At 44.6% G+C, this 72,089-nt stretch overlaps 1 protein-coding gene across 1 annotated transcript; it reads left to right on the top strand.

Annotated features, from left to right (window-relative positions):
• Nucleotides 1–35,576: 35,576 nt before the first annotated feature.
• Nucleotides 35,577–40,920, top strand: LOC109752211 (molybdopterin biosynthesis protein CNX1). Its single transcript, XM_020311115.4, has 13 exons — nucleotides 35,577–35,887; nucleotides 35,960–36,086; nucleotides 36,201–36,331; nucleotides 36,918–37,019; nucleotides 37,201–37,284; nucleotides 37,379–37,606; nucleotides 37,809–37,996; nucleotides 38,075–38,179; nucleotides 38,256–38,579; nucleotides 39,705–39,862; nucleotides 39,958–40,064; nucleotides 40,270–40,326; nucleotides 40,407–40,920. Exons 1-13 carry the CDS (start codon nucleotides 35,729–35,731, stop codon nucleotides 40,614–40,616), a joined length of 1,980 nt encoding a protein of 659 aa, XP_020166704.1. The 5' UTR covers nucleotides 35,577–35,728; the 3' UTR covers nucleotides 40,617–40,920.
• The last annotated feature ends 31,169 nt before the right edge of the window (nucleotides 40,921–72,089 follow it).

Raw genomic sequence — 72,089 nt, 5'->3', positions numbered from 1 at the left:
AGCCGGTGTTAGTGTTATGCCTCTCTCTTTATATCGTAGACTTGATTTGAATAAGTTGACACCTACTGAAATATCTTTGCAAATGGCTGATAAATCAACTGCTATACCTGTCGGTATTTGTGAGGATGTGCCTGTTGTGGTTGCAAACGTTACTATTTTAACGGACTTTGTTATTCTTGATATTCCCGAGGAGGATAGTATGTCTATTATTCTTGGAAGACCTTTTTGAATACTGCAGGGGCTGTTATTGATTGCAACAAAGGCAATGTCACTTTTCATGTTAATGGTAATGAGCATACGGTACACTTTCCGAGGAAACAACCTCAGGTTCATAGTATCAACTCTATTGGAAAATTTCCATCGATTATTTTTGGAGGTTTTGAATTTCCTCTTCCTACTGTCAAAAAGAGATATGATATTCTTATTATCGGGGATGTGCATATCCCCATTGAGGTAACATAGTGTTGTTCGAAATTTCTCCGGTTCCATGTTAGTCGGAATGAGTTTGTTAACAAGACTTGATCAACCTTGTTAGTGGATTCCTTTTGATGAGCATGAGATGGATGAAGTTAGAAAGCACAACCTTCTGTACCCTCCTTTTACTTTCTGTTATTTAGAACAAATAAAGCAAAAATAGTATTTTCTGTCAGTTTTCTGAATTATCCGTGCAATAAAAAATACCTCGAAAATAAAAGTTCTCCAAATGCCCTGCCAATTTAATATGATTTTTTCTGGAATATTTGAGAATATCTGGCACTGAGAACACAGCAGGGGGAGCAAGCACCTGGCCACGAGGGTCCAGGGCGCGCCCACCCCCCCTGGGCGCCCCCCTGCCTTGTGGGCCCACGGTGGCTCCCCTCCACTTATGCCAGCCACCACACACTTCTTCTTCCTCCAAAAAAAATCACCATCCAGCTCAAGCACGAGTTCTAGCTCATTTTGCTGTGATTTGCGATCTCCTTGCTCAAAGCACCTCTCACAAAACTGCTTTGGGGGATTGTTCCTCGGTATGTGACTCCTCCAATGGTCCAATTAGTTTTTGTTCTAGTGCTTTATTCATTACAAATTTGTGCTGCCTAGGTGACCATGTTCTTGAGCTTGCATGTCAAATATATATGGTTCCAAGTAATTCTAATGCATGATATAGGCTCTAGGCACTTGTAGGAGTAGTTGCTATCAATTTTGTTTAGCTTGGTTCACTTTTATTTGAAGTTACTAAAATTTTCAGAAAATGATGAAGAGATTTTTGAGGGGCTCATCGAGCCGAAGCTCGAAGGAAAAGCAAAGTGAAGAAGCAGAGTGTAGCGACCAGACCTCAAACAGTCTAGTCTCTGTGCATCAGTGTCATCCCTGGATCGGTAATGCTGACACACACAGTACTTGAAGGATTTATAACAGAGTAGCAATCACACACTTATTACATCGAATGGTCTCAAGAGAGAACTTAATACAATAAATATGGCTTAAGGCCATCTAATTACGATAACAGCGGAAGGCTTGGAAGATAAAGTGAGTCCATCAACTCCAACGGCATCACTGAGTATAAGACCACGACCTAAGGCTCCTTACTCGTCTTCTGAAAAGTCTGCAACATGATACGTTGTAGCCCGAAAATGGGTCAGCACATGGAATATGCTGGCAAAGTAACACATAGAGAGTAATGAACGGAATAATGCTATCACTACATGCATATTTGGCTGGTGGAAAGCTCTATGGTTATAGTTTTGCGAAAAGCCAATTTTTCCCTACTGCAAAGGAGTATATTTTTATTTAACTACAAAGTTGGTTGAAAAATATTAAGAAGGTAAACCCCCTCTCAATCCCAATTAAAAGTAATCATTAACAACCCAACAAAATTAGTTAAGTATAAGATGATGAGATTCACATGATAATCCAAGAACTAGATACTCAAGATGTCCATAACCGGGGACACGGCTAACCATGATTAGATTGTACACTCTGCAGAGGTTTGTGCACTTTTCCCCACAAGACTCGATCTCCTCCGTTGGATTTCTCGCACTACATGGTGTTTGAGAAACGGATGACCGAGACACAGTCTTTCAGAAGCGTTAGCACCTTACGATGGGTAGACAGTTACACCTACTTTCCCCTACATCTGCTAGTCTACCACTGTAAGAGTTCACACGACTTAATCAACTATGCTAGAGCCCATAATAGCATGTGGCTGCAAACGGAAGTTTCTAGCATGAATAATCTCATGATCCCTTTGAGCCTGGGTGGCGGTCCATAAAAAAAACAGGCAATCACTGGAATACCCAGGTGCCTCAATCCACCCAGATGTGTGTTTAAGTTGCAGCCTTAAGTAAACCATTAATTAACAATCTCACATCTGTCATGGATACACTCACCCAATCCACGTCTACTAGCATAGCATAGCAATAAGCAAACGTAGAAGTAACTCCCAAAGGTTGATAATAAAACAAGTAATAGGTACTACCTCATCTACTTCCCGATACCCACAATTTAATTAGATCCTAATCATGCAATTGTTTGAGGATTGATCTAATGCAATAAAACAGGGTATGAAAAGAGGTATGATCAAAGTGTTACTTGCCTTGCTGATGATCCGTGAAACCTAGAGATTCGAAGTAGCACGCTGCGCACTCCGGGTACTCTATCGCAAACAAACAAGCATACAATAAGCACTCATCTAATGCATAGGTAAAACTCAAATAAAAGATCTAACCAGAAAGTTCAACTTAAGAACTCCGGTTTGCAAAAAGAATCAAATCAAACGAAGAAACGAAAGTCAAACGGCGAAAGAAACAATCTTCGTTTACTAATCTGGACCTAAGTCAAATTTTATAGTAGCAAAAACTTGTTTGAGTTGGTTAAACGGAAAGAGGGTTTCGAGATGAAACTCTAGGCGCTTGAATCGCCTGATTCCGATAAACGAGCGAAAATTTATACTAGAACGAAAAACAGATCCGAGATCGCGATCAGAAATAATCGCGGAAAATCCGAGAAAAAGAAAACGGACGAACAGGCTAACGAACGAACGTTCGCTGTCTGCGAAAAAAAAACGAAAACCGTTCGTTAAAACGAACGAACGAACGAGTGTTTGCTAAATAAACTAAACCGAAAAAAATAGATCTAGGTTTTTTTTTAAAAATGAATGAAAAACCGGACGGAAAACCGAACGGTTTTCTCGAGGAAAACCGCCGGCGGCAGGGCGGTGGTCAACCTCGGCGGGGCGACGGGCGGCTTCGGCAGGGCGGAGGGGTCGGCTGCGGGATGGCGGCGGGGCTCCGGTGTCGGGCGGCGGGACGGCGGGCGGCGGCGGCTCGGGCGACGGCGTCGGGCGGCGGCGGCGGCGGAACAGCGGCGGGGCTCCGGCGTCGGGCGGCGGCGGCTCGGTCGTCGGGCGGCGGGACGGCGGGCGGCGGCGGCTCGGGCGGCGACTTGGGCTGACGGGGCCTCGGGGGCGCGCCTTATAAAGGCCTGGCCGGGCGGAGTCCTGGCCGAATACGGCCCAAGGTCGGTTCGCGTTTTTTTAAATAATTTCGCGCAGAAAAACAAATAAAAGAAATACTAAACGGACACCAAAAATCCCGAAATAATTTTTCCCCGACTTCTAAAATCACGCCGGACAGGATGAACATTTATTTGGGGCCTAAATGCAATTTTGAAAAACGCGTATTTTTCCTAATTCAAATAATAATCAAATAAAATCAAATATTTGTTTTTAATATTTTTCCTCCAATATTTCATTATTTGTGGAGAAGTCATTTTATCCCCTCTCATATATTTTGATATGAAATATTTTCGGAGAGAAAAATAATTAAAACAAATGATCCTATTTTCAAAATTTGAGAAAACCCAAAATATGAAAATAATGAAATCCCAACTCTCTCCGTGGGTCCTCGAGTTGCGTAGAATTTCTAGGATCGCAAAACAAAATGCAATAAAATATGTTATGCATTATGATCTAATGTATAACAATCCAAATTGAAAATTTGGGATGTTACACAGAGAGGCCCAAATATAATCTGCCTCGCGTCGCGGAGGTTCGGCCATGTGAATGGCCTTCCGATGATTTCTTGAGAGCAGCCAGGATTTATGATGATTTTTATGAATTGGCTGAGAATGCAGGCCTCGCCGACTTCCTCCGCGACCAACGCGAACAGTATCTCTTACTCACCAATACTTTTGTGCAAAACTTCTACTATTATCCTAAGGAATCACCTCCTTCAGTAGAGTTTCATTTATATGATGTGGTTAAGAAGATGTCACTAGATCAATTTTGCAGGGTTTGCAAAATACCTTTCGAGGGTAGCTTAGAGGAACCACATCGTAAAGATGTGGACGGGTTTATTGATACTATTACTATAGGAGAAACTAGGAAGGTTTCCGATGCAAGGATTTCACTAGTATATATTTTTCCTGTTTTACGCTACTTTGCAATATTTACTAGTCGTTGCTTAATTGATCGCGGAAACTGTGGAAACCTTAGTGTTCCTGATATTATTATTTTGTTCCATGGTTTATTCCGCGATGACTCTGTTAGTATGGGCGGTATTATTGCCAAACGGTTAAGTCTGAACCGTACAAAGGGCCCCATCTTTGGAGGTGTCTATGCTTCACGCCTTGCTGCATACTATAACATACCTATTAGGCACTATGAAAAAGAAGACAAATTGCTGCCCACTGTTTAGTTAGATTATAAGAGTATGGTAGTGCATGGTTTTATTGTTAAGAATAGGGAAGGGGCGCTTAAATACAAATTGTTCTTTGATAAACATCACCCTGAGACTATTACCCTGCCTGCTCCTTCCTTGTTTGATTTATCTGCAGGTCAGTATCTCGTTCCGCTGGCAGCCATTCACGCCTACCGGAACCCTACATCAGCTACAGAGCCAGAGCCGGAACCATAATTTGATCCTCCACGACAGTCTAATTACCAGTGGGATCCGGAGATGATTGCCAACCAGTGGCAATCAGGGGTTTCTTCATCACAGTACGACCCCAACTACAACTATGGATATCCGTCAGGCCATCCGTGGCAATAAACCAACTTAGGCCAAAAGCCTAAGCTTGGGGGAGTACGTATTTCCCACCGACATTATATTTATGTTTACACACTCATTGCTAGATGTCGGTGCTCATCCTCTTTCACTGTAATATCCATGCTAGTTTATTTTCTTTTTCTTGCTTTCTTCTTGTGTGTTTGATAAACCTTAAGAAAAACAAAAAAAATAGTAGTAGCTTTTAGTTAGTTTACTTTTCGTGCTGTAGTAATAATTAAAAAGAAAACCCAAAAAGATTTCCCGTTCTTCTTTTGCTTGTTGGGAGCTTTCCCATGTAAATAGTTTTATTTCTTTTCTTTTCTTTAGGGGTCGCTAGGAGAAGACCATGATGAAATTGTTGAAGTGGCTCTTATATGCATTATTGTTGATTTAACCAAGAGCCCATATTGTCTTGTCTTCTCCTATTTATTGAATGCTCGCAGATTCCAGCTTAGTCCAATGCACGTGCACTATTATTATTATTCACATCGTTCGGTCGTGCAAGTGAAAGGCAATTATGACGATATATGATGGACTGACTGAGATGAGAGAAGCTGGTATGAACTCGACCTCTCTTGTTTTGTAAATATGATTAGTTCATCATTCCTGGTTCAGCCTATTATGAATAAACATGTTTGCAATGACAATTAGAGAATATAGTTACTTATGCCATGCTTAATTAGCTAGGAGTTTATAATGGTTTACCTTGCGTGCCAACATGCTATTAAAATGGTTGTGATGTGGTATGATGGGGTGGTATCCTCCTTTGAATGATTCAAGTGACTTGACTTGGCACATGTTCACACATGTAGTTGAAACAAATCAACATAGCCTTCACGATATTTATGTTCATGGTGGATTATATCCTACTCATGCTTGCACTCAATGTTTATTAATTTTAATGCATGTTCATGACTGTTGTCGCTCTCTAGTTGGTCGCTTCCGAGTCTTTTGCTAGCCTTCACTTGTACTAAGCGGGAATACTGCTTGTGCATCCAATCCCTTAAACCCCAAAGTTATTCCATATGAGTGCACCATACCTATCTATATGCGGTATCTACCTGCCGTTCCAAATAAATTTGTATGTCCCAAACTCTAAACCTTCAAATGAAATTCTGTTTTGTATGCTCGAATAGCTCATGTATCAACTAGGGTTGTCCGTATCTTCCATGTTAGGCGGGTTATTCTCAAGAGGAGTGGACTTCGCTCCTCACTCATGAGAAAATGGCTGGTCACCGGGATGCCCAGTCCCATGCTTTATGCAAATCAAATCAAAATAATTGCAAACAAAACTCCCCCGGGACTGTTGTTAGTTGGAGGCACTCGTTGTTTCGAGCAAGCCATGGATTGATTCTTGTTGGTGGAGGGGGAGTATGAACTTTACCATTCTGTTTGGAAACCGCCTATAATGTGTGTAGCATGGAAGATATCGCCATTGATACGTCTCCAACGTATCTATAATTTTTGATTGTTCCATGCTATTATATTATCCATCTTGGATGTTTTATGGGCTTTATTATGAACTTTTATATTACTTTTGGGACTAACCTATTGACCCAGAGCCTAGTGCCAGTTCCTGTTTTTTCCCTTGTTTCAGTGTTCCGAAGAAAAGGAATATCAAACGGAGTCGAAACGGAATGAAACCTTCTCGAGAAGTTATTTTTTGAAGGAAAGCAACCCGGGAGACTTGGAGTCCACGTCAAGGAAGCAACGAGGAAGGCACGAGGCAGGGGGGCGCGCCCTCCACCCTCGTGGGCCCCTCGTGGCTCCCCTGACGTACTTCTTCCGCCTATATATATCCATATACCCTAAAAACTTCGGGGAGCAGAATAGATCGGGAGTTCCGCCGCCGCAAGCCTCTGTAGCCACCGAAAACCAATCGGGACCCTGTTCCGGCACCCTGCCGGAGGGGGATCCCTCACCGGTGGCCATCTTCATCATCCCATCGCTCTCCATGATGAGGAGGGAGTAGTTCACCCTCGGGGCTGAGGGTATGTACCAGTAGCTATGTGTTTGATCTCTCTCTCTCGTGTTCTTGATTTGGCACAATCTTGATGTATCGCGAGCTTCGCTATTATAGTTGGATCTTATGATGTTTCTCCCCCTCTACTCTCTTGTAATGGATTGAGTTTTCCCTTTGAAGTTATCTTATCGGATTGGGTCTTTAAGGATTTGAGAACACTTGATGTATGTCTTGCGTGGGATACCCGTGGTGGCAATGGGGTATTCTATTGATTCACTTGATGTATGTTTTGGTGATCAACTTGCAGGTTCCACCCATGAACCTATGCATAGGGGTTGCCACACGTTTTTGTCTTAACTCTTCGGTAGAAACTTTCGGGCACTCTTTGAAGTACTTTGTGTTGGTTTGAATAGATGAATCTGAGATTGTGTGATACATATCGTATAATCATACCCATGGATACTTGAGGTGACATTCGAGTATCTAGGTGACATTAGGGTTTTGGTTGATTTGTATCTTAAGGTGTTATTCTAGTACGAACTCTATGATAGATCAAATGGAAACAATAGATTCGTGTTATTTTACTACGGACTCTTGAATAGATCGATCAGAAAGGATAACTTTGAGGTGGTTTCGTACCCTACCATAATCTCTTCGTTTGTTCTCCGCTATTAGTGACTTTGGAGTGACTCTTTGTTGCATGTTGAGGGATAGTTATATGAACCAATTATGTCATTATTGTTGAGAGAACTTGCACTAGTGAAAGTATGCACCCTAGGCCTTGTTTCAACGCATTGCAATACCGTTTGTGCTCACTTTTATCATTAGTTACCTTGCTGTTTTTATAATTTCAGATTACAAAAACCCATATTTACCATCCATATTGCACTTGTATTACCATCTCTTCGCCGAACTAGTGCAGGGTTGCTTGAGAGAGACCATCTTGATTGCAGGGTTATTTGGGTGTGTTGGGGACACAAGAGACTCTTTGTTATTTGGTTGCAGGGTTGCTTGAGAGAGACCATCTTCATCCTACGCCTCCCACGGATTGATAAACCTTAGGTCATCCACTTGAGGGGAATTTGCTACTGTCCTAAAAACCTCTGCACTTGGAGGTCCAACAACGTCTACAAGAAGAAGGTTGTGTAGTAGACATCAAGCTCTTTTCTGGCGCCGTTGCCGGGGAGGCTAGGTAAGCGGCACTCAACCCATATCTATACAATTTACCATTGTATTGGGTGTGTTGGGGACACAAGAGACTCTTTGTTATTTGGTTGCAGGGTTGCTTGAGAGAGACCATCTTCATCCTACGCCTCCCACGGATTGATAAACCTTAGGTCATCCACTTGAGGGGAATTTTCTACTGTCCTAAAAACCTCTGCACTTGGAGGTCCAACAACGTCTACAAGAAGAAGGTTGTGTAGTAGACATCAAGCTCTTTTCTGGCGCCGTTGCCGGGGAGGCTAGGTAAGCGGCACTCACACCCCGTCAACTAAGCTCTTTTCTGGCGCCGTTGCCGGGGAGGTGAGTGCTTGAAGGTATATCTTTAGATCTTGCAATCGAATCTTTTTGTTTCTTGTTTTAGCACTAGTTTAGTTTATAAAAGAAAACTACAAAAAAATGGAATTGAGTTTACCTCATACGCTTCATCTTTTTAATATCTTTCGTGAGTATGATGGAAAGGAAAATTGTGCCAAAGTGTTAGAAGAAGAATGCAATAAATTGTTTGGCACTAAATCTTTGAATGATGAGCATGATTGCAATGTTGTTAGTATGAATTCTTTGAATACCCATGATGCTAATGATATGCAAAGCCACAAGCTTGGGGATGCTATGTTTGATGAAGATGATATGTTTAGTCCCCCAAGTTTTTATGAGCAAATTTATTATGATGAAAGCATGCCTCCTATTTATGATGATTATTGTGATGACACCTATGCTATAAAGAATAAAGATAACCGTGAAATTTGTCATCATGATTTTCATTTTCAATTGGATTATGCTTCACATGATAGTTATTTTGTTGAGTTTGCTCCCACTACTATTGATGAGAATAAGTTTGCTTATGTGGAGAGTAATAAAATTTCTATGCAAGTAGATCATGAAAAGAATGCTTATGTGATAGTTATATTGTTGAATTCATTCATGATGCTACTTAAAATTATTATGAGGGAGGAATATATGCTTGTAGGAATTGCAATAATTTCAAGTTTCCTCTCTATGTGCTTAAAATCTTGAAGTTATGCTTGTTTTGCCTTCCTATGCTAGTTGATTATTGTTCCCATAAGCTGTTTGCTCACAAAATCCCTATGCATAGGAAGTGGGTTAGACTTAAATGTGCTAGTCATATTCTTCATGATGCTCTCTTTATGTTTCAATTCTTATCTTTTATGCGAGCATCATTGAAATCATCATGCCTAGCTAGGGGCGTTAAACATTAGCGCTTGTTGGGAGGCAACCCAATTTTATTTTTGTTTCTTGCTTTTTGGTTCTGTTTAGCAATAAATATTTGATCTAGCCTCTGGTTAGATGTGGTTTATGTTTTAATTAGTGTGTGTGCCAAGTAAGACCTATAGGATCTTCTTGGATGATAGTTATTTGATCTTGCTGAAAATTCCAGAAACTTTCTGTTCACGAAAACAATTGTTTAAAATCACCAGAACGTGATAAAATACTGATTCCAATTGCAGCAGATCAATAATCAAATTATCTAGGTCTTCCTATTTTGGTAGAAGTTTTTGAGTTCCATAAGTTTGCGTTAGTTATAGATTACTACACACTGTTCTGTTTTTGACAGATTCTGTTTTTCGTGTGTTGTTTACTTATTTTGATGAATCTATGGCTAGTAAAATAGTTTATAAACCATCGAGAAGTTGGAATACAGTAGATTTAACACCAATACAAATAAATAATGAGTTCATTACAATACCTTGAAGTGGTGTTTTGTTTTCTTTCGCTAACGGAGCTCACGAGATTTTCTGTTAAGTTTTGTGTTGTGAAGTTTTCAAGTTTTGGGTAAAGATTCGATGGACTATGGAATAAGGAGTGGCAATACCCTAAGCTTGGGGATTCCCAAGGCACCCCAAGGTAATATTCAAGGACAACCAAGAGCCTAAGCTTGGGGATGCCCCGGAAGGCATCCCCTCTTTCATCTTCGTTCATCGGTAACTTTACTTGGAGCTATATTTTTATTCACCACATGATATGTGTTTTGCTTGGAGCGTCATTTTATTTTCTTTTGTTTTGCTTGCTGTTTGAATAAAGTACAAAGATCTGAAATTATTAAATGTTATATAGTCTTCACATAGTTGCATAATTATTCGACTACTCATTGATCTTCACTTATATCTTTCGGGGTAGTCTGTCGTTTGCTCTAGTGCTTCACTTATATCTTTTAGAGCACAATGGTGGTTTTATTTTGAAGAAATAGATGAACTCTCATGCTTCACTTATATTAGTTTGAGAGTCTTAAACAGCATGGTAATTTGCTTAATCCTAATATGCTAGGTATTCAAGACTAGTAAAAACTTTCTTATGAGTGTGTTGAATACTAAGAGGAGTTTGATGCTTGATGATTGTTTTGAGACATGGAGGTAGTGATATCAAAGTTGTGCTGGTTGAGTAGTTGTGAATTTGAGAAATACTTGTGTTGAAGTTTGCAAGTCCCGTAGCATGCACGTATGGTAAACGTTATGTAACAAATTTGAAACATGAGGTGTTCTTTGATTGTCCTCCTTATGAGTGGCGGTCGGGGACGAGCGATGGTCTTTTCCTACCAATCTATCCTCCTAGGAGCATGCACGTAGTGCTTGGTTTTTGATGACTTGTAGATTTTTGCAATAAGTATGTGAGTTATTTATGACTAATGTTGAGTCCATGGATTATACGCACTCTCACCTTTCCATCATTGCTAGCCTCTTCGGTACCGTGCATTGCCCTTTCTCACATTGAGAGTTGGTGCAAACTTCGCCGGTGCATCCAAACCTCGTCATATGATACACTCTTTCACACATAAACCTCCTTATATCTTCCTCAAAACATCCACCATACCTACCTATTATGGCATTTCCATAGCCATTCCGAGATATATTGACATGCAACTTTCCACCATTCCATTTATCATGACACGTTCATCATTGTCATATTGCTTTGCATGATCATGTAGTTGACATAGTATTTGTAGCAAAGCCACCGTTCATAATTCTTTCATACATGTCACTCTTGGTTCATTGCATATCCCGGTATACCGCCGGAGGCATTCATATAGAGTCATACCTTGTTCTAGTATCAAGTTGTAATCATTGAGTTGTAAATAAATAGAAGTGTGATGATCATCATTTTTCTAGAGCATTGTCCCAACTGAGGAATAAAAAAAAGAGAGAAAGGCCATAAAAAAACAGAAGGCCCAAAAAAATGAGAGAAAAAGAGAGAAGGGACAATGTTACTATCCTTTTACCACACTTGTGCTTCAAAGTAGCACCATAATCTTTCATGATAGAGAGTCTCTTGTTTTGTCACTTTCATATACTAGTGGGAATTTTTCATTATAGAACTTGGCTTGTATATTCCAACAATGGGCCTCCTCAAGTGCCCTAGGTCTTCGTGAGCAAGCAAGTTGGATGCACACCCACTTAGTTTCTTTTGTTGAGCTTTCATATATTTATAGCTCTAGTGCATCCGTTGCATGGCAATCCCTACTCCTCGCATTAACATCAATCGATGGGCATCTCCATAGCTCATTGATTAGCCTCGTTGATGTGAGACTTTCTCCTTTTTTGTCTTCTCCACATAACCCCCATCATCATATTCTATTCCATCCATAGTGCTATGTCCATGGCTCGCGCTCATGTATTGCGTGAAGGTTTATAAAGTTTGAGATTACTAAAGTATGAAACAATTGCTTGGCTTGTCATCGGGGTTGTGCATGATGAGAGCATTCTTGTGTGATGAAAATGGAGCATGACTAAACTATATGATTTCGTAGGGATGAACTTTCTTTGGCCATGTTATTTTGAGAGGACATAATTGCTTAGTTAGTATGCTTGAAGTATTATTATTTTTATGTCAATATTGAACTTTTATCTTGAATCTTTCGGATCTGAATATTCATACCACAATTAAGAAGAATTACATTGAAATTATGCCAAGTAGCATTCCACATCAAAAAATTTGTTTTTATCATTTACCTACTCGAGGACGAGCATGAATTAAGCTTGGGGATGCTGATACGTCTCCAACGTATCTATAATTTTTGATTGTTCCATGCTATTATATTATCCATCTTGGATGTTTTATGGGCTTTATTATGCACTTTTATATTACTTTTGGGACTAACCTATTGACCCAGAGCCCAGTGCCAGTTCCTGTTTTCCCTTGTTTCCGTGTTTCGAAGAAAAGGAATATCAAACGGAGTCGAAACGGAATGAAACCTTCTCGAGAAGTTATTTTTTGAAGGAAAGCAACCCAGGAGACTTGGAGTCCACGTCAAGGAAGCAACGAGGAAGGCACGAGGCAGGGGGCGCGCCCTCCACCCTCGTGGGCCCCTCGTGGCTCCCCTGACGTACTTCTTCCGCCTATATATATCCATATACCCTAAAAACTTCGGGGAGCAGAATAGATCGGGAGTTCCGCCGCCGCAAGCCTCTGTAGCCACCGAAAACCAATCGGGACCCTGTTCCGGCACCCTGCCGGAGGGGGATCCCTCACCGGTGGCCATCTTCATCATCCCGGCGCTCTCCATGATGAGGAGGGAGTAGTTCACCCTCGGGGCTGAGGGTATGTACCAGTAGCTATGTGTTTGATCTCTCTCTCTCTCGTGTTCTTGATTTGGCACAATCTTGATGTATCGCGAGCTTTGCTATTATAGTTGGATCTTATGATGTTTCTCCCCCTCTACTCTCTTGTAATGGATTGAGTTTTCCCTTTGAAGTTATCTTATCGGATTGGGTCTTTAAGGATTTGAGAACACTTGATGTATGTCTTGCGTGGGATACCCGTGGTGGCAATGGGGTATTCTATTGATTCACTTGATGTATGTTTTGGTGATCAACTTGCAGGTTCCACCCATGAACCTATGCATAGGGGTTGCCACACGTTTTTGTCTTGACTCTCCGGTAGAAACTTTCGAGCACTCTTTGAAGTACTTTGTGTTGGTTTGAATAGATGAATCTGAGATTGTGTGATACATATCGTATAATCATACCCACGGATACTTGAGGTGACATTCGAGTATCTAGGTGACATTAGGGTTTTGGTTGATTTGTATCTTAAGGTGTTATTCTAGTACGAACTCTATGATAGATCAAATGGAAACAATAGATTCGTGTTATTTTTCTACGGACTCTTGAATAGATCGATCAGAAAGGATAACTTTGAGGTGGTTTCGTACCCTACCATAATCTCTTCGTTTGTTCTCCGCTATTAGTGACTTTGGAGTGACTCTTTGTTGCATGTTGAGGGATAGTTATATGATCCAGTTATGTTATTATTGTTGAGAGAACTTGCACTAGTGAAAGTATGCACCCTAGGCCTTGTTTCAACGCATTGCAATACCGTTTGTGCTCACTTTTATCATTAGTTACCTTGCTGTTTTTATAATTTTAGATTACAAAAACCCATATCTACCATCCATATTGCACTTGTATTACCATCTCTTCGCCGAACTAGTGCACATATACAATTTACCATTGTATTGGGTGTGTTGGGGACAGAAGAGACTCTTTGTTATTTGGTTGCAGGGTTGCTTGAGAGAGACCATCTTCATCCTACGCCTCCCACGGATTGATAAACCTTAGGTCATCCACTTGAGGGGAATTTGCTACTGTCCTACAAACCTCTGCACTTGGAGGCCCAACAACGTCTACAAGAGGAAGGTTGTGTAGTAGACATCAGCCATCTCTTGGTTGTTATGTTGACAATGAAAGTATGCCGCTCAAAATATTATTTATCTCTGCTTTAAAACCGAGCTCTGGCACCTCTACAAATCCCTGCTTCCCTCTGCGAAGGGCCTATCTATTTACTTTTATGTTGAGTCATCACCCTCTTATTAAAAAGCACCAGCTGGAGAGCACCGCTGTCATTTACATTCATTACTGTTAATTTATATTGGGTATGACTATGATTGGATCTCTTTTACCATGAATTACAATGTCTAGTCAATCCTTGATCTTTAAAGGTGCTCTGCATTTATGTTTTGCGGTCTCAGAAAGGGCTAGCGAGATACCATCTTGTTATATCATATCATGATTGTTTTGAGAAAGTGTTATCATCCGACATTTATTATTATTGCTCGCTAGTTGATTATGCCATTGGTATGAGTAAACATGAGACCTAAGTGTTATTGTGAATGTGGTTAGTCATAATCTTTGCTGAAAACTTGAATGCTGGCTTTACATATTTACAACAACAAGAGCAAACAGAGTTTGTAAAAGTTTTTCTTTATCACTTTCAGTTTATCAACTGAATTGCTTGAGGACAATCAAAGGTTTAAGCTTGGGGGAGTTGATACGTCTCCAATGTATCTACTTTTCCAAACACTTTTGCCCTTGTTTTGGACTCTAACTTGCATGATTTGAATGGAACTAACCCGGACTGACGCTGTTTTCAGCAGAATTGCCATGGTGTTATTTATGTGCAGAAACAAAAGTTCTCGGAATGACATGAAACTCCACGGAACTTATTTTTGGAAAATATTAAAAATATTGGCAAAAGAATCAAGGCCAGGGGGCCCACCACCTGTCCACGAGGGTGGGGGGCGCGCCCCCCTGCCTCGTGGGCCCCCTAGTGCTCCACCGACCTCAACTCCAACTCCATATATTCGTGCTCGGGGAGAAAAAAATTAGAGAGAAAGATTCATCGCATTTTATGATACGGAGCCACCGCCAAGCCCTAAACTCTTTCGGGAGGGCTGATCTGGAGTCCGTTCGGGGCTCCGGAGAGGGGAATCCGTCGCCATCGTCATCATCAACCATCCTCCATCACCAATTTCATGATGCTCACCGCCGTGCGTGAGTAATTCCATCGTAGGCTTGCTGGACGGTGATGGGTTGGATGAGATTTATCATGTAATCGAGTTAGTTTTGTTAGGGTTTGATCCCTAGTATCCACTATGTTCTGAGATTGATGTTGCTATGACTTTGCTATGCTTAATGCTTGTCACTAGGGCCCGAGTGCCATGATTTCAGATCTGAACCTATTATGTTTTCATGAATATATGTGAGTTCTTGATCCTATCTTGCAAGTCTATAGTCACCTACTATGTGTTATGATCCGGCAACCCCGAAGTGAGAATAATCGGGACCACTCCCGGTGATGACCTTAGTTTGAGGAGTTCATGTATTCACTATGTGTTAATGCTTTGGTCCGGTACTCTATTAAAAGGAGGCCTTAATATCCCTTAGTTTCCGCTAGGACCCCGCTACCACGGGAGGGTAGGACAAAAGATGTCATGCAAGTTCTTTTCCATAAGCACGTATGACTATATTTGGAATACATGCATACATTACATTGATGAATTGGAGCTAGTTTTGTGTCACCCTATGTTATGATTGTTACATGATGAACCGCATCCGGCATAATTCTCCATCACCGATCCAATGCCTACAAGCTTTTCACATATTGTTCTTCTCTTATTTACTTTTCCGTTGCTACTGTTACAATCACTACAAAACCCAAAAATATTATTTTGCTACCGTTACCGTTACTTCCATACTACTTTGCTACTAAATACTTTGCTGCAGATACTAAGTTATCCAGGTGTGGTTGAATTGACAACTCAACTGCTAATACTTGAGAATATTCTTTGGCTCCCCTTGTGTCGAATCAATAAATTTGGGTTGAATACTCTACCCTCGAAAACTGTTGCGATCCCCTATACATGTGGGTTATCAATGTGACCCCGTTGCCCCGTCTCGAGGACTTGCGGCAAGGGCTAGGAATGCCCGGCCACGCCTCAGAATTATCTCGCGGCATCCTCCAGGTCAACCCGTCTCCACATCACTCGCGGGTACCCCTCAGGGTCGACCCGCCTTTCCAAGTAACAGTTGTAAAGTCCAAGTATCCGTGTGTCCAAACATCAAGGGGAAAACCTGAGGAATCACTGATGTCTACTACACAACCTTCTTCTTGTAGACGTTGTTGGGCCTCCAAGTGCAGAGGTTTGTAGGACAGTAGCAAGTTTCCCTCAAGTGGATGACCTAAGGTTTATCAATCCGTAGGAGAAGTAGGTTGAAGATGGTCTCTCTCAAACAACCCTGCAACCAAATAACAAAGAGTCTCTTGTGTCCCCAACACACCCAATACAATGGTAAGTTGTATAGGTGCACTAGTTCGGCGAAGAGATGGTGATACAAGTGCAATATGGATGGTAGATATAGGTTTTTGTAATCTGAAAATATAAAAACAGCAAGGTAACTAATGATAAAAGTGAGCGTAAACGGTATTGCAATGCTAGGAAACAAGGCCTAGGGTTCATACTTTCACTAGTGCAAGTTCTCTCAACAATAATAACATAATTGGATCATATAACTATCCCTCAACATGCAACAAAGAGTCACTCCAAAGTCACTAATAGCGGAGAACAAACGAAGAGATTATGGTAGGGTACGAAACCACCTCAAAGTTATTCTTTCCGATCAATCCATTGGGCTATTCCTATAAGTGTCACAAACAGCCCTAGAGTTCGTAGTAAAATAACACCTTAAGACACACATCAACCAAAACCCTAATGTCACCTAGATACTCCAATGTCACCTCAAGTATCCGTGGGTATGATTATACGATATGCATCACACAATCTCAGATTCATCTATTCAACCAACACATAGAACCTCAAAGAGTGCCCCAAAGTTTCTACCGGAGAGTCAAGACGAAAACGTGTGCCAGCCCCTATGCATAGGTTCATGGGCGGAACCCGCAAGTTGATCACCAAAACATACATCAAGTGGATCAATAGAATACCCCATTGTCACCACGGGTATCCCACGCAAGACATACATCAAGTGTTCTCAAATCATTAAAAGACTCAATCCGATAAGATAACTTCAAAGGGGAAACTCAATACATTACAAGAGAGTAGAGGGGGAGGAGCATCATAAGAACCAACTAAAATAGCAAAGCTCGCGATACATCAATATCGTATCACCTCAAGAACACGAGAGAGAAAGATCAAACACATAGCTACTGGTACATACCCTTAGCCCCGAGGGTGAACTACTCCCTCCTCGTCATGGAGAGCGCCGGGATGATGAAGATGGCCACCGGTGAGGGTTCCCCCCTCCGGCAGGGTGCCGGAACAGGGTCCCGATTGGTTTTTGGTGGCTACAGAGGCTTGCGGCGGTGGAACTCCCGATCTATTCTGTTCCCCGAAGGTTTTAGGGTATATGGGAATATATAGGAGGAAGAAATACGTCAGGGGAGCCACGAGGGGCTCACGAGGGTGGAGGGCGCGCCCAGGGGGTGCCTTCCTCGTTGATTCCCTGACGTGCACTCCAAGTCTCCCGTATTGCTTTCTTTCCAAAAATAACTTTTCCTAAGGTTTCATTCCGTTTGGACTCCGTTTGATATTCCTTTTCTACGAAACACTGAAACAAGGAAAAAAACAGAAACTGGCTCTGGGCTCTGGGTCAATAGGTTAGTCTCAAAAGTAATATAAAAGTGCATAGTAAAGCCCATAAAACATCCAAGATGGATAATATAATAGCATGAATACTTCATAAATTATAGATACGTTGGAGATGTATCAGCATCCCCAAGCTTAATTCCTGCTCGTCCTTGAGTAGGTAAATGATAAAAGAAAGAATTTATGAAGTGTGAATGCGAGCAGGTGCATAAGTTTGATCAATGATAATTTCAATCACCTTTTCTAGCATCATTATATGTCATAACAGTAGTTCAACTCATAGAACTTTTCATGAACAAGTAACAAGCTATTCACATGTTAAAGTATACTCCCTCCGTTCCTAAATACTTGTCTTTCTAGGCATTTCAAATGACTATCACATACGGATGTATGTAGACATATTTTAGAGTGTAGATTCACTCATTTTACTCCGTATGTAGTCATTTGTTGAAATGCCTGGAAAGACAAGTATTTAGGAAAGGAGGGAGTAGATCACAAACTTTCTTGAAAACTAACAAACCGTGTTATTAGTCATCAAACAATTACAATTCATCTTATTTTCAGGAAGAGTCTATGTTAGAGCTTCGATTCAGCAAACTTCACATACTCAACTATCTTTTAGTCTTCCATGATTGCTACCACTCAAAGCATATTTTTAGAACAGATAGCATCCATCGAACACAGAGAAAGATAGGAGCTTAATGTTTCGCCTCCCAACTTATTTATCATATAGATAATTGTCAACAATAATAATTCATGATCAAATATATTTGAATGGCCATATATGCTCAGATCTTTCCATCACATGATGCTTGCCAACTAAAGAGTAGGTTGGAATGAGAAGGAATACTACTGACTCTTGCATAAAAGTAAAAGATAGGCCCTTCGCAGAGGGAAGCAGGGATTTGCAGAGGTGCCAGAGCTCAAAGCAAAAACAGAGATGAAAATAATTTTGAGAGGTATGCTTTCATTGTCAACATAACGACCAAGAGTTCCCAATATCTTCCATACTACATACATTATAGGCGGTTCCCAAACAGAAAGGTAAAGATTTTTACTCCCCCTCCACCAACAATCATCGATCCATGGCTTGCCCGAAACAACGGGTGCCTCCAACTAACATCAATCCTGGGGGAGTTTTGTTTGCAATTATTTTTGATTTGATTTCGATCTTTTGATCATGGGACTGGGCATCCCAGTTACCAGCCATTTTCCCGTGAATGATGAGCGGAGTCCACTCATCATGAGAATAACCCACCTAGCATGGAAGATACTGCTAGCCCCTAGTCGCTACATGAGCGATTCGTGCATACAAAACAGATTATTATTTGAAGGTTTAGAGTTTGGCACATGCAAATTTACTTGGAACGGCAGGTAAATACCGCATATAGGTAGATATGGTGGACACTCATGGAAGAAACTTGGTTCAAGGAATTTGGATGCACAAGCAGTATTCCCGCTTAGTACAGATATTTTGTCTAGCAAAGGATTCTAAATAGCAAGCACCACATGTTAGAGGATCCATAACAATATAACTTCTATACAAATATACCCAAGCATAACTCATTATGTTGTCTTCCTTGTCCAACTTCAACTAATTTGCTCAGGTTTGAAAATAATTAATGGGGATCACAATCATAGAAGATGTTCAGGATAGTACATTTATACGTGAAATCTCTCTTCCTTCAATATTCTTTCATGAATTGTTCAAGTGACCAACACAATGTTTGCTAACCTTCAATAAATTTACCACCTCTACTTCTTATATGTGAAGTCATTACTCCCCACGGGATAAGCATATGAAACATATAAAATTTCAGATTTATGACATTCAAATCATTCAACCATTTACTCATAGGATATAAGTGAAGCACACGAGTAAATGACAAACTACCCCAAAAAGATATAAGTGAAGATCAATGAGTAGTTAAATAATTATGTAGCTATGTGAAGACTCTCTCTTATTTAAGAATTTCAGATCTTGATATTTTATTCAAACAGCAAGCAAAACAAAATAAAATTACATGACGCTCCAAGCAAAACACATATCATGTGGTGAATAAAAATATAGCTCCAAGTAAAGTTACCGATGAACGAAGACGAAGGAGGGGATGCCATCCGGGGCATCCCCAAGCTTAGGCTCTTGGTTGTCCTTGAATATTAACTTGGGTTGCCTTGGGCATCCCCAAGCTTAGGCTCTTGCCACTCCTTATTCCATAGTCCATCGAATCTTTATCCAAAACTTGAAAACTTCACAACACAAAACTTAACAGAAAATCTCGTGAGCTCCGTTAGCGAAAGAAAACAAAACACCACTTCAAGGTACTGTAATGAACTCATTCTTTATTTGTATTGGTGTTAAATCTACTGTATTACAACTTCTCTATGGTTTATAAACTACTTTACTAGCCATAGATTCATCAAAATAAGCAAACAACACACGAAAAACAGAATCTGTCAAAAACAGAACGGTCTGTAGTAATCTGTAACTAACGCAAACTTCTGGAACTCCAAAAATTCTAAAATAAATTGGTGGACCTGAGGCATTTGTCTAGTAATCATCTGCAAAAATAATCAACTAAATAGCACTCTCCAGTAAAAAGTTTTAGCTAATCTCGTGAGCGCTAAAGTTTCTGTTTTTTACAGCATGATCATAAAGACTTCACCCAAGTCTTCCCAAAGGTTCTACTTGGCACAAACACTAATTAAAACATAAAACCACAGCTAAACAGAAGCTAGATGGATTATTTATTACTAAACAGAACCAAAAAGCAAGAAACTAAAATAAAATTGGGTTGCCTCCCAACAAGCGCTAACGTTTAACGCCCCTAGCTAGGCATGACGATTTCAATGATGCTCACATAAAAGATAAGAATTGAAACATAAAGAGAGCATCATGAAGAACATGACTAGCACATTTAAGTCTAACCCACTTCCTATGCCTAGGGACTTTGTGAGCAAACAACTTATGAGAACAAGAATCAACTTGCATAGGAAGGTAAAACAAGCATAACTTCAAAACTTTAAGCACATAGAGAGGAAACTTGATATTATTGCAATTCCTACAAGCATATGTTCCTCCCTCATAATAATTTTCAGTAGCATCATGAATGAATTCAACAATATAACTGCCACATAAAGCATTCTTTTCATGTTCTACAAGCATAGAAATTTTACTACTCTCCACATAAGCAAATTTGTTCTCATGAATAGTAGTGGGAGCAAACTCAACAAAATAACTATCATGTGAAGCATAATCCAATTGAAAATTAAAATCATGATGACAAGTTTCATGGTTATCTTTATTCTTTATAGCATACGTGTCATCACAATAATCATCATAAATAGGAGGCATGCTTTCATCATAATAAATTTGCTCATCAAAAATTGGGGGACTAAACATATCATCTTCATCAAACATATCATCCCCAAGCTTGTGGCTTTGCATATCATTAGCATCATGGGTATTCAAAGAATTCATACTAAAAACATTGCAATCATGCTCATCATTCACATATTTTAGGCCAAGCATTCTATGTAATTCTTCTTCTAGTACTTGAGCACAATTTTCCTTCCCATCATTTTCACGAAAGACATTAAAAAGATGAAGCATATGAGGCAACCTTAATTCCATTTTTTTGTAGTTTTCTTTTATAGACTAAACTAGTGATAAAACAAGAAACAAAAAAGATTCGATTGCAAGATATAAAGATATACCTTCAAGCACTCACCTCCCCGGCAACGGCGCCAGAAACTGCTTGATGTCTACTGCACAACCTTCTTCTTGTAGACGTTGTTGGGCCTCCAAGTGCAGAGGTTTGTAGGACAGTAGCAAGTTTCCCTCAAGTGGATGACCTAAGGTTTATCAATCCGTAGGAGGCGTAGGTTGAAGATGGTCTCTCTCAAACAACCCTGCGACCAAATAACAAAGAGTCTCTTGTGTCCCCAACACACCCAATACAATGGTAAGTTGTATAGGTGCACTAGTTCGGCGAAGAGATGGTGATACAAGTGCAATATGGATGGTAGATATAGGTTTTTGTAATCTGAAAATATAAAAACAACAAGGTAACTAATGATAAAAGTGAGCGTAAATGGTATTGCAATGCTAGGAAACAAGGCCTAGGGTTCATACTTTCACTAGTGTAAGTTCTCTCAACAATAATAACATAATTGGATCATATAACTATCCCTCAACATGCAACAAAGAGTCACTCCAAAGTCACTAATAGCGGAGAACAAACAAAGAGATTATGGTAGGGTACGAAACCACCTCAAAGTTATTCTTTCCGATCAATCCATTGGGCTATTCCTATAAGTGTCACAAACAGCCCTAGAGTTCGTAGTAAAATAACACCTTAAGACACACATCAACCAAAACCCTAATGTCACCTAGATACTCCAATGTCACCTCAAGTATCCGTGGGTATGATTATACGATATGCATCACACAATCTCAGATTCATCTATTCAACCAACACATAGAACCTCAAAGAGTGCCCCAAAGTTTCTACCGGAGAGTCAAGACGAAAACGTGTGCCAACCCCGATGCATAGGTTCATGGGCGGAACCCGCAAGTTGATCACCAAAACATACATCAAGTGGATCAATAGAATACCCCATTGTCACCACGGGTATCCCACGCAAGACATACATCAAGTGTTCTCAAATCATTAAAAGACTCAATCCGATAAGATAACTTCAAAGGGGAAACTCAATCCATTACAAGAGAGTAGAGGGGGAGGAGCATCATAAGATCCAACTAAAATAGCAAAGCTCGCGATACATCAATATCGTATCACCTCAAGAACACGAGAGAGAAAGATCAAACACATAGCTACTGGTACATACCCTTAGCCCCGAGGGTGAACTACTCCCTCCTCGTCATGGAGAGCGCCGAGATGATGAAGATGGCCACCGGTGAGGGTTCCCCCCTCCGGCAGGGTGCCGGAACAGGGTCCCGATTGGTTTTTGGTGGCTACAGAGGCTTGCGGCGGCGGAACTCCCGATCTATTCTTTTCCCCGAAGGTTTTAGGGTATATGGGAATATATAGGAGGAAGAAATACGTCAGGGGAGCCACGAGGGGCCCACGAGGGTGGAGGGCGCGCCCAGGAGGGGTGGGCGCCCCCCTGCCTCGTGCCTTCCTCGTTGAATCCCTGACGTGCACTCCAAGTCTCCTGTATTGCTTTCTTTCCAAAAATAACTTTTCCGAAGGTTTCATTCCGTTTGGACTCCGTTTGATATTCCTTTTCTGCAAAACACTGAAACAAGGGAAAAAATAGAAACTGGCACTGGGCTCTGGGTCTATAAGTTAGTCCCAAAAGTAATATAAAAGTGCATAGTAAAGCCCATAAAACATCCAAGATGGATAATATAATAGCATGAATACTTCATAAATTATAGATACGTTGGAGATGTATCAATCACCCCCGGTGAATTCCACTCGATGTAATCATCAAGGTGAACGTAAGAGGATCCACCCTCGAGGTTCAGACTTGAGGGGTTGCACGACAGAGCCGTAGAGGAAGTGGCTAAGGAGGAAATCACCCTAGATGACCACGACCGGATAGCTACACTACAGAGGTCTCATCAGGAGTGATGTATGAGGTTCCACCCTCGGCACTCGATGGTAACTCTGCAGAGTCGAGCAACAAAATGGCCGTGATGTAATGTGAGGTGTCAAGCTCTGGTCGTCGATCACGTTGATCTAGTCGTCGATGATGAAGCAGGGGCAACAAGGACCAGGTGGGGTTCACTGATGGATCACTAACCAACCTATACTAAGCAGTTTAGGATAAGCAGGTTAGTAAAGCAGGCTATGCATCAGAATAGGAGCAATCAATTACAGTAGCAAAATCTAATGGAAGCATGAGAGAATGAAATGGGCGATATCGGGATGATCAAAGGGGGGCTTGCCTGGAAGCTCCACTAAAAGGGAAGAAGGGTCGTCGGTGACGTAGTCGATCACAGCGGCATCAACATCGGTCTCAGAGTCTACCGGAGAGAAGAGGGGGAAGAAACAGTAAATACATAGCAAGCAAGAGCGTAACAGGACAACAGTCAGAGCTAGACGTGTTCTAACGCGGTGCTACACGATACCTGCAAGGGGGATAACATCCGGAAAGCTTTCCCGAAGTTTGGCATTTTCGGACAAACGAAATGGAGTGGGACGGTTGCACGTTCGCTATGCTAGGGACGTGTGGCAGACGAACGGACTGCGTATCCGGATTCGTCTCGTCATTCTGAGCAACTTTCATGTATAAAACTTTTTCATCCGAGTTACGAATTATTTGATATTAATTTTCAAAGTTTTAAATGATTTTCTAACATTATTATTAATTCAAAATAAAAAAACAGAATATACATTTGTCACCTAGCTCTACACTAGCCTGAGTGTATGACCAGCGGGGTACAGGAGTGGTCCAGTCAGCAGAGTTGACCCAGTCAACATTTGACTGGTCAAAAGGTAAATAGTGTTTGGGTCCCACTTGTCAGTGATACATTAGACTAATCCTAATACACTAATTAACATCTAACCTATCTCTAGCTAATCTAACAGGGCCGGCCCCTAATACAGAGAGCCAGCCGGCCTCTGGCTCTGTACACGGGCGCGCTGGGCTCAGGGCACCGACGGCCAGCAACGGGGAGCACCGGCGGGAGCGGGGGAGTACCCAGGCAGCAGGGCGCCGGCAACCCCGATGGCCAGGAGGCACGAGCTCGGTTGGGAGGCGGCAGGGCGCACGAGGGGCGTCCTCGCGCGGGCGGGAGCGGCCGGGGTGCTCCGGCGATGCGCACAGGAAGCGTCGGCGGCCACCCCAGCGGCCGAGGGGGGAGTGCAGCACGGCGGGCCGGCGCAGGTAGCAGTGGCGCAACAACGACGGCACCTAGCGGTGGAGCAGCAGAAACACGTAGCAGCAGAAGCAGGGATGCGGGCGCAGGCACAGCAGGCAGCAGCAATTTGCAAGGGCTCGCGGGGGCGCCTGTGTCATGGCCAGCAGCGTCGCGCGAGCACGGCGGCGTCGGGCGTCAGCGAGCGGCAGGCGGAGGAAGGCAGGGCGCGTGTCCGAGCGGGGTGAAAGGGGACGAGCACGCGCGGGTGGCAGTCAACGGGCGACAGGGCAGCGGTGACGACGCTAGCAGCAGCAGAGGAGCCAAGCCTGCAGCGGCAGCAGGCGCGCATGTCGCGGGTGTGGCCGTGCGCCGGGGAGCAGCCGCACGGGCGCTGCCGGGGGAACCAGGGGGCTCGGGAGCGACGCACGAGATGTAGAGGGCGTAGGGAGGGGGCGACCGTGACAGGGTGTGCGTGCACGCGGTGCGTGCGTCCGGACCACAGACAGTAAGGGTGAGGTGCAGGCGCATCGGGAGCGCAGCAACGAGCGGACGAGCGGCACTACGGTGAGGGGGACGAGGGGGAGAAGGGGAATCGAAAGAGGAGCTCACATTGAGCCTGCAGAGGTGCTTAGTGGGCTCGGGGGAGGCTCGGAGGCGACGGATCGAAGCGGCGGAGGTCCGGTGGCGGAAGATGGAGTTGAGGTCGATCCGCTTGCGCTCATGTGGCTCTAGTCGATCTGCTCCTCGCAGGCGAAGTAGTCGACGTACATAGACGGGGCAGAAGGGCACTGCTACCTCTTGAGCACTGCGTTGGTTTTCCCTTGAAGAGGAAAGGGTGATGCAGCAAAGTAGCGTAAGTATCTCCCTCAGTTTTTGAGAACCAAGGTATCAATCCAGTAGGAGGCCACGCACGAGTCCCTCGCACCTACACAAACAAATAAATCCTCGCAACCAACGCGATAAGGGGTTGTCAATCCCGACACGGTCACTTACGAGAGTGAGATCTGATAGATATGATAGGATAATATTTTTGGTATTTTATGATAAATATGCAAAGTAAAGAAAGTAAAACAAAAACGGCAAAGGAAATAGCTTGTTGTCGGGAGATTAATATGATGGAAAATAGACCCGGGGGCCATAGGTTTCACTAGTGGCTTCTCTCAAAAGCATAAGTATTTACGGTGGGTGAACAAATTACTATTGAGCAATTGACAGAATTGAGCATAGTTATGAGAATATCTATGTATGATCATGTATATAGGCATCACGTCCGAGACAAGTAGACCGACTCCTGCCTGCATCTACTACTATTACTCCACACATCGACCGCTATCTAGCATGCATCTAGAGTATTAAGTTCATAAGAACAGAGTAACGCTTTAAGCAAGATGACATGATGTAGACGGATAAACTCATGCAATATGGTATAAACCCCATCTTGTTATCCTCGATGGCAACAATACAATACGTGCCTTTCTGCCCCTACTGTCACTGGGAAAGGACACCGCAAGATTGAACCCAAAGCTAAGCACTTCTCCCATTGCAAGAAAGATCAATCTAGTAGGCTAAACCAAACTGATAATCCGAAGAGACTTGCAAAGGTAACCAATCATACATAAAAGAATTCAGAAGATTCAAATATTGTTCATAGATAAACTTGATCATAAACCCACAATTCATCGGTCTCAACAAACACACCGCAAAAGAAGATTACATAGAATAGATCTCCACGAGAGAGGGGGAGAACATTGTATTGAGATCCAAAAAGAGAGAAGAAGCCATCTAGCTAATAACTATGGACCCGAAGGTCTGAGGTAAACTACTCACACTTCATCGGAGAGGCTATGGTGTTGATGTAGAAGCCCTCCGTGATCGATGCCCCCTCCGGCGGAGCTCCGGAACAGGCCCCAAGATGGGATCTCACGGGTACAGAAGGTTGCGGCGGTGGAATTAGGTTTTTGGCTCCGTATCTGGTAGTTTGGGGGTACGTAGGTATATATAGGAGGAAGGAGTACGTCGGTGGAGCAACGTGTGGCCCACGAGGGTGGAGGGCGCGCCTGGGGGGGTAGGCACGCCCCCTACCTCGTGGCTTCCTGGTTGATGCCTTGGCGTAGGGTCCAAGTCCTCTGGATCACGTTCGCTCCGAAAATCACGTTCCCGAAGGTTTCATTCCGTTTGGACTCCGTTTGATATTCTTTTTCTGCGAAACTCTGAAATAGGCAAAAAACAGCAATTCTGGGTTGGGCCTCCGGTTAATAGGTTAGTCCCAAAAATAATATAAAATTGTATAATAAAGCCCAATAATGTCCAAAACAGAATATAATATAGCATGGAACAATCAAAAATTATAGATACGTTGGAGACGTATCAAGCATCCCCAAGCTTAATTCCTGCTCGTCCTTGAGTAGGTAATTGATAAAACAGAATTTTTGATGTGGAATGCTACTAGGCATAATTTCAATGTAATTCTTCTTAATTGTGGTATGAATATTCAGATCCGAAAGATTCAAGATAAAAGTTCAATATTGACATAAAAATAATAATACTTCAAGCATACTAACTAAGCAATTATGTCCTCTCAAAATAACATGGCCAAAGAAAGTTCATCCCTACAAAATCATATAGTTTACTCATGCTCCATTTTCGTCACACAAGAATGCTCTCATCATGCACAACCCCGATGACAAGCCAAGCAATTGTTTCATACTTTAGTAATCTCAAACCTTTTCAACCTTCACGCAATACATGAGCGTGAGCCATGGATATAGCACTATGGGTTGAATAGAATATAATGATGGGGGTTATGTGGAGAAGACAAAAAAGGAGAAAGTCTCACATCAACGAGGCTAATCAATGAGCTATGGAGATGCCCATCGATTGATGTTAATGCAAGGAGTAGGGATTGCCATGCAACGGCTGCACTAGAGCTATAAATATATGAAAGCTCAACAAAAGAAACTAAGTGGGTGTGCATCCAACTTGCTTGCTCACGAAGACCTAGGGCACTTGAGGAGGCCCATTGTTGGAATATACAAGCCAAGTTCTATAATGAAAAGTTCCCACTAGTATATGAAAGTGACCAAACAAGAGACTCTCTATCATGAAGATTATGGTGCTACTTTGAAGCACAAGTGTGGAAAAAGGATAGTAGCATTGTCCCTTCTCTCTTTTTCTCTCATTTTTTTGGGCCTTCTCTTTTTTTATGGCCTTTCTCTCTTTTTTTATATATTCCTCACTTGGGACAATGCTCTAGAAAATGATGATCATCACACTTCTATTTATTTACAACTCAATGATTACAACTCGATACTAGAACAAAGTATGACTCTATATGAATGCCTCCGGCGGTGTACCGGGATATGCAATGAACCAAGAGTGACATGTATGAAAGAATTATGAACGGTGGCTTTGCCACAAATACTATGTCAACTACATGATCATGCTAAGCAATATGACAATGATGTATGTGTCATGATAAACGGAACGGTGGAAAGTTGCATGGCAATATATCTCGGAATGGCTATGGAAATGCCATAATAGGTAGGTATGGTGGCTGTTTTGAGGAAGATATAAGGAGGTTTATGTGTGAAAGAGCGTATCATATCATGGGGTTTGGATGCACCGGCGAAGTTTGCACCAACTCTCAATGTGAGAAAGGGTAATGCACGGTACCGAAGAGGCTAGCAATGATGGAAGGGTGAGAGTGCGTATAATCCATGGACTCAACATCAGTCATAAAGAACTCACATACTTATTGCAAAAATCTACAAGTCATCAAAAACCAAGCACTACGCGCATGCTCCTAGGGGGATAGATTGGTAGGAAAAGACCATCGCTCGTCCCCGACCGCCACTCATAAGGAGGACAATCAAAGAACACCTCATGTTTCAAATTTGTTACATAACGTTTACCATACGTGCATGCTACGGGACTTGCAAACTTCAACACAAGTATTTCTCAAATTCACAACTACTCAACTAGCACAACTTTGATATCACTACCTCCATGTCTCAAAACAATCATCAAGCATCAAACTTCTCTTAGTATTCAACACACTTATAAGAAAGTTTTTACTAGTCTTGAATACCTAGCATATTAGGATTATTTAAGAAAATTACCATGCTATTTAGACTCTCAAAATAATCTAAGTGAAGCATGAGAGATCAATAGTTTCTATAAAATAAAAGTTACCACCGTGCTCTAAAAGATATAAGTGAAGTACTAGAGCAAAAACTATATAACTCAAAAGATATAAGTGAAGCACATAGAGTATTCTAATAATTTCCTAATCATGTGTGTCTCTCTCAAAAGGTGTGTACAGCAAGGATGATTGTGGTAAACTAAAAAGCAAAGACTCAAATCATAAAAGACGCTCCAAGCAAAACACATATCATGTGGTGAATAAAAATATAGCTCCAAGTAAAGTTAACGATGGAAGTAGATGAAAGAGGGGATGCCTTCCGGGGCATCCCCAAGCTTAGGCTTTTAGGTGTCCTTAGATTATCTTGGGGGTGCCATGGGCATCCCCAAGCTTAGGCTCTTGCCACTCCTTTTTTACATAATCCATCAAATCTTTCACCCAAAACTTGAAAACTTCATAACACAAAACTTAACAGAAAATCTCGTGAGCTCCGTTAGCGAAAGAAAACAAAAGACCACTTCAAGATACTGTAATGAACTCATTATTTATTTATATTGGTGTTAAACCTACTGTATTCAAACTTCTCTATGGTTTATAAACTATTTTACTAGCCATAGATTCATCAAAATAAGCAAACAACACACGAAAAACAGAATCTGTCAAAAACAGAACAGTCTGTAGTAATCTGTAACTAACGCAAACTTCTGGAACTCCAAAACTTCAGCCAAAATAGGACGACCTAGAAAATTTGTTTATTGATCAGCAGAAATTAGAATCAATATTTTATCACATTCTGGTGATTTTTAACAATTATTTTCGTGAACAGAAAGTTTCTGGAATTTTCTGCAAGATCAAATAACTATCATCCAAGAAGATCCTATAGGTTAAACTTGGCACAAACACTAATTAAAACATAAAAACACATCTAACCAGAGGCTAGATCAAATATTTATTCCTAAACAGAAGCAAAAAGCAAAAAACTAAAAATAAAAATTGGGTTGCCTCCCAACAAGCGCTATCGTTTAACGCCCCTAGCTAGGCATAAAAGCAATGATAGATCTAGGTATTGCCATCTTTGGTAGGCAATCCATAAGTGGCTCTCATAATAGATTCATAAGGTAATTTTATTTTCTTTTTAGGAAGTGTTCCATGCCTTTCTTTAATGGAAATTGGAATCTAATATTTCCTTCCTTCATATCAATAATTGCACCAATCGTTCTAAGGAAAGGTCTACCAAGAATAATAGGACATGAAGGATTGCAATCTATGTCGAGAACAATAAAGTCTATGGGCACATAATTCATATTTGCAACAATAAGAACATCATTGATTCTTCCCATAGGTTTCTTAATAGTGGAATCCGCAAGGTGCAAATTTAGAGAGCAATCATCAAAATCACGGAAACTTAACAAATCACACAAAGTCTTTGGAATCGTGGAAACACTAGCACCCAAATCACACAAAGCATAGCATTCATGATCTTTAATTTTATTTAATAGTAGGTTCCCACTCATCATAGAGTTTTCTAGGGATAGAAACTTCCAACTCAAGTTTTTCTTCATAAGATTGCGTCAAAGCATCAACGATATGTTTGGTAAAAGCTTTATTTTGACTATAAGCATGAGGAGAATTTAGCACGGATTGCAACAAGGAAATACAATCTATCAAAGAGCAATTATCATAATTAAATTCCTTGAAATCCAAAATAGTGGGTTCATTAATATCTAATGTTTTGTTTTCGATCCCACTTTTATCAATTTTAGCATTAAGATCTAAAAACTCCGAATTTCTGGAACGCCTTCTAGGTAAAGGTGGATCATATTCAGTCCCTTCATTATCAAGATTCATATTGCAAAACAAAGATTTAATAGGGGACACATCAATAACTTTTAGATCTTCATCTTTATTTTCAAAGTTTTCCGGCTTAGCGGCCATCTTATTAACTAGGGTGGCTTGCTTATCCGAAATTTCAGCTATTAACTTCTCAAGATGAGCAATTTGGGATCTCAATCCATCAAATTCTTTAGACATATCATCGAGCTCTTTATTCATATAACCCATAAAACTTCTTTGTTCCTTAAGCTCGTTTCTAAAGAAATTATTATGCTCAAATTGCAAGACCATAAAACTCCTGACATTGCTTTCGATCTCTTCTAACCTTTTAAGGTGAAGATCACCAAATCTAGGTAGAGCCATCGTGACAAGCAAGCAATCCAACACACGAGCAAACAAGAGACAGGCAAAAAGAGGCAAACGGAAAAGAGAGGGCAAATAAAACGGCAAAGGTGAAGTGGGGGAGAGGAAAACGAGAGGCAAATGGCAAATAATGTAATGCGGGAGATAAGGGTTTGTGATGGGTACTTGGTATGTTGACTTTTGCGTAGACTCCCCGGCAACGGCGCCAGAAATCCTTCTTGCTACCTCTTGAGCACTGCGTTGGTTTTCCCTTGAAGAGGAAAGGGTGGTGCAGCAAACTAGCGTAAGTATTTCCCTCAGTTTTTGAGAACCAAGGTATCAATCCAGTAGGAGGCCACGCACGAGTCCCTCGCACCTACACAAACAAATAAATCCTCGCAACCAACGCGATAAGGGGTTGTCAATCCCTACACGGTCACTTATGAGAGTGAGATCTGATAGATATGATAGGATAATATTTTTGGTATTTTATGATAAAGATGCAAAGTAAAGAAAGTAAAATAAAAACGACAAAGGAAATAGCTTGTTGTCGGGAGATTAATATGATGGAAAATAGACCCGGGGCCATAGGTTTCACTAGTGGCTTCTCTCAAGAGCATAAGTATTTACGGTGGGTGAACAAATTACTGTTGAGCAATTGACAGAATTGAGCATAGTTATGAGAATATCTAGGTATGATCATGTATATAGGCATCACGTCCGAGACAAGTAGACCGACTCCTGCCTGCGTCTACTACTATTACTCCACACATCGACCGCTATCCAGCATGCATCTAGAGTATTAAGTTCATAAGAACAGAGTAACGCTTTAAGCAAGATGACATGATGTAGAGGGATAAACTCATGCAATATGATATAAACCCCATCTTGTTATCCTCGATGGCAACAATACAATACGTGCCTTGCTGCCCCTACTGTCACTGGGAAAGGACACCGCAAGATTGAACCCAAAGCTAAGCACTTCTCCCATTGCAAGAAAGATCAATCTAGTAGGCCAAACCAAACTGATAATTCGAAGAGACTTGAAAAGATAACCAATCATACATAAAAGAATTCAGAAGATTCAAATATTGTTCATAGATAAACTTGATCATAAACCCACAATTCATCGGTCTCAACAAACACACCGCAAAAGAAGATTACATCGAATAGATCTCCATGAGAGAGGGGGCGAACATTGTATTGAGATCCAAAAATAGAGAAGAAGCCATCTAGCTAATAACTATGGACCCGAAGGTCTGAGGTAAACTACTCACACTTCATCGGAGAGGCTATGGTGTTGATGTAGAAGCCCTCCGTGATCGATGCCCCCTCCGGCGGAGCTCCGGAACAGGCCCCAAGATGGGATCTCACGGGTACAGAAGGTTGCGGCGGTGGAAGGTTTTTGGCTCCGTACCTGGTAGTTTGGGGGTACGTAGGTATATATAGGAGGAAGGAGTACGTCGGTGGAGCAACGTGGGGCCCACGAGGGTGGAGGGCGCGCCTGGGGGGGGGGGGGTTGGCGCGCCCCCTACCTCGTGGCTTCCTGGTTGATGCCTTGGCGTAGGGTCCAAGTCCTATGGATCACGTTCGCTCCGAAAATCACGTTCCCGAAGGTTTCATTCCGTTTGGACTCCGTTTGATATTCTTTTTCTGCGAAACTCTGAAATAGGCAAAAAACAACAATTTTGGGCTGGGCCTCCGGTTAATAGGTTAGTCCCAAAAATAATATAAAAGTGTATAATAAAGCCCAATAATGTCCAAAACAGAATATAATATAGCATGGAACAATAAAAAATTATAGATACGTTGGAGACGTATCAGGCACACTCCTAGGCACCGAGGAGCTCAATGGACGTGAGGGCGACGGGGGCCATGGCGATGATGGCGTCGGTCCAGCGCTGCGGGGAAGAGAGCGGCGCGAAGGGGGGAAGAGCGAGGGCTAGGGTTCGTGGACGGGGGCGGGGTCGGCCTAATACTCCAGGGGAACCAGGGGATGACCGGCACGCGCGGCCATGGCCGGCTCGATGCCCTCCACGATACTCTGTCTCCTGTAGCGGGAGGATGGGGATGCGGGAGGTGGGCTGGGCCTCCCTCTCTCTTTCCTTTCCTTCTTTCTTTCTCTTTCATTTCCTTTTTATTTATTTATTTTTTTTCCTGCAAATTGCTAGGCCAAAAAGACTTTTGTAAAATATGGAATTGTGCCACATAAATACTTTGCCATATTTAGCACTGCCATAAAAAGGTTTTGAGGCAAGATAATTTCATCTGAATTTTGTTTAAATGAAAAGATTTAATTTGGGGTTGTTTTGCTACTGTTTTGGATGCCAGGGGAATTTTAGGAATTTAGATGATGTTGTTTTCCTCAACATAATTACTTAGGAATTATTTGCAAAAATATGAACTATTTTGTTTGCATTTTGAAGATGTAGATTTTGACTCGAAATTTAAACTTGAATTTGAGTTTGGTTTGGAACAAAGTGAGGATTAACAACTTAACCATGATGACATGGCATCGTTAGGCATGATATTAAAGTAGCATGATTCTCGGGGTGTTACAAATCTCCTCCACTACAAGAAATCTCGTCCCGAGATTTATGGGGTGGAATAAGAGGGAAAGTGATAAGGACGGATGTCCGAAAGGATCGGCATCCGGTAGTTATCTCAAGGAAGGAGATTTTATAAGCACCAGGAAACGTACCGAGAGTGCTATAAGGAGGTTCACCAAGTTTCAACTAGGTAGGCATCCAGCTGATGCCTAAAACAGGTGATGAAGGGGTTCAGAGCAATGAAGAATAATGTTGCCTCTAATACCGGAATGAAACATGTTGAGGAAGTTAGCTTGTGAATTATATACGAAGCCAAGTGCAAAGAATATTTCGGTATCAAAGTTGTACAGGAGAGTCAGGTTTCGATCCTGTGGAACTGTGGGTTATGGGCCCACCTTGTGTGTTCAGAGTAGGAAAAACGGCGACATCTTGCACGGATATGATAGCAAGGCATGTCATAGGATATCCTGTCAGTTATGTTGGCATCAACGTTGGTACCATGGGCGAGGGACGGAGAGAACCATTTTCCTGCTCGTTGGAACGAGGCGGACCATTAGGCAAAGTTCTCGTCCATCGGCGGTTACCGAAATGTCATCAACAATAGTAACAGGGTCTTACTGACAAAGTTTATACACCGAGGTGTTTACATAAGGATGGAATTATCACTGCTCAGACAAGTTAGATTACAAGAAAGGTGAAACAAAACAATGAAAAAGAAAATGTGATTATTATGATAATCAGACCAATGGAAAGGAAAGGTATTTATACCGAAGTATTAGGGTATAACTTTCCCAAGGAAAGGCAGAGCATGATAGGGCTCCAAGTATTAAACCATTTAGACAAAGGGGCAAGGAATTTATGAGGTTTACCCATACAACGGTGTTTGGATAATTGATCAAGAACAGTTAGCATTGCGCTCCCAATGTTCTTGTTGATGATCGGAGTACCGCGCACATGCTTCGGGATAGTGTTGACATGGTCATCAGGGAAAGGTCAGACTTCGGATACACAAAGGATCCATCGGGAATTTCTAGAACATCTCATGCAATTTTATCAGGAAAAGGACGAGGATGTGGCCGATGGGTTCAGCTGCAATCCATCGGCATGTCGAAAGGATGTATTTCCAACATTATATGAACAAGTTTGTGTAGGGGGAAAAGCAAGAATGTTGTCGATGATAACACAAATCATCGAGGGGCAAGGAGGATATTTCTCATCACGAATTCAACTGATATCCTGGAAGAGCTCAGAATGTTGATGATGATCACGACACCTTTGTCGAGAGATTTCATGAAGAGGTAATCGTTCGACGATGACATCAAGTCAAAGGAATGATGAGCGAAAGGTTATTGGAACCACGGGTACGACACAAACTCGAAACCAAGCTTGTTGTTCAAGGCGAAATGATAAGACGGAGAAGAGCGACGTAAGCTTAGCTCATCGTTGAAAAATTATGCTCCGGGAAGGACCAGGTAGCACAGTTAAAATTTAGGACGATAATGATGTAGCCAATCAGGCTAGGAATGATGTGACGGAGTATCACTTCAATTAAGAATTTACAAGAGGTAGTGCAATGACACAATATCCTCAAGATAACATGAGGCAATACTTGAAGGTAGATCAAATTAGAGGTTGGACAGGTGAAATGACTTGCAGGAGGAAAAGGGATCAAAGAAGAACAATCTGGTCGGAACCACGATTGCAAAGGATCAATTCATAGATACAAGATGAGCTTGTACCAAAGAAATAATAATTTTTATGAGTAGTTTCCATGATAAGTTCTACATTGGGTCCATGGGCATGAACACAAGGGTTCAAGATCGATTCACACTTCTTCAATGCATAACCTTTCATTCAACTTCAATGAAAAACCCAGGTCCATTCCCCAGAGCTCCCCTTCCTGAGCTGTGGAACCTCTGTTCCGAGATTCAAACTTCAATGGTAGAGTTTTCTCCGATTTCCAGTCGATCGAAGGAGGAAGCATTTGAGGTCCGTCGGCCTCGGCGTCGATCCGTAGCCGATCCCACCACAAGACCGAGCTTCACATGCCCCCACAGGAGTTGGGCATGAGCATACGTATGCTTGTGTGTATTCTTAAAAAAAAAAATTCACGTAGTGCATTCCAACGAGACGGACATGACTTTTTTTAGGGAAGACGGACATGACTTTGACGGGTGAATACTCAAGCGCGAGCTGGAAGCCGGCCTGGCCCGTCTGTCCAGCACGGCACCGCCAACTCAAAGTAAACGCTATCGTCACGCCACACGTGGCACGTCGCCGCCGTGGAGCGTGTCGATAGAGAGGCCCTCACCTCAGCTCAGCGCCTCAGCCCACTGCCCACCCGACCCAAGCCCAGCCGCCGCCCCCCAGTCGAGGCAGAGCAACCGGAGAGAGCCGAGAGGGAGCAAAAATAATAATAAAAAATGCTGCAGGTGGAGGAGGCGCTGGCGGCGGTGCTGTCCGCCGCGGCGGCCTGCCGCGCCGCGCCGTCGGCCGTGCCGCTGCTCGACGCGCTCGGCCTCGTCCTCGCGGAGGACGTCCGCGCGCCCGACCCCCTGCCCCCCTTCCGCGCATCCGTCAAGGTCAGTCCCAGTCGAGTCAACCACCCCCCTCCCGCTGCTCCGTCTGAGGTGAATAACGGCCGTCCCCTGCAGGACGGGTACGCCGTGGTGGCCGCCGACGGGCCCGGGGAGTACCCGGTCATCGCGGAGGCCAGGGCCGGCGACGACGCGCTCGGCGTGGTCGTGACGCCAGGCACCGTCGCGTACGTCACGACCGGAGGTGCGGCGGCGGCTTACTACTACTACTACTACTCCCTATCTATTTATCTATCTCCGGTGCTGCGTGCGTTTTCCGGTGAGCTGACTACGCGGCTGTGGTTGCTGTGTTGGGCAGGGCCGATTCCCGACGGCGCGGATGCCGTCGTGCAGGTGGAGGACACGGAGCAGGTCGCCGCCGCGCCGGATGGGTCGAAGAGGGTCAGGATCTCGGTGCGGGTACCCGAGGGGCACGATATACGCAGCGTGGTATGCCAATTTTGTCAGTGCTTGCTAGTTTTATGTGCTCTCTCTCGATTTATGGGGATTAACCACGGGTTGTGAGACTGAATTTGATGGATTGCTATAGCCCATGCTCTGCAGCTGAGTCCGCTGCGCCTAAATTCAGTTTACATGTTTGACACTATTACTGTTTCATCTCTATTGTAAATTTGTAATGAGCTCTCCTGTGTTTTGGAGGGCAACCATGGGTTCTGATTTGTGATGCTATGCATTTGATCGATAGCTATGGTCCACGCTCTGCTACCATGTTAACTGCATCCAGATTCAGCTTGCTAGTTGTTCCATCTCTTGCCTTGTTAACTGGAAGCAAGATTCTTGTTTATAATCTTGTCATGGCCTCATGAGATTAGTTGTGTACAAATGTATATCAATTGCCACCACTGTTCGTACAGAACACTCAATGCAATAAAAGATCAATGAAATGGTGTGTGCACAATAAGGGATTTGTCTAGCACTACAACTTTCTGCTCTCTCTATAAAGATGGACCACAATCATCTGTGGTGAGTTTTCTTGGTAACCGGTGTGTTAGTTATCTGAATATATAATTTCCAGGGATGTGACATAGAGAAAGATTATATAGTGCTGAAATCTGGTGAGAACATAGGTCCTGCAGAAATTGGGCTACTTGCAACAGTGGGAGTAACTACTGTCAAGGTGAGCATCTTATGATTAATTTTACCAAGTACTCCCTCCGTTCCAAAATAGATGACCCAACTTTATACTAACTTTGTACTAAAGTTAGTACAAAGTTGAGTCATCTATTTTGGAACGGAGGGAGTATGTGAGAGTAAAACTTGCAGTGCTCTAATGCAGCATTCTGTGTTTGCATGTGCAGGCATACCGTCGACCAACCATTGCTGCATTTTCTACAGGGGATGAGTTAGTTCAGCCAGCCACTGCAACTCTCAATCGTGGTCAGGTTATTTCTACTATTCCACAACGTTTGCGTCCTTCGCATTTCTTTGCATTCCATATTTACCAAAATGCATGACCTCTCTGCTTCAAACTTTCAGATTCGTGATTCTAACCGGGCCATGCTACTTGCTGCTGCTATTCAGCAGAAGTGTAAAGTGGTTGACTTGGGTATTGCAAAAGATACTGAAGAAAGTCTTATGGAGCATATGGATGCAGCTCTACGTTCTGATGCTGATATAATCCTTACTTCTGGTGGTGTTTCCATGGGTGATAGAGATCTTGTCAAACCTTGCTTGGCAAAGATGGGTAAAATTCACTTCGAAAAGGTAACCTAGAAATCCTTATAGGGTATTGTGTACCAAGATGTTGATAAGCAGCATCAGCCTTATGATTGTATTATGTTCCTGTATGCTGTTGGATAACCATTGAAAGCAGTTATGTTTGCAAAAGATACCTTTTAAACTCGACACCGCTATATCTCTCCATTTTTCTCCAATGATTTTCATCGTTTGCTGTATGTGCATGCAGATCCGGATGAAACCAGGAAAGCCATTGACATTTGCTGAGATCACATCAAATGACCCAACAAAGCCATCCAAAACAGCTCTTGCTTTTGGCTTGCCTGGAAACCCAGTGAGCTGTATGGTTTGCTTCAATCTCTTTGTTGTTCCTGCAATACGACTTGTCTCTGGTTGGTCAAATCCTCATCTGCAAAGGTAGTTCTCCTTGTGCTTATTATTAGTTTTTTCTTTCATCATTTTGTTCTTCATTTTCCACTGATGAGACTTTTTTAGAGTGCATGTGCGTATATCACATCCTCTAAGAGCAGACCCACATCGTATGGAGTTTCATCGTGCAGTGATCAGATGGGTGCTTGACGATGGATCTGGTAGACCAGGGTAAGAGTTATATTTTACCATGGCTGCCTGATGTTTCATTACACCATAATGACACCTGTTAATTTATTGTTGGCAGTTACGTTGCTGAGAGCACTGGCCAACAAGCCAGTAGCCGCCTTCTAAGTATGAAGTCTGCAAATGCCTTGCTGGAAGTGCAATCATCCGGGCAGATATTGGCAGCTGGAGCATCCGTCCAAGCAATACTTATTTCTGATATAACTAGCCCTCCTCTGGATAAGCTGCCTGCTGCTTCCAGCCCCATATCATCTCATATTGTTTCTTCTGCAAAAAGTGCTTCGGCGGATGCGCCACAGGTTGCTGCCTCTCAGAATGCCGAAGTTAAAGTAGCAATTCTGACTGTTAGTGACACTGTTTCTTCTGGAGGAGGCCCCGATAGGAGGTATTTCCTTAAGTGCAATACCTTTTTCTTCAGTCTTCACTTCTGTTGTTTGTGATTTGGTTACCACTCTCAACGGACATTGAAAAGAATAAATCTGTATGGTACTCCTTGCAAAGTACACGCATCCTGATACACCTCTTTGGCTCGAGCTGCAAATGGGTCACTCTTTATGCAAAATAAAATGAGTCAAATTACTGTCTATTCTTTGCATATTCACATAAGATGGTGATGCGTCTCAGTAAGGACTCCACATTTCACAAATTTATTATCGCACCTAGGCCTCAAAATGTGTTATCTTTGCAAAGTACGTGCATCCTGATACACCTCTTTGCCTCGAGTTGCAAATGGGTCACTCTTGATGCAAAATTGAAGAGTCAATTTTACTGATGATTCTTCACATAAGATGGTGATTTGTATCAGTAAGGACTCCACATTTTACAAATTTGTTTTCGTACCTAGGCCTCAAAATTTCTACTCTTTGCAAAGTACATGCATCCTGATACACCTCTTTGCCTCGAGTTGCAAATGGGTCACTCTTGATGCAAAATGAAAGAGTCAATTTTACTGACGATTCTTCACATAGGATGGTGATTTGTATCAGTAAGGACTCCACATTTTACAAATTTGTTATTGTACCTAGGCCTCAAAATTTTTACTCTTTGCAAAGTACGTGCATCCTGATACACCTCTTTGCCTCGAGTTGCAAATGGGTCACTCTTGATACAAAATTAAAGAGTCAATTTCACTGATGATTCTTCACATAAGATGGTGATGTGTCTCAGTAAGGAGTAAGGACTCCAGATTTTTCAAATTTATTATCGTACCTAGGCCTCAAAATTTGTACTCTTTGCAAAGTACGTGCATCCTGATACACCTCTTTGCCTCGAGTTGCAAGTGGGTCACTCTTGATGCAAAATAGAAGAGTCGATTTACTGATGATTCTTCACATAAGATGGTGATGCATTTCAGTAAGGACTCCACATTTCACAAAGTTATTATCCTTTCTTGGCCTCAAAATTGCGGATTAATCATAACTTCTGTTTATTCTTCGTGATGTGAATCATGCTTCCATGAAAAGTAACTTATGTCATTGTTATTTCGTCTCTCTTATCATCCCATCTGTAGTGGCCCAAGAGCTGTATCTGTAGTGAACTCTTCATCAGAGAAATTGGGGGGAGCATTTGTTGTTGCTACTGCTGTGGTTCCAGATGAAGTGGACAAAATTAAGGAGATTCTGGTGAAGTGGAGTGATATTGACCGTGTTAACCTCATCTTGACCTTAGGTGAAAATTTTATTTTGAAGAAATCGCTTAGGTGACATGATCTCAAGATTCCTACTCACACTAGCTTCTACTTCCTGGTAACAACGTACATGCAGGTGGCACTGGCTTCACACCTAGAGATGTTACTCCAGAAGCAACTAAATCTGTAATAGAGAAAGAAGTACCTGGCCTTGCGTTTGTTATGATTCAGGAGAGTTTGAAGGTGATGACAACGTTTGTTACAGCCTCTTTGGTTTAACATATCAATTCACTTGCTGACTATTTCCATAGATCACATCTAACTGCTAACCGTATATAGATCACATAAAAAACAACTTTCCCCAAATATGTTTAGTGTCTTAAACTTGACAGGATTCAGATCCTTTTGTTCTGTACTGACGGTGTTTGCACTTTTCTGTTCGGTACAGGTGACACCATTTGCGATGCTATCCCGAGCGGCGTGTGGGATAAGAGGATCGACACTTGTATGTCCTGAAACCAAAGAATGCTTCGTAATTTCAAACTTGTAGGTTTTGAAACGCTCACAAGAGTTCTTTTTTTCCAGATCATCAACATGCCCGGCAACCCGAATGCTGTCGCGGAGTGCATGGAGGCTCTTCTCCCAGCGCTGAAGCATGCCATGAAGCAGCTGAAGGGTGACAAGAGGGAGAAGAACCCCCGACACATACCTCACGCTGAAGCCGCACCAGTCGACCAGTGGGAGCGCAGTTTCAGAGCTGCATCATCGGGTGGTGGCTGCTCATGCGACCCCTGATCGGCGCTCATCCACAGGTGGTGGAACACTCCTGGGGAACCTGCTTTCGTGATCCTGCTGCATCCAGTTTCAAGCTGAAGCGGCGATGGTTTCGGTTTTTCTCGTTATGGCTATTTGGTGACTCTTGACATTTGAGGACCCGTGTGTATGTGCTACCAATAAAGCAGCGAGAGTTTCTTTCTGCTCTTCTATCTATCAGCCTATTCTCTCACAATGACAGTTGTCATATTGCCTGTATTACACTGTAACGTAGTGATGTAGTGATCCATGGAAATAAAGTGCAGTACACTTGTTCAGAAAACAATGTAATTTTCAGATACATAGAACCAACCAAAAACATTGATCTTTCACAAAATGAAAACTAGTTTATCATCAATAGCTGTACAGAAGGGTAAGAAAAGAAGGCAAACTTTCCAATAAACAAAGCATCTGTAAATTTGGGAAGCATTTGCAGAACAATACAGTTTGTTTCTATCTGAGAAGCTTATTTTACATGAGCAAACTACTCAAATTACATGGGAGCTCTGATGGCGCTGTCGTGGATCCGTGCGTCTGCCTGAAGCGATTCGCCAAACTGTCGAGCCGCCGTGCAGCAGAATCGCGATCGCGAACAATTGGATTGGAAAGAGGAACGAGTGCAGCTTAGGGAGGGTATATCTAGGTCCATCCATCGATCGGGTTCGCGGCGAAGGGAAGGATTTCCTTTTCGTGCCTATGTTGCTTAGACTTTATTTTTTCCCCTTTCCGCCTGTTAGTTTTGCACACTGAGAAAACAAAACAAAAACATTGTGATAAGTAAGCCGAGTACCGCATGACCAAATGGCATTGGAGGTGCATGGTAAGCCGAGTGTCACAAGATCGGCACTCGGTTTACAGTTACCACATGGTAGCCACTGCCCACTGGTAGTCCCTATCTCCCTGATGGTTGCATAAGCTAGGGGCGAGGCACTCGGCGTCTAGCCCGCTCGGTGACGCAGCAGCCGAGCAATGTGAGGACATCACTCGGCTTAGAGCATCTCTAGCAGAACGGGACGGCCTGTAAAAATCCGGCGACTATACGGGTTTGGCCCTTTTTTGGGTCAGACCAGAGTTCGTATAGTCGCCCGGCATGTAAATGTTTTTACGGTGGTCCGCAAACGCCCCTCCCCACACGCAGTATATCTAAGGGTTTGCAGCCGGAATACGTGTCGGAACCCTATCCGTGCGCCGCCGCAATTCCCAAATCCTCCTCTCGATTTCTCGCCGCCGGCGGCTTAAATCCCCCTCGATGTGGCGCGGAATGTGGTCGGCGGGCCATGGCGCCGGCAGGGCGACGACCCCGAGCGGAGGCGGTGTGTCGCCGCCGACGGTACGTAAGGCAGAGTTGGGGTTTTTTGGGGTTGATAGTGGACAAGTCGAAAAAGGGCTGCTAGTAGGTACACAAACCAAGGGCTCTCGCTGTCGCTCCTCCGCCACGAGACGGAAGAGTACGACAGCAGGCAGGCGCTCCTTCGCCGCGGGCTGTCCTCCGGCTTCTCCGTGATACGTCCATTTTGCATCATGTTTTCTTACTGTTATTTATGATGTTTTTATCCATAATAATGCTTTTTGAAGTAATTCTAATGCATTTTTTCTCATAATATGCAAGGTATACACAAAGAGAGAGAATTCCGGCAGCTGGAAATCTGGACCTGGAAAAGCTATGCCAGGCCACCTATTCTGCACAACTCCAAACAAGCTGAAACTTCACGAGGAATTTTTATGAAATATTTGAGGAATATTGGAGCAAATAACTACCACAGGGGGCCCACCAGGTGGGTACAACCCACCTGGGCGCGCCAAGGAGCCCAAGCGCGCCCTGGTGGGTTGTGCTAACCCAGGCCCACCTCGGGTGCCCATCTTCTGGTATATAGGTCATTTTGACCTAGAAAAAATAAGGAGAGAACTTTCGGGACGGAGCACCGCCGTCTCGAGGCGGAACTTGGGCAGGAGCACTTTTGCCCTCCGGCGGAGCGATTCCGCCGGGGGAACTTCCCTCCCGGAGGGGGAAATCATCGTCATCATCATCACCAACAACTCTCCCATCTTGGGGAGGGCTATCTCCATCAACATCTTCAATAGCACCATCTCATCTCAAACCCTAGATCATCTCTTGTGTTCAATCTTGTTACCGGAATTATAGATTGGTGCTTGTGGGTGACTAGTAGTGTTGATTACATCTTTTAGTTGATTACTATATGGTTTATTTGGTGGAAGATTATATGTTCAGATCCAATATGCTATTTAATACCCCTCTGATCTTGAGCATGATTATTATTTGTGAGTAGTTACTTTGTTCTTGAGGTCACGGGAGAAATCATGTTGCAAGTGTAGGGGAACGTAGTATTTCAAAAAACTTCCTACGATCACGCAAGATCTATCTAGGAGAAGCATAGCAACGAGCAGGGAGAGTGTGTCCACGTACCCTCGTAGACCAAAAGCAGAAGCGTTTAGTAACGCGGTTGATGTAGTCGAACGTCTTCGCGATCCAACCGATCAAGTACCGAACGCACGACACCTCCGCGATCTGCACACGTTCAGCTCGGTGACGTCCCTCGAACTCTAGATCCAGCTGAGGCCGAGGGAGAGTTTTGCCAGCACGACGGCGTGGTGACGGTGATGATGAAGTTACCGACGCAGGGCTTCGCCTAAGCACTACGACAATATGACCGAGGTGGAAAACTGTGGAGAGGGGCACCGCACACGGCTAAAGATTAACTTGTGTGTCTATGGGGTGCCCCCTCCCCCGTATATAAAGGAGGGGAGGAGGAGGAGGGCCGGCCACAAGGGGCGCGCCCAAGGGGGGATTCCTACTCCTTGTAGGAGTAGGTTTCCCCCTTTCCTAGTCCAAGTAGGAGAAGGAGGGAAGGAGGAGGAGGAGGAGAGAAGGAAGGAGGGGGACGCCGCCCCCTCCCCTTGTCCAATTCGGATTGGGGCAAGGGGGGGGGGCGCCACCTCCTGGCCAGCCCTCTCTCTTCTCCACTAAGGCCCATGAGGCCCAATAGCTTCCCGGGGGGGGGGGGCTTCCCGTAACCCCCGGTACTCCGAAACTTATCCGATACGACCTGAACCATTCCGGTGTCCGAATATAACCTTCCAATATATGAATCTTTATGTCTCGACCATTTCGAGACTCCTCGTCACGTTTGTGATCTCATCCGGGACTCCGAATAACCTCCGGTCATCAAATCACAAAAACTCATAATACAAATCGTCATCGAACGTTAAGCGTGCGGACCCTACGGGTTCGAGAACTATGTAGATATGACCGAGACACATCTCCGGTCAATAACCAATAGCGGAACCTGGATGCTCATATTGGCTCCTACATATTCTACGAAGATCTTTGTCGGTCAAACCGCACAACAACATACGTTGTTCCCTTTGTCATCGGTATTTACTTGCCCGAGATTCGATCGTCGGTATCATCATACCTAGTTCAATCTCGTTACTGGCAAGTCTCTTTACTTGTTCCGTAATGCATCATCCCGCAACTAACTCATTAGTCACATTTCTTGCAAGGCTTATAGTGATGTGCATTACCGAGAGGGCCCAGAGATACCTCTCCAACAATCGGAGTGACAAATCCTAATCTCGATCTATGCAAACTCAACAAACACCATCGGAGACACCTGTAAAGCATCTTTATAATCACCCAGTTATGTTGTGACGTTTGATAGCACACCAAGTGTTCCTCCGGTATTCGGGTGTTGGGGAACGCAGTAATTTCAAAAAAAATCCTACGCACATGCAAGATCCATCTAGGTGATGCATAGCAACGAGCGGGGAGAGTGTGTCCACGTACCCTCGTAGACCGAAAGCGGAAGCGTTAAGTAACGCGGTTGATGTAGTCGAACATCTTTGCGATCCAACCGATCAAGTACCGAACGCACGGCACCTCCGCGATCTGCACACGTTCAGCTCGGTGACGTCCCTCGTACTCTTGATCCAGCTGAGGCCGAGGGAGAGTTTTGTCAGCACGACGGCGTGATGACGGTGATGATGAAGTTACCGACACAGGGCTTCGCCTAAGCACTACAACGATATGACCGAGGTGGAAATCTGTGGAGGGAGGCACCGCACACGGCTAAGACAACTGTCAACTTGTGTGTCTATGGGGTGACCCCTCCCCCGTATATAAAGGAGGGGAGGAGGGGGCCGGCCGACCCTTCATGGTGCGCCCCAAGGGGGGATTCCTACTCCTACTAGGTGTAGGTTTTCCCCCTTTCCTAGTCCTAATAGGAGGGGGAAGGAAGGGGAAGAGGAGAGGAAGGAAAGGGGGGCCGGCCCACTTCCCAATTCGGATTGGGCTTGGGGGGCGCGCCCCCACCTCTTGGCCGCCTCCTCTCTCTTCCACTAAAGCCCATGTAGGCCCATTTAGCCCCCGGGGGGTTCCGGTAACCCCCCAGTACTCCGGTATATGCCCGAACTCATCCGAAACCTTTCCGGTGTCCAAACATAACCTTCCAATATATTAATCTTCATGTCTCGACCATTTCGAGACTCCTCGTCATGTCCGTGATCACATCCGGGACTCCAAACTACCTTCGGTACATCAAAACACATAAACTCCTAATACCGATCGTCATCGAACGTTAAGCGTGCGGACCCTATGGGTTCGAGAACTATGTAGACATGACCGAGACTCACTTCCGGTCAATAACCAATAGCGGAACCTGCATGCTCATATTGGTTCCTACATATTCTACGAAGATCTTTATCGGTCAAACCGCATAACAACATACATTGTTCCCTTTGTCATCGGTATGTTACTTGCCCGAGATTCGATCGTCGGTATCATCATACCTAGTTCAATCTCGTTACCGGCAAGTCTCTTTACTCGTTCCGTAATGCATCATCCTGTAACTAACTCATTAGTCACATTGCTTGCAAGGCTTATAGTGATGTGCATTACCGAGAGGGCCCAGAGATACCTCTCTGATACACGGAGTGACAAATCCTAATCTCGATCTATGCCAATTCAACAAACACCTTCGGAGACACCTGTAGAGCATCTTTATAATCACCTAGTTACGTTGTGACGTTTGATAGCACACAAGGTGTTCCTCCGGTATTCGGGAGTTGCATAATCTCATAGTCTGAGGAACATGTATAAGTCATGAAGAAAGCAATAGCAATAAAACTCAACGATCATAATGCTAAGCTAACGGATGGGTCTTGTCCATCACATCATTCTCTAATGATGTGACCCCGTTCATCAAATGACAACACATGTCTATGGTCAGGAAAGATAACCATCTTTGATTAACGAGCTAGTCAAGTAGAGGCATACTAGGGACACTCTGTTTTGTCTATGTATTCACACATGTACTAAGTTTACGATTAATACAATTCTAGCATGAATAATAAACATTTATCATGATATAAGGAAATATAAATAACAACTTTATTATTGCCTCTAGGGCATATTTCCTTCAGTCTCCCACTTGCACTAGAGTCAATAATCTAGTTCACATCGCCATGTGATTTAACACCAATAGTTCACATCACCATGTGATTAGTTCACATCGCCATGTGACTAATAACCAAAGGGTTTACTAGAGTCAATAATCTAGTTCACATCGCTATGTGATTAACACCCAAAGAGTGACCATGTTTTGCTTTGTGAGAGAAGTTTAGTCAATGGGTCTGTCACATTCAGAGCCGTATGGATTTTGCAAATTTTCTATGTCTACAATGCTCTGCACGGAGCTACTCTAGCTAATTGCTCCCACTTCCAATATGTATCTAGATCGAGACTCAGAGTCATCTAGATCGGTGTCAAAGCTTGCATCGCGTAACTCTTTACGACGAACTCTTTATCACCTCCATAACCGAGAAATATTTCCTTAGTCCTCTAAGGATAATTTTGACCGCTGTCCAGTGATATACTCCTGGATCACTATTGTACCCCTTTGCCAAACTCATGGCGAGGTACACAATAGGTCTGGTATACAGCATGGCATACTTTATAGAACCTATGGCTGAGGCATAGGGAATGACTTTCATTCTCTCTCTATCTTCTGTCGTGGTCAGATTTTGAGTCTTACTCAACTTCATACCTTACAATTCAGGCAAGAACTCCTTCTTTGACTGATCCATTTTGAACTCCTTCAAAATCTTATCAAGGTATGTACTCATTGAAAAACTTATCAAGCGTCTTGATCTATCTCTATAGATCTTGATGCCCAATATGTAAGTAGCTTTTACCGAGGTCTTTCTTTTGAAAAACTCCTTTCAAATACTCCTTTATGCTTTCCATAAAATTCTACATCATTTCCGATCAACAATATGTCATTCACATATACTTATCAGAAATGTTGTAGTGCTCTCACTCACTTTCTTGTAAATACAGGCTTCACCGCAAGTCTGTATAATACTATATGCTTTGATCAACTCATCAAAGCGTATATTCCAACTCCGAGATGCTTGCACCAGTCCATAGATGGATCGCTGGAGCTTGCACACTTTGTTAGCACCTTTAGGATCGACAAAACCTTCTGGTTGTATCATATACAACTCTCTTTTAACAAATCCATTAAGGAATGCGGTTTTGATATCCATCTGCCAAATTTCATAAAATGCAACAATTGCTAACATGATTCGGACAGACTTTAAGCATAGATACGAGTGAGAAACTCTCATCGTAGTCAACACCTTGAACTTGTCGAGAACCTTTTGCGACAATTCGAGCTTTGTAGATAGTAACACTACTATCAGCGTCCGTGTTCCTCTTGAAGATCTATTTAATCTCAATGGCTCACCGATCATTGGGCAAGTCAATCAAAGTCCATACTTTGTTCTCATACATGGATCCTATCTCAGATTTCATGGCCTCAAGCCATTTTGTGGAATCTGGGCACATCATCGCTTCCTCATAGTTCGCAGGTTCGTCATGGTCTAGTAACATGACATCCAGAATAGGATTACCATACCACTCTGGTGCGGAACGTACTCTGGTTGGCCTACGAGGTTCGGTAGTAACTTGATCTGAAGTTTCATGATCATCATCATTAACTTTCCTCACTAATTGTTGTAGGCATCACTGGAACTGATTTCTGTGATGAACTACTCTCCAACTCGAGAGAAGGTACAACTACCTCATCAAGTTCTATTTTCCTCCCACTCACTTCTTTTAAGAGAAACTTCTTCTCTAGAAAGGATCCATTCTTAGCAACGAATATCTTGCCTTCGGATCTGTGATAGAAGGTGCACCCAACAGTTTCCTTTGGGTATACTATGAAGAAGCATTTCTCCGATTTGGGTTCGAGCTTATCAGGTTGAAACTTTTTCACATAAGCATCGCAGCCCCAAACTTTAAGAAACGATAGCTTAGGTTTCTTGCCAAACCACAGTTCATATGGTGTCGTCTCAATGGATTAGATGGTGCCCTATTTAACGTGAATGCAGTTGTCTCTAATGCATAACCCCAAAACAATAGTGGTAAATCAGTAAGAGACATCATAGATCGCACCATATCTAATCAAGTACGGTTACGACGTTCGGACACACCATTACGCTGTGGTGTTCCAGGTGGCGTGAGTTGCGAAACTATTTCACATTGTTTCAAATGAAGACCAAACTCGTGACTCAAATATTCGCCTCCACGATCAGATCGTAGAAAATTTATTTTCTTGTTATGATGATTTTCCACTTCACTCTGAAATTCTTTGAACTTTTCAAATGTTTCAGACTTTATGTTTCAACAAGTAGATATACCCATATCTGCTCAAATCATTTGTGAAGGTTAGAAAATAACGATACCCGCCGCGAGCATCAACACTCATCGGACCGCATACATCAGTATGTATTATTTCCAACAAGTCTGTTGCTTGCTCCATTGTTCCGGAGTTTTAGTCATCTTGCCAATGAGGCATGGTTCGCAAGTATCAAAATGACTCATAATCAAGTGATTCCAAAAGTCCATCCGCATGGAGTTTCTTCATGCGCTTTACACCAATATGACCTAAACGGCAGTGCCACTAGTATGTTGCACTGTCATTATCAACTTTGCATCTTTTGGCATCAATATTATGAATATGTGTATTACTACAATCGAGATTCAATAAACCATTCACCTTGGGTGTATGACCACAGAAAGTTTTATTCATGTAAACAGAATAACAATTATTCTTTGACTTAAATGAATAACCGTATTGCAATAAACATGATCCAATCATATTATACTCAACGCAAACACCAAATAACATTTATTTTAGGTTCAACACTAATCCCGAAGGTAAAGGGGGTGTGCGATGGTGATCTTATCAACCTTGGAATTACTTCCAACACACATCGTCACCTCGCCCTCAACTAGTCTCTGTTCATTTTGTAACTCATGTTTCAAGTTACTAATCATAGCAACCGAACCAGTATCAAATACCCAGGGGCTACTATGAACACTAGTAAAGTACACATCAATAACATGTATATCATATATACTTTTGTTCACTTTGCCATCCTTCTTATCCGCCAAGAATTTGGGGCAGTTCTGCTTCCAGTGACCATTTCTTTGAAGTAGAAGCACTCAGTTTCAGGATTGGGTCTAGCTTTGGGCTTCTTCATGGGAGTGGCAACTTGCTTGCCATTCTTCTTGAAGTTCCCTTTCTTTCCCTTGCCCTTTTACTTGAAACTAGTGGTCTTGTCAACCATCAACACTTGATGCTTTTCTTGATTCCTATTCAATTACTTCAACCATTTCCGAGCACCTCATATCACTTTCCAAGGCATATGATAGTTTTATTATCTATGGACGATTTCTTTGTCGTTTAATGCCCTTTTTCAATGGTCTCGAAGAAGAATTTTCCTATTTTTATCTATGGAGTCACAGTCACAACCAAGGTCGTGGTAAATCCATGAATACCTTTGCCGATTTTAGCATCGCGAAGAGCTCGGGAATCGTTTTACGTCATCCCTTTGCATATTATAGTTCATCACTAAGTTCCAGTAACTTGGTGATAGTGACTAAAGAACTCTGTCAATCACTATCTTATCTGGAAGATTAACTCCCACTTGATTCAAGCAATTGTAGTACCCAGACAATCTGAGCACATGCTCACTGGTTGAGCTATTCTCCTCCATCTTGTAGGCAAAGTACTGTCAGAGGTCTCATACCTCTCGACACGGGCATGAGTTTGAAATACTAACTTCAACTCTTGGAACATCTTATATGCTCCGTGGCGTTCAAAATGTTTTTGAAGTCCCGGTTCTAAGCCGTAAAGCATGGCGCACTAAACTATCAAGTAGTCATCATACCGAGCTTGCCAAACATTCATAACGTCTGCCTCTGCTCTTGCAATAGGTCCGTCACCTAGCGGTGCATCAAGGACATAATTCTTCTGTGCAGCAATGAGGATAATCCTCAGGTCACGGAGCTAGTCCACATCATTGCTACTAACATCTTTCAACATAGTTTTCTCTAGGAACATATCATAAATAAAACAGGGAAGCTATACGCGAGCAATTGATCTACAACATAGATATGCAAATACTATCAGGACTAAGTTCATGATAAATTAAAGTTCAATTAATCATATTACTTAAGAACTCCCACTTAGATAGACATCCCTCTAATCATCTCAGTGATCACGTGATCCATATCAACTAAACCATGTCCGATCATCACGTGAGATGGAGTAGTTTTGAATGGTGAACATCACTATGTTGATCATATCTACTCTATGATTCACGCTCGACCTTTTGGTCTCAGTGTTCCGAGGCCATATCTGCATATGCTAGGCTCATCAAGTTTAACCCGAGTATTCTGCGTGTGCAAAATTGGCTTGCACCCGTTGTATGTGAATGTAGAGCTTATCACATCTGATCATCACGTGGTGTCTCGGCACGACGAACTGTAGCAACGGTGCATACTCAGGGAGAACACTTGTACCTTGAAATTTAGTGAGAGATCATCTTATAATGCTACTGTCGTACTAAGCAAAATAAGATGCATAAAGGATAAACATCACATGCAATCAATATAAGCGATATGATATGGACATCATCATCTTGTGCCTTTGATCTCCATCTTCAAAGCACCGTCATGATCACCATCGTCACCGGCTTGACACCTTGATCTCCATCGAAGCATCGTTGTCGTCTCGCCAACTATTGCTTCTACGACTATCGCTACCGCTTAGTGATAAAGTAAAACAATTACATGGCGATTGCATTTCATACAATAAAGCGACAACCATATGGCTCCTGCCAGTTGCCGATAACTGTTACAAAACATGATCATCTCATACAACAAATTATATATCATCATGTCTTGACCATATCACATCACAGCAATCCCTGCAAAAACAAGTTAGACGTCCTCTACTTTGTTGTTGCAAGTTTTACGTGGCTGCTATGGGCTTAGCAAGAATCGTTCTTAACTATGCATCAAAACCACAACGATTTTTCGTCAAGTTTGCTGTTTTAACCTTCAACAAGGACCGGGCGTAGTCACACTCGATTCAACTAAAGTTGGAGAAACAGACACCCACTAGCCACCTGTGTGCGAAGCACATCGGTAGAACCAGTCTCACATAAGCGTACGCGTAATGTCGGTCTGAGCCGCTTCATCCAACAATACCGCTGAATCAAAGTATGACATGCTGGTAAGCAGTATGACTATTATCGCCCACAACTCTTTGTGTTCTACTCGTGAAAATAACATCTACGCATAGACCTGGCTCGGATGCCACTGTTGGGGAACGCAGTAATTTCAAAAAAAATCCTACGCACATGCAAGATCCATCTAGGTGATGCATAGCAACGAGCGGGGAGAGTGTGTCCACGTACCCTCGTAGAACGAAAGCGGAAGCGTTAAGTAACGCGGTTGATGTAGTCGAACATCTTCGCGATCCAACCGATCAAGTACCGAACGCAAGGCACCTCCGCGATCTGCACACGTTCAGCTCGGTGACGTCCCTCGAACTCTAGATCCAGCTGAGGCCAAGGGAGAGTTCCATCAGCACGACGGCGTGATGACGGTGATGATGAAGTTACCGACGCAGGGCTTCGCCTAAGCACTACAACGATATGACCCAGGTGGAAATCTGTGGAGGGGGGCACCACACACGGCTAAGATAACTGTCCACTTGTGTGTCTATGGGGTGACCCCTCCCCCGTATATAAAGGAGGGGAGGAGGGGGCCGGCCGGCCCTTCATGGTGCGCCCCAAGGGGGGATTCCTACTCCTACTAGGAGTAGGTTTCCCCCCTTTCCTAGTCCTAATAGGAGGGGGAGGAAGGGGAAGAGGAGAGGAAGGAAAGGGGGGCCGACCCCCTTCCCAATTCGGACTGGGCTTGGGGGGCGCGCCCCCACCTCTTGGCCGCCTCCTCTCTCTGCCAAGCCCATGTAGGCCCATTTAGCCCCCGGGGGGTTCCGGTAACCCACCGGTACTCCGATATATGCCCGAACTCATCCGAAACCTTTCCGGTGTCCAAACATAACCTTCCAATATATCAATCTTCATGTCTCGACCATTTCGAGACTCCTCGTCATGTCCGTGATCACATCCGGGACTCCGAACTACCTTCGGTACATCAAAACACATAAACTCATAATACCGATCATCATCGAACGTTAAGCGTGCGGACCCTACGGGTTCGAGAACTGTGTAGACATGACCGAGACTCACTTCCGGTCAATAACCAATAGCAGAACCTGGAGGCTCATATTGGTTCCGACATATTCTATGAAGATCTTTATCGGTCAAACCGCATAACAACATACGTTGTTCCCTTTGTCGTCGGTATGTTAATTACCCGAGATTCGATCGTCGGTATCATCATACCTAGTTCAATCTCGTTACCGGCAAGTCTCTTTACTCGTTCCGTAATGCATCATCATGTAACTAACTCATTAGTCACATTGCTTGCAAGGCTTATAGTGATGTGCATTACCGAGAGGGCCCAGAGATACCTCTCCGATACACGGAGTGACAAATGCTAATCTCAATCTATGCCAACTCAACAAACACCTTCGGAGACACCTGTAGAGCATCTTTATAATCACCCAGTTACGTTGTGACGTTTGATAGCACACAAGGTGTTCCTCCGGTATTCGGGAGTTGCATAATCTCATAGTTTGAGGAACATGTATAAGTCATGAAGAAAGCAATAGCAATAAAACTCAACGATCATAATGCTAAGCTAATGGATGGGTCTTGTCCATCACATCATTCTCTAATGATGTGATCCCCTTCATCAAATGACAACACATGTCTATGGTCAGGAAACATAACCATCCTTGATTAACGAGCTAGTCAAGTAGAGGCATACTAGGGACACTCTGTTTTGTCTATGTATTCACACATGTACTAAGTTTCCGATTAATACAATTCTAGCATGAATAATAAACATTTATCATGATATAAGGAAATATAAATAACAGCTTTATTATTGCCTCTAGGGCATATTTCCTTCATCGGGAGTTGTTAATCTCATAGTCATAGGAACATGTATAAGTCATGAAGAAAGCAATAGCAATAAACTAAACGATCATAGTGCTAAGCTAACTGATGGTCTTGTCCATCATATCATTCTCTAATGATGTGATCCCGTTCATCAAATGACAACACATGTCTATGGTTAGGAAACTTAACCATCTTTGATTAACGAGCTAGTCTAGTAGAGGCATACTAGGGACACTTTGTTTGTCTATGTATTCACACATGTACTAAGTTTTCGGTTAATACAATTCTAGCATGAATAATAAACATTTATCATGATATAAGGAAATATAAATAACAACTTTATTATTGCCTCTAGGGCATATTTCCTTCAGTCTCCCACCTGCACTAGAGTCAATAATCTAGATTACATAGTAATGATTCTAACACCCATGGAGTCTTGGTGCTGATCATGTTTTGCTCGTGAGAGAGGCTTAGTCAACGGGTCTGCAACATTCAGATCGTATGTATCTTGCAAATCTCTCTGTCTCCTCCTTGACTTGATCACGGATGGAATTGAAGCGTCTCTTGATGTGCTTGGTTCTCTTGTGAAATCTGGATTCCTTTGCCAAGGCAATTGCACCAGTATTGTCACAAAAGATTTTCATTGGACCCGATGAACTAGGTATGACACCTAGATCGGATATGAACTCCTTCATCTAGACTCCTTCATTTGCTGCTTCCGAAGCAGCTATGTACGCTTCACACGTAGATCCCGCCACGACGCTCTGCTTGGAACTGCACCAACTTACAGCTCCTCCATTTAATATAAATAAGTATCCGGTTTGTGACTTAGAGTCATCCGGATCAGTGTCAAAGCTTGCATCGACGTAACCATTTACGACGAGCTCTTTGCCACCTCAATAAACGAGAAACATATCCTTAGTCCTTTTCAGGTATTTCAGGATGTTCTTGACCGCTGTCCAGTGATCCACTCCTGGATTACTTTGGTACCTCCCTGCTAAACTAATAGCATGGCACACATCAGGTCTGGTACACATCATTGCATGCATGATTGAACCTATGGCTGAAGCATAGGGAATGACTTTCATTTTCTCTCTATCTTCTGCAGTGGTCGGGCATTGAGTCTGACTCAACTTCGCACCTTGTAACACAGGCAAGAAGCCTTTCTTTGCTTGATCCATTTTGAACTTCTTCAAAACTTTATCAAGGTATGTGCTTTGTGAAAGTCCAATTAAGCGTCTTGATCTATCTCTATAGATCTAGATGCCCAATATATAAGCAGCTTCACCGAGGTCTTCATTGAAAAATTCTTATTCAAGTATCCTTTTATGCTATCCAGAAATTCAGTATCATTTCCGATCAACAATATGTCATCTACATATAATATCAGAAATGCTACAGAGCTCCCACTCACTTTCTTGTAAATACAGGCTTCTCCAAAAGTCTGTATAAAACCATATGCTTTGATCACACTATCAAAGCGTATATTCCAACACCGAGATGCTTGCACCAGTCCATAAATGGACCGCTGGAGCTTTCACACTTTGTTAGCACCTTTTGGATCGACAAGACCTTCTGGTTGCATCATATACAACTCTTCTTTAAGATATCCATTAAGGAATGCAGTTTTGCCATCCAGTTGCCAAATTTCATAATAATAAAATGCGGCAATTGCTAACATGATCCGGACGGACTTAAGCATTCACTACAAAAAAAAGACACATCCGTGACATTTTGGGCCGAAAGAATTTTTTTCTGTCATACATATGACACTTCTATGACAAAACTCGGTATCATCATAGATGTGGTGGGCTCCTACTTCTATGACAAAAAATCATGACAGAAAATGGGCTTTTCGTCCTGGGCGGGCCGGAGACGCAGCTGCATGACATTCTTTGGGCCGTCCATGACGGAAAAACCGTGGTAGAAGCGAGGGCGAGGAAAATTTCAGGGAGTTCCCGGTTACGGTGGGAGGTCGGGGGCCGAGCGATGCGCGTTTCTCTCATACACGTACGCGCATGTGTGCGAGGCGTTGGCTCTAACTGAACCCAAGCGAGGCGTTGGGCTCTAACTGAACCCGAGCGATTGCACTGCAGGCTACGCGTTACTGAACCCGAGCGATCGATCGATGGCTGTTAACTGAACCCGATCGAGCGATTCCTTCGCTACTGCTGCTAACTGAAGCCGATCGATTGGATGAACAGTGAGCGTTGCGGGGGGGGGGGGGGGGGGGTTGGATGAACAGTGAGCGGTGGCGTTGCCTCTGGATGAACAGGACCCCCTGGTGTGGAGGGCTGGATGAACAGTAGACGGTGGAGGGGTGCCCCTAGAGGGGTGGTTGAACAGGACCCCATGGCGTGGAGGGCTGGATGAACAGTAGACGGTGGAGGGGTGGTTGAACAGTAGCCGGTGGAGTAGCGCGCGGTGGAGGCTGGATGAACAGGAGCCCGTGGAGGCTGGAGGAGGTTGACGGTAGCCTGTGGAGGCTGGAGGAGGTCGACGGTGGAGATGAACAGTATCCCGTGGAGTCCCGTTTTGCGGTACGCCACACCCCTCCCGATGAACAGGACCCCCGTTTCGACCGTAGGAGGTCCGTTTCGTCCGTTTTGCGGTACGCCACACCCCTCCCGATGAACAGGACCCCCGTTTCGACCGTAGGAGGTCCGTTTCGTCCGTTTTGCGGTACGCCACACCCCTCCCGATCAACAGGACCCCCGTTTCGACCGTAGGAGGTCCGTTTCCTCCGTTTTGCGGTACGCCACACCCCTCCCGATCAACATGACCCCCATTTTGACCGTAGGAGGTCCGTTTCCTCCGTTTTGCGGTACGCCACACCCCTCCCGATCAACAGGACCCCCGTTTCGACCGTAGGAGGTCTGTTTCCTCCGTTCTGTGGTACGCCAAGCCTCGTTTCCATCGCTAGTTCCGTCCAAGCCCTCCCGATGAACACGACCACACATTCCATTCCGACCCAGCCGGTTGGCTCCCACGCGTTCCGTTGCCTCCCGATGAACACGACGCATTCCGTTGCCTCCCCATGAACACGAGCATTCCGTTTCCTCCCCATGAACACGACGCATTCCGTTGCCTCCCCATGAACACGACGACGGCGCTGTTTCTTTGTTCCGACCCAGCCATGTACACGAGCCCTGGCCGTACGTATGCGCGAGTAGGCGTTCGAGACCCCGCCTGTATGTACACATACGTGGCCGTATTTTCTTTCTTGCACCCTGGCCGCTGTACGTACGTGTACATGCTACGTTCGTGCCTCTACTACGACACGTACGCGCCACTACTACGACACGTGCGCACCTCTACATCCACCAGTATATATGTATGTACACATTCGCGACCAGAATGACAACGCTACGTACACTTCGACCAGGTGGGTCCCGACTGTCAGGCACTTCCTTGCGTGCGAAGATGTAGCTGGTGGGTCCCAGCAGTCAGGGGGGCAAATCGTTTTGTTTTTGTTTTTGCCCGGACGCACTTCCTTGCGTGCGAAGGTGTAGCTGGTGGGTCCCAGCAGTCAGGGGGAAACGTTTTTTTCGCGAAATACGGTGGCCCGTCCGGTGGGTCCCCGCTGTCAGGTGGAGGAATAATTATTTTGCACGTAATAAGGAGGCACTTCCTTCCTGCGGCCGTGGACCCAGCTGTCAGCCTCTCCACATACAGTCCACGTCCGATGGAAGCCGTTCCTTGACCATGTTGACTACGCCACGCCGAGAGCACCAGGGCGGTGGACGACGGCGAGGCCTAGGAAGGGGACGACGCGGAGCCGGGGAAGACGCGGCAGTGGATGCCCACGTGTAGAGGAGTACGATGGTTCACTGGTTCGCTGCGGTGTGAGGTTGCCGTCGCCACAGAATAACAGGGGGTGTGGGTGAGTAGAGGGATGGCCTGGCCAGCGATGGGAGTAGTAGGGGGCGGTGAGGCCTCCGCCGCATCGCAGCTGGCCACGGGAGGCAGGAGCACGAGGCACGACCGGCGCTGGTTTGGGCGGCTGGAGCAAGAAGACCAGAGGTTGAAGAAGCACTACGGCCATTGGATGGACATCGTACGGTCACTGGAGCTAGAATCGTGCATATTGACTAAGTTGACAAAGCCCTCCGTCCCCGTCAACTTAGTAGGCCCACAAGTCAGCCTGCCACTATACTGGGTCCCAGCTAACAGGGGGAGTATTCATTTTTTTGTGCGTAATAAGGAGGCACTTCCTTGCGTGCGAAGATATAGCTGGTGGGTCTGAGCTGTCAGCGGCGGTAACATTTTTTTTCGCGAAAAACAGAGGCCCTTTCGGTGGGTCCCTGATGTCAGGTTGAGGAATCATTATTTTGTGCGTAATAAGGAAGCATTTCCTTGCGTGCGGCCGTGGATCCAGCTGTTGGCGTCTCCACATACAGTCCACTTCAGATGCATGCCGGTCGTTGACCACGTTGACTAGGCCGCGCCGACAGCACCAGGGCGGTGGACGACGGCGAGGCCTAGGAAGGGAACGACACGGAGGCAGGGAAGACTCGGCAGTTGTTTCCCACGCGGAGGGGAGTACGACTGTACGAGGGTTTACTGGTTCGTCTGCCGTCGCCGGAGAATAACAGCAGGTGTGGGTGAGTAGAGGGATGGCTAGGCCAGCGATGGGAGTACGGTGGGGCGGTGAGGCCTGCGCGGCAGCAGAGCCGGCCGTAGGGAGGAGGGAGCAGGCAGTCCCGTCGGCGCTTGTTTGAGCGGCTGGAGCAGGAAGAGCAGAGATTGAAGAAGCACGACGGCCGTTGGATGGACATCGTACGGTCACTGGAGCTAGAATTGTTCATATTGACTAAGTTGACAAAGCCCTCCGCCCCCGTCAACTTAGTAGGCCCACAAGTCAGCCTCCCACCATGGTGGGTCCCAGCTAGCAGGGGGAGTATTCATTTTTTCTGTGCGTAATAAGGAGGCACTTCCGGTGGGTCCGAGTTGACAGCGGGGGGAACGTTTTTTTCGCGAAATACGGTGGTCCGTCCGGTGGGTCCCAGCAGTCAGGGGCAAATGTTTTTTTCATGAAATATGGTGGCCCGTCCGGTGGGTCCCAGCAGTCGGGGGGAAACATTTTTTCCGCGAAATACTGGTGGCCCATCCGGTGGGTCCCTGCTGTCAGGTGGAGTAATAACTATTTTGCGCGTAATAAGGAGGCACTTCCTTGCGGCTGTCGTGGACCCAGCTGTCAGCCTCTCCACGTACAGTACTCTTCCGATATAAGTCGGTCGTTGACCACATTGACCACGCCGCGCCGAGAGCACCACGACGGTGGACGACGGCGAGGCCTAGGAAGGGGACGACGCGGAGCCTGGGAAGACGCGGCAGTGGATGCCCACGCGGAGAGGAGTACGAGGGTTCACTGGTCCGGCTGCGGTGTGAGGCTGCCGTTGCCGCAGAATAACAGGGGGAGTGGGTGTTGGAAATATGCCCTAGAGGCAATAATAAATTGGTTATTATTATATTTCCTTGTTCACGATAATCGTTTATTATCCATGCTAGAATTGTATTGATAGGAAAGTCAGATACATGTGTGGATACATAGACAACACCATGTCCCTAGTAAGCCTCTAGTTGACTAGCTCGTTGATCAATGGATGGTTACGGTTTCCTGACCATGGACATTGGATGTCGTTGATAACGGGATCACATCATTAGGAGAATGATGTGATGGACAAGACCCAATCCTAAGCCTAGCACAAGATCGTGTAGTTCGTTTGCTCAGAGCTTTTCTAATGTCAAGTATCAGTTCCTTAGACCATGAGATTGTGCAACTCCCGGATACTGTAGGAATGCTTTGGGTGTACCAAACGTCACAACGTAACTGGGTGGCTATAAAGGTGCACTACAGGTATCTCCGAAAGTGTCTGTTGGGTTGGCACGAATCGAGACTGGGATTTGTCACTCCGTGTAAACGGAGAGGTATCTCTGGGCCCACTCGGTAGGACATCATCATAATGTGCACAATGTGACCAAGGAGTTGATCACGGGATGATGTGTGTTACGGAACGAGTAAAGAGACTTGCCGGTAACGAGATTGAACAAGGTATCAGGATACCGACGATCGAATCTCGGGCAAGTACCATACCGATAGATAAAGGGAATTGTATACGGGATTGATTGAATCCTCGACATCGTGGTTCATCCGATGAGATCATCGAGGAGCATGTGGGAGCCAACATGGGTATCCAGATCCCGCTGTTGGTTATTGACCGGAGAGTCGTCTCGGTCATGTCTGCGTGTCTCCCGAACCCGTAGGGTCTACACACTTAAGGTTCGGTGACGCTAGGGTTATAGAGATATTAGTATGCGGTAACCCGAAAGTTGTTCAGAGTCCCGGATGAGATCCCGGACGTCACGAGGAGTTCCGGAATGGTCCGGAGGTAAAGATTTATATATGGGAAGTCTTATTTTGGTCGCCGGAAAAGTTTCGCACTTTATCGGTATTGTACCGGGAGTGCCGAAAGGGGTCCGGGGGTCCACCAAGGGGGTCCACCAGCCCCGGGGGGCCACATGGGCTGTAGGGGGTGCGCCTTGGCCTATATGGGCCAAGGGCACCAGCCCCAAGAGGCCCATGCGCCAAGAGATAAGGAAAAGGGAGAGTCCTAAAGGGGGAAGGCACCTCTGAGGTGCCTTGGGGGGGAAGGACTCCTCCCTGGCCGCACCCTTCCTTGGAGGAAGGGCCAAGGCTGCGCCCCCCTCTCCCTTGGCCCTATATATAGTGGGGGGAAGGGAGGGCAGCAATACCTAAGCCCTGGCGCCTCCCTCTCCCTCCCGTGACACCTCTTCCTCCCCGCTTGCGCTTGGCGAAGCCCTGCCGGGATCCCGCTACTTCCACCACCACGCCGTCGTGCTGCTGGATCTCCATCAACCTCTCCTCCCCCCTTGCTGGATCAAGAAGGAGGAGACGTCGCTGCTTCATACGTGTGTTGAACGCGGAGGTGCCGTCCGTTCGGCGCTAGGATCATCGGTGATTTGGATCACGACGAGTACGACTCCATCAACCCCGTTCTCTTGAACGCTTCCGCTCGCGATCTACAAGGGTATGTAGATGCACTCCTTCCCTCTCGTTGCTAGTAAACTCCATAGATTGATCTTGGTGATGCGTAGAAAATTTTGAATTTCTGCTCCGTTCCCCAACAGTGGGTGAGTGGAGGGATGGCCTGGCCAGCGGTGGGAGTAGTATGGGGACGGTGAGGCCTCCGCGGCAGCACAGCCGGCCACGGGAGGCAGGAGCATGCGGCACGACCGGCGCTGCTTTGGGCGGCTGGGGCAAGAAGACCCGAGGTTGAAGAAGCACTACGGCCGTTGGATGGACATCGTTGACCACGCCGCGCTGAGAGCACCAGGGCGGTGGACGACGGCGAGGCCTACGAAGGGAACGACACGGAGCCAGGGAAGACACGGCAGTGGCTACCCACGCGGTGGAGAGTACGAGGGTTGACTGGTTCGGCTGCCGTCACCGGAAAATAACAGGAGGTGTGGGTGAGTAGAGGGATAGACAGGCCAGGGATGCGAGTATGATGGGGCCGTGACGCCTGCCCGGCAGCACTGCCGGCCACGGGAGGCGGGAGCAGGCGGTTCCGACGGCGCTGGTTTGGGCGGCTGGGGCAGGAAGATCAGAGACTGAAGAAGCACGATTGCCGTTAGATTGACATCTAACGGTCTGACGCTGGTTGAGTCGATTGTTGACTAAGTTTCTTTTTTGAGAAACCTTGTGTACGCATGAACTTAGTAGGCCCACAAGTCAGCCTCCGAATCTGTGACAGACAACATAAAGCCCATTTGCTATTTTTTATAATTTGCAGCCCATTTGCTAATTCTGAAGTAACTTATTACAGCCCATTTTCTGCCCAGGACCACGGTCAAAAAGTTCAACCTTATTTTGCATATTTCGGTGGAGTCCGAACTGTTGTAATCCCGAAATGATAAACATTTTTTTAAGAACTTATTGATTTGCCAAAAAATCGTTTTGTTTTTGTAAGCAAATAAGACGTGGGACAATTGAGTTGGTTTAAGGGAAAACCAGTGGTAAAAAAATTAGCGCTGGGTGGGAAAAAACAACAAAAATAAGGATGTAAATATGAAAAGGGAATTTTATGTGTTTTCAATATAATGATACGTGTATATGAACTAGTAAAACTATAGGTAGAGATTAGAAAATGGATGTAGGACATGCGTTTCAAGAGGAAAATAGAACTGGGCTGTGTGTTTGATTCAGTAAAAAAACTGCCTGCGGATGTTGTAAGACAAAATATAACTAACGCTGGCGGGCCAGAGGCCAGTAGATACATGCTGGATCTTTGTGCCCCATTGTCGTCATGGGCTGGGCCTGTTAAAAACAAAACCAACCCTGGGCAGTCTACAGCCCAGTTGAAACTTGCTCGACCTGAAAAAACAATATACGTGCTCAATAAACGAGAGAATTCTGCAAGTACAGACTGATAACTGGGAGGCAGCACGGATATTTTTTTTATCGTGATAATAAGTGCATGCCCTTGTTTCGAAAAAATTGGAGAACTGGGAATTTGAACGGCGGGTGCTTATGCTACCCATCAAATAAAAATCAGGTGCCTGAAAATTCGTTTCGAAACAAATGATTCAGCTTTATATCCACGTCGACCCTCAGCATGATGGTTGGAAGCAAATGCAAGTTCATACCAAAAGATCGTTAACAACAATACCAACTTGCGGACGACAAGGTAGTACAACTACCAATACCAAACTAACTTATAATCTTTTTACTCCTGGCCCTAGTGTTCGTCTGGTAGAAAATCTTGCAGAGGACCAGCTCCCGTTCCTTCTCTTGCTCCAGGTCCCCGAGGTGGTACTGGTGCATCACCCAGTTGGTCCTCTGCTGGTCGAAGTTCTTGTTGGTGTGCAGCACCAGAACCTTTTTTGCTGCCCGTCTGCCGGCCGTTGACCATCACCGGCAAGGTATTGCCAGTCTTGTGCCACATCGCGTGCATGCCGCACTCCGACTATATCTTGCGACACGTCCACGTGCCCCTTTTGAACGCCCTGGAATTGCACTGGAAGAAATGCTTCCTTAGGCCACTCAGTGTGATACCTGCAGTATTGTGGAATACAGGTTTTAGTGTACCTAGTTGGCATTTTCATAACATCTTTGGCATTTTGCAGTCACTTGTTTAACTTTTTATTAACTGTCAAATTGTAATTGCTTCACCAGGTCTGCGTCTAAAAAGAAAAATAGAGCTATAAACAAAGGAATATGTTTGTGCAAGTAGACGGCCGATCGGTGTCTTACCTGGAAGTTTCTCAGGTTGGGTGTAGCATATGCCGTGCTCGCTGTCGATGGTTGGTATGAACAAATCGATGAGAGACTGAAATCTCGCGCTGTCAGCACTCACTTTGGCCTCAAGGTGCTCGATCAGCTCCTGATCCGTGGGATCGAACTTGACGCCAGCCGGCAGCACCGGCCAATCCTTCTTCGACTTGCATCGGCAATTTCAGTTATATGGTACTCAATGTATGATCAATCGACTGTTTTAAGTGAATGATGAAAGATTTCGACAAATAAGTGGTACTCCAAATCTGAAGTCCAGAATACCCTAACACGCCGCCGGGATTCTTGTGTCACCTCACGCGCAGCGTGTTGTCACGTCAATTCAATGTGTGGACATGATGAATAATTTGACCGACATATACTAGTACCGCTACTGTACTACTTACTAGTCGTATTTAGTGTCACAATTTATACATAGGTTTAACTAACAAGTACGCACTTGAAGCCTAACTGATATATATATATATATATGGCTTCTGCACAGCATCTCCATGATCATTATCAGTACATCCTACGCAGGTGAGTTAGGATGCACTTGATCCCAGGAAGGTATCTATCCTTCAAACCAGAGGAGTGCTTCAAACTAACAACAGTACATAATATCCAACAAAAGAGGGTCGTGCTACAGCAGCAGAATACATGGCTCAGTCTAGATATCAGCACGAATCAAGTTGTGCATATTTGCTGTTGGCATGAACCACATCTCCGCATGTCGGGTTTGCAAAAGCCATCCATCGCATGGAAGCTTGATGCCTTTCACACACTGAAGATTATCTGGCAACAAGCTGTGTCGACGAATCTCTGGATATGGTGATTCATGAAACCCATGGTATGATGTGTAAACACAGCCCCCCTCGCGAATGGAAGTTGCATAGCACAGTAATCATCATCGGTGATATGATCGATGATTGGTTGGATGATCTGATAATTGAGCCCGAGGAACAAGGAGTGGTTGCCGAGGCTGTAAACCCGCCTCCAGTTGAATACGCCTGGCCCAACGGAGCTGGGATCTTTCTCGAACACGAAGCAGCCATAGCCATCAATGTCACGAACGCCCCACGCATTGTACTGCATGTGGTTTGATGTAATGGTTTGGTCAATTTGGTACGTGCGAATGAGCATCAAATGACCGCCGTCAGCTGAACGAGCGATAAACCACCACCCATCGGCTGGTATGATTCCAGGTCCTGGAATCATGAAGGCCAGCACATTTGCGTCTGCTGCAACAATTCAAATTGGAGACCAAAAGGACAAAAATAAACAATCATGTTTAGAGTATGTGTGGAATTAAGATTATTATAACAGTGACACATATCATAGACAGAGAATTGCAATGCCGTGGTCATAATCATACCCCAAGTTAAAAAAATAAGCCAATGGCTTTCATATTCTAGCAATATGTCATGGTTCAAACATCATGTAACAATGAGAGGAAAACAGCTATGACATCGCCTACTCATATTCTACCATAGCACTTACTACTACTATTCTCATATCAACTCTAAGCAATAACATGCGTTGTTATAAAAATCTTGTAAACGAGAGTAACATATAGCAATCATGATGTTATGCTCATAATATATATTCTAACAATCATTAGATGCCAATTGTTCTCATATCAACTCTAACAATAACATGTGTGGTCATAAAAATCTAGGAAATGAGAGGAACATATAGCAATGATGTGGTTATAGACATGCTATGCATTCTAAATTTGTAACAAATGAACAGGCAGTCGTATTCATAAGGTAAAGATGAGATGAGATAGAACAATTACACGATGATAGATTCCACCAGTATAGGCAGCCAATCTGTGCGTCGACCGCGTAAACGATGCCATCGTGCACTATAGCATCAGACAGAAATGTTGCCTCAACAGGATTGATGATGAGCCATAACCATGTATGGCGACCGGATTCCAGATAGACTAATCCCATGTTGAACAAGGCAATGAGCTTGTAATCCATGTAGTCTTCTGATGGTGTGGGCACTTCGCAGATTACAACTTTCTACAAACAGAGGTCGACCCAAAAGCTTGACGCGTCTCGTGCGTAGTAGGCAGGAGTGTCCGGCGGGCCGCGAGGCTTGATGGCGGCGGTATCCAATGATGGAAGGGTGATCTCTTGCTAGGTGTAGATATCCATGAGACGCCACGGACTACCGGTGTGGTGGTTGAGGACGATCCAGTTGGCCTTCATGCCCGCCCAGTAGTGGCCGCGCATGAAGGATAGGTGGACGGGTAGTGGTAGCATGTCGAGGGGCACCACGGCAACCTCCGTAGGATCGTCAAGTCGGTGTCTGGGCCACCTGCGAGGATCGGGCATCAGCAAGCAGGGTGTCTTGAAAAGAGCCGGCCGGTTGCAGACGAGTAGACGGTACAAAGACACCGAGCATGCGGCCAGATGGACAGTGCTGAGTAGGTCCATACGACTACAGATCTGCTCCAAGAGAACATCGGGGAGGGAATTCCAATCGCGGCTCTGCGTGTCAGTCGGTTCTTCCATTGGGGTTTTTGGTGCCTGCGAGCCAGCGGGGAAGTGGATTTGGGCGGGCGAGCGAAGAAGCTTCTCCTCGTGTGGCCGAGCAGTGAGCGGGGGGATATGGTACGCGCGAGCTACCAAGGAAGATGGCGCGGGCGGGCGAGCAGTGAGCGGGGGTAAATGGTGTGCGGCCGACGATGGGGAAGAGAGGAGGAAGAAGAAGAGAGGAGGAGTGCATTCAATCTCAATTCTAGTAGTACTACTACCAAGATATACCATCCTTCGGAGTGTAAATAGTTACACCGATGACATGTGGGTCTACCACAACAGGGCCCATATGTCAGTTAATGGAGGACAGAGGTGCGTAGGCGTATTTGCGGAAGCGTGCTCTACTGGCAAACATGATGGCAATACTGGGTAAGGCTGATTTAGTAACACCGACACGCTGGTTCAGCTTATTAATTACGTGTCCCATCTGCTACAACGTGTATTGTCACTTCACTGTGAAGACTAGTTGAATAGTTCTCTCTGACCGAAATGTGGAATAATGGATTGCGAGGACTTCCTTTCTACAGTATCCCTATGCCTCTACGCTCACTTCACTCATTTTGCTCCGTACCTAGTCACTTGTTGAAATCTGTAGAAAGACAAATACTCCGTATTTGGGAACAGAGGGAGTCTTTTACTCCGTACTATTTGGGAACAAAGGGAGTATCACCATATGGAGGGAACAGAGGAAACTTGAAATATGAACATGTCAATGGGAGGGAGTAAGCCCCATGCATGCATGCATGCATGCAACATGCAACACTCACACGTACACATGGACGCACGCAACACTCACGCACCCATGCGGCACAGAGCACACGACGCAACACACACGCTCACGCTCAAGTGCTCAACCTACTCCCTACGTCCGTGAAAGACTGTACATTTAGAGATTTACACATTGACCAGGGCATAATTAACGCCCAAAAGTAGCAGACTTATGTGTGCATGCGACCATTGAGATAAGAAGATTAAATGAAGGCCGTTGCATGCTATAATTAAGGATAGACATGTAGCCTATACCTACAGCACAAGTTGGTGCATTAGTCAATCAATATCGATTTAGATTAAAGGCTAAATGCATTGGAAGTGTAGATGTACATCATGTACTACACTCTTTGTTTTATAGCCGATGTACACTCTTTGTTGGAAGACCGAGGGAGGACACGTGCATGCACTCACATACACAGCCAGGGCGGTTCACGCGCAAGGGTTGGACTCATGTCACGCCTGCGTAAAGTTTTGTTTAACTGATTTCTTTGCTTTGCGAACTGACAGGTGGGACCCAGAAACCAGGTGTCAATTTAACCAGTCAACAAAGTGCCACGTCGACTATGTGGCCGGTAAGTAGGGTGCAATATGGTGCTCTACGATGAGCTAGTGATCGTATAATCGCCGCAAAACTATATATAGTGACCATAAAGAGCGTATTGTTACATACGTTGACCGCCAGTGTATTTTTCTCGTTTCAAATTAAGCCATATTAATCGGAAAGGACGCAGTATGGACTACTACTACTAGTACTAGTACTGCTTTGATGTGTCCCGTCAACTCGCCGAACGAGGAGAAGCTTGCTTACTACGCCTCTCCCTCGCCCACGCGCGCGGTGGTTCGCAGGACGAGGAGAGGGTTTTGACTACAGCGCCCTCTCCCTCTCCCTCTCCCTCTCCCTCGCCCTCGCCCTCGCCCTCGCGGTGGACGTGCAGCAGTTCAATCGGTGTCAGATTGCCAGAAGCATATTGTACTGTAGTATCATCATTGTTGGACCTTCCGAAGAGGCGAAGAGCCAAGTGCAAGGTTCACACGAGTACGAACTGTTGAACCTCCCGAAGAGGCAAAGAGCCAAGCACAAGGTTTTATAGGAGTTGTCGTCCTAGTAGGAGTGTACTACAACTATAGCGAATGATGCTACTGTATGATGCCGCCACGTCACGTATATCCAAAGTTGTGCCACCTTTTTTTCTCAAAGAGCATGTTGGAGCCCATGCAACAACCACACAAGTTGCACGTACATATAACACATTTACTAGTAATAAATTCTAAAGGACAAATGCCAGTATGCCACACAAGTTCATCTCCAATTCATGTGATAAATTGTGCACGACTAGTCTACATATATTCACAGCGCTACCGTTCACAATTACTATACTCCACTTACACGTTATAGATGGGCTACATGTCCTCCTCCAGGTTCCAGTCCCAGGTGTTCTTCATGGATGGCACGATCCATAGCGGTGGGCAACGGGAATCATTGTCGCAGCTTTCTAGTCCGGTTCCACACGATGGAGACTCATCCAAGCTGAAGCGGCATAAATCAGGGATAGCGTGTCCCAGCATGTCGTTCATCCGGCGGTGCGCACTGAAGACACAACCATGCTTCATGAACGGCAGGCCTTCCGTGTCGTGCACGGAAGGTGGCATCCGCTTCACAATGGGGTAGCTGTCCCCGATGAAAAGCGAGTACTCTCCAAGAGTGTTCCTCGGCACCCACGTAGCATCATGGGGGTCGAACTCAGCGCCGTTCATCTGGTACACGCGGCATCCCAGATCTGGACACATGGTCGTACATAGTCAAGGTCCATGCATAATAATGTTGTGCTCAAATATGGCGGTCAGTAATACTGTGCAGCAAATAGTACTACTCCGGTATAGAGGAAGTAAAATAACCGGCTTATTATATATAGCCACTCTTGGCTACATGGATGAGATAGTAAGACATGGAAAAACAAAAATGGTGGCAGCTAGTGTGTTCAAGTCTTCAAGGGCCCAGCTAGCTATAAGCGTCCTCCAAGGTAAAAAGTACTCCTACTAGTACTACAAAGTATACTACTAGTACAACAATGAAAGAGAAGGCGAGAGGGTTAAAAAATGGAATACCTGGGTAGATGGTGATAGTCCGATCGTGGTAGACTGTGTGACCATGTTGCACATCAGTGGTACCATGGGTAACGACTGCTAAGTTAGTTGATCCCAATATGCCAAAGTCAGCTACAAGGTTCCAGGTTAGACCAAATCGCGGATGCAAATGCACATCCAGGATCGGCGATCTTATTTTGATCGGGGGATGATTGGTCCCTGCAAAATAATGGAGTACCGTTAGGGATGCAAATGATGGTTTGTGCATTCCATTTGTAATCTCCCGTACCGTAGGATGGCAACCAGATGAAACAAGTCCCCTGGCTTGTCACCGCGAAGATGCGGCCTAGATGGCGCACGGCGTCTTCGAACATGTAGGGGTACAAATCTGCCGCCGCCAACATGCGCCAGCCTCTGCCGTTACTGCCTCTTGCATTGATGGCAATCCTTATGTCGAACACCGCGATGAGATAGTAATCGTCGTAGCCGCGTCGCTTTCTCGGCGGGTCCACAATTGCTATCTTCTTCAATCTCATGTAGGCATCATCATACGTATTCAAGCCCAGCCAGTCCGGAAGGCCGATCCCAATGGTGGAGAAGGGGTCTACCGGAACGGCCGCACTGCTGTGGATGTTGTGCAAAATGATGGTGGTATCCGGCCGGAGGTATGCAAGCCAATCTTCGTTGGCACCGACCCAGACCTATATATAAGACGGTGGGCAGCGGAGAAATTACGGGATGGAAATGGAATAACTAAGTACTACATGATCAAACTCCATTACTGACCTGCTCATCGGACAAAATCCAACTACCTCTCAACGTCGGCAACTCTAGCGGAGTCAACGTGCAACCATGGCCAGGGAGCGGTGGACTGTTCGAAGGATTGTCCCATAGAAGAACCTTCTCCTCGAGGATGCATGCAAGACCAACAAGCATGGCCTTTTCCCAAGCCTGTTTAAGCAGCGTCTTGAAAAAGTTGGTGCAGGAAGCACCGAGTCTTGCGGCGGTGAGGACGTCGGAGCAGCGTGCGATTTCTCCCAGAGGATCGTCGTCCAAGTTCTCCCAGCCCCGATGAGGAGGAGAATCGCCTGGCGAATCCATGGGAGCAGCGACGAACTGCCTTCTCTTCGGGGGGGAGGGGAACTGGCGAGGAGGAGATAAGAGCGTAGTAACCGCAGGGCCTCGTCCCTTCCAACTGTAGATCGTTCCTCAGCGAAGGGGTGCGGCTATTATTTACTACTAGTACTAGCATTATGGAACGTTATGGGATTGCATTATACTGTAAATAATAGCACTAGTAAGAAATTTTTGGCACTAGGTAGTAGTTTTTGGCGTGGATTAAGAAATTTTGGGTATGTTTTTGCCATTTTTTGTACACGCCAACTAGTGTCAAAAAACGTCTTACATTATGTGACGGAGGAGTACGTACTCGTACTATAGCAGTACTAGTACTACTTTTCTCAACTAGTAGTGCGATGTACTGTACTTCTAGTCTAGTCTAGTATAGTGCACCAGTTTTGAACTCTTGAATCTCAGGTCCAAGGAGCTATAGTTGGAAGTGGAGGGTACTACTGTTCTCTAGAACCATCGCTGTACTATCAATACAGGGGAAGTACACCTGCGTAGTGGCCTAGTGGGTACTCTCGGTGCTCTATTCAGCCGCTCCTCTCACGTAGCTGGCCTACTCAACCGCTCCTCTCACGCACACACTAGCAGCCTGTTTATCAGCGAAGGTTACTGCGGGGGCAGAACATTTGAGTTATTTGATACAGCGAGACTAGGCTTTTCGCTTCCATTTGTGGAGGTGTAATGGATCTCGTCGAACTTTGTTAGTAGTTCCTTCTTTATGAATGAGATGAAGCAAAGCTTTTGCCTCCGTTTAAAAAAAACACGTCAAGAGGAATTTCTTTTATAGTAGAGCCGATAATGGAGTGAAGTCCATGCGTGCAACACCACAAGCTACAGAGTAGTAGTAGAGCACTTTACGTACAGAGCCATATTGCACAGTTCCCAATGCCCCACCAGGCTTTTCCGGCTCCTCGGGCTTAATTGGGAGGCGCTAGTTTAAATATGCTACTAGCTGGAAGCTGCAAGCGAGGTGCGGCTAGGGCGAGCACGCGAGCCACAAGATGCTGGGAAGGAAAACCCGTTCACATGGCTAGGCTGTCCAGTGCACCCAGATTGTGGGGCCGCACGTCCGTTTGACTTCAAAACTCAAACTACCCGTGTAAAATATTGGCTCGCAGCGAAGTGTAGTAGTACTATTTTCAAAAAAAGGCCGCCGTGCGTTCGGCCGGGATCGAACCCACAAAACGAGGTATACACTCCCGCGACCACTAGTAGTACTCGTTGGAGTACAACGCAACCTAGAATCGCCTTTTGTCGCTAGTAGTACGTACATTGTTCCTTACAAGAAACCCCTAAGAGCATGGTTAATAGTATAGCCAGCTGCTGGCTATAAGCCAGTGCCATGTCATCTACAACCCATCTTATAGCCAACATGTACAATAATAGATCAAAAGAGTGTACTACTTTTTTATTATGTGGCCCACTTCTCATTCTCACAAAGTGCCTAGGAGCACGTGCTAGAGCTGGCTCTTCACGAAGAGCCCGCTTACCTTCTCTCTCCTCTTCTCTTTCCTCCAACTAAGCAGAAATATACTAGTTTATTTCTTATAGCCCGCTGACTCAGCTCTATTGTACTTGCTCTAATAATGCAAGAAACCACTAAAATGCCAAGAAACTACTACCACTTGCATACGTGGCAGACTTAAGATAAGACTACCTTATCAACCATTGTACATGCTCTTACCAACAAAAATCCTCGAGTGACCTCCTACCTCCGGCCCGTCCACCTAGTCATCCTCGGCCATGGGACGTAGCTACCGCCGCCGGCAGAAGGCGAGGTCAAAACCGCCGGCGGTGCGGAGCCCATGTTGCGGCAGCCCGGATGCCAGCTCCGTCCGGCGCTCGCGGCCGCTAGCTAGCCAAGATAGCTCCGTCCAGCTGCTTGTCTGCAAGGTTTGCTAGCTAGATTGGCACGGCAGCGCGCGGCTTGCTCGCGCGCACCGCGCTAAGGCCAGCCATCTGGCTCGAGCGAAGGCCAGCGCGGCGGCTTGCTCGCTCGTGAGTCACGCTCGGGCCAGCCTGCCAACCCGTGCGGAGGCCAGCGCGGCGTCCGGCCCGTCCGGCGGAGCGGCGGCCAACTCGCTCATCACCGGCGCCACGGACGAACACGCATCAGTACTGTTTGAAGTAATGTTCGGGAAAAATAATGATTTGAGGGGGAATAACAGGATAGAAGGTCAGATGTGGGTCCCTCGTGTCAACGGTCAAACAAAATGTGTTGGTTTAAGCTGCCTCGTCAGCACGGACGTGTGGGCCAACCCTGTCATAAATGGGTTTAAACAAACCTAATCGGTAGGAGTACTAGGTAGTTTTTGGCGTGGATTAAGAAATTTTGGGTATGTTTTTGCTATTTTTTGTACAATAGATTCTTCCTAGGGCTGGTTGAAAGTGGTAGTGTTTTGTTAAATACTCTACATATTGTAAGTAGGAGTGAAAGTTAAGCTTTGGAAGCCAATAAGCAAGGCTAGTTACATAGTGCATATGTGTACATGATTGAAAGTAAATATCAACCATGAGTGACTAATATCTTGATGGAAAACTCTAAACTATGGAATACTAGGAAAAAATGCATGGTTGGAAATACTAGCAATGTTCATGTCCGTTGCAACGAATCATAATTAGAATAATACTTATTCACAAACTTGGTACAAAACACTCTAATTTTGATATACATATGTCACTAGAGATATATTATGTTTCAATTAGAATATATTCCTTGGGCTGTTTTGGTGAGGTCAGGGAGGGATGTGGTTGGTTTTAAGATACTAATTATGGGTTTTTCTGCAAATTGGTAGACAAGTGGGATGTTGGTGAGAAAAGGCAACAACTTACCTCACAATCGTTAGATGTAGATCTAATGGTCAGAAACGACAGATGGCAGACACACCAGCATCACCAACTTAGTCTTGTGTAGGAGTACTAGCAAGATCCGTGCATTGCACGGAACATCAAGATGCATTTTTTTTATAAAAGACCTGTTGTGATTGACCCTTGCGGGAGTAATCCCATGTGTAAAAACTAATGATATCTTGAGAAATATGAGATAAGGTGAAGAGGAGTGGGGTGTGGTGGTGGTTGGTGGTCGGACTGAGCGGAGGCATGGGGATTGACGACGCCGGCAGCGGCCACCAGGCCAGTTTGTTCCAGAGGCTTCCTTTCTTAATTGCTCAACAATGAGGTTTGTTCGAGATAAGGATGAACGAGGGAAGGCCTTGCCTGCAA

This window comes from Aegilops tauschii, chromosome 2 (genome assembly GCF_002575655.3).
Source record: "Aegilops tauschii subsp. strangulata cultivar AL8/78 chromosome 2, Aet v6.0, whole genome shotgun sequence".
Taxonomy (NCBI): Eukaryota; Viridiplantae; Streptophyta; class Magnoliopsida; order Poales; family Poaceae; genus Aegilops; species Aegilops tauschii.
This window is presented reverse-complemented; position numbering and strand designations above follow the sequence as displayed.

Bases quoted from the DNA above. Each gene is read 5' to 3' on its own strand.
- LOC109752211 (XM_020311115.4), top strand. From the start codon at position 35,729: ATGCTGCAGGTGGAGGAGGCGCTGGCGGCGGTGCTGTCCGCCGCGGCG. The intron at 35,888-35,959 runs GTCAGTCCCAGT...CGTCCCCTGCAG, and splicing joins CCTTCCGCGCATCCGTCAAG to GACGGGTACGCCGTGGTGGC. The intron at 38,580-39,704 runs GTATTTCCTTAA...TCCCATCTGTAG, and splicing joins GGAGGAGGCCCCGATAGGAG to TGGCCCAAGAGCTGTATCTG.